Genomic DNA, 72,089 nt, shown 5'->3' with positions numbered 1-72,089 from the left:
TTGGAGAGTGTGGTTAAGATAGATTAGGATGAGATAGATTACATGATGTAGGTCAAGTTGTTGGGTATGGTCGAGTTGATCTAAGTCACCAATTTAGGCTCAAGTGAACTAGGAGTATGGCCTTATCTTTTGTACCCGCATTAAGTAACTTACTCTTGATTAGATCATAATAGTTTAGATAAAATCTAGATTAGGTTGGATATGACTGGATTAGACTAGTTAAGATCTAAGTAAATTTTGGATTAGCTCATGGTTGTTATTCTAGAGTAGGATAAATATGTTAATTAGGGCAAGATGACTCCATAAGGATAAGGTAGAATCTTTTGAGGTCAGTTAGATCTATAAGGGTGACATAAGATCTTTTTAAGATAAGATTAGTATCTTTTAAGATAAGATGGACCTATGAGTGTAGGATAGAATCTTTCAAGATGAGATGGATATTGTTTGGCTACATACTTTAATGAGGGATAATCTAGTTTATCTAGTTATTTTTATAAGCATTTTTTCCCTATATGTATATGCAGATGTAATTGTGGAAATTACTCCACAACCCATTATACTCAATCAAAGATCCAAATCAGACAAGTATCACAAGAACAAACATTCAAGCATACAAATATTTTTAAAAAATAGTTTTGATTTTATTCCTAAGAGTAGGTCTTCCTATTCCTAAAGGTCACTTTAGGCACATGATTTCAAAGTGTGAAATCCACTTTTGTCTTTAGAAGAGAAAAGGTAAGAGTAATCAGAGTAAGGCAGTAATAGATGAGAAAAGATTAAGAAAAGTTTAGAAAGAATCAGAGTAGCAAAGGTAAGCATTGGTTGTCCAGTTCTATCTAGGTTTCGTCCTACAGTCAACATTCCTCTGATACCACTTCTGTAACACCCGGGTTTTAGGGGTCCAAAGCCCGGGCGTAAACATAATCACCAGGTGTGCTGGGACCAAGTCTCACACATATGATGAATCATGGCACAGGATCGAATGTCACATCTTTACTATATAATAGGAGTTCTATACAAAATAAATAATTACATTATAAGGAGACAACGGTCCAGCAACCCAAAGTTGACTGGGAGACGACGGCCTAGACCACTCATGAACTCATCACAGTATCCTCCACGCGCCTCATCCTGTGGTACCTGCTCTTGACCTGTGGGGGGGGGGGGTGTGAGACAGCAAGAGTGAGCTCACATACGTTCATCGCTCAACAAGTTGTGGGGAATAATGTGAATGAACTCGCCAAAGGTGGGAATTCATGTGAAGTGTAAGGCTTACCAAAAAGGATGGTTAGAGCTGAGCATTGCTTTTAAAGTTGGTCAAAATTTTATTAGCAATTACTAAGTATAAGTAAATACCAACCCAATTAAGCAGTAGAACAAAAGTAACAACATCACCTGCGATGCAATGCATATGACAAATTGAATTTAGTTCCATAAATTAATCATGTGAGGGTCCGAGCTGCTCATGACCGTGAGCACGGCTAGTATACCAGTTTTACACTCTGCAGAGGTGGCGCATCTTTACCCACAAGTCATGTTACCCATCTGCCAAGGGATCGCGACTTCCCATACACCTCTACCGAGGAGGCGAGGCAGGATAACACTACGAGGCCTTTACAAAGTTCCACTAGCTTCAGAAAACCCGCTACAGTTTATGGGAAGCTCCAATGCAGGAATCCCTTGCAGGACCGCCATCGCAGCAAAATCCTCCCGAGGGCCTCCCTACACTGACCACTCCCCTACTGCCCTTGCCCCTTTCGGGTAAGGTAGTCTTCCACTAGCTTTCCTAATTAATCGGCCAAGGGCGTCCCATTAAACCCTTATGGTAGCACTGTTTTCCCGGGTGGTTCTCCATGTTCCAATTAACATAATGATCTTATCATGAACAGTAAATAGCAACTGATAACAAAAGTATGAATAATATGTATCTCAATGCCCAAATCCACATATAGCACTAGCAAGTACTACCCAGAAAGTTTAGTGGTAAACAAGGCATAAAGATAGACAAACTAGGGTAACCTATTAGGTCCCATCAAATTAACCTATGCAGATCATTATGATTAATTAGAACATGAGTGGGTAAAAGAAGTGATCAAGGGCACAACTTGCCTGGGACTTGAGATTCTAGGTACTAGGATGATCTTCAGATGACTCGTAACCTCGCTGCTAGTCGTAGCAATACAAACAGACATTGTATAGGCAAAATTAACATCACACCAAACATAAGAACAAACTGCATAAGAATATTCTACACGTCGTAACGGGATCGTGGGATCGAGAACCGCTAAATCGGAGGTAAAACAAAGAAGTTATGGGTAAAACAAAATTGTTAGGCACAATAAATCTAATAGATGTTGCATTTAAATTAAGAAGGTATTAAATCGAAATATTTGAGTTGATATTAATCACTTTAACAATTATTTATAAACAGCGTAGGTTAGAACTATAAATTAGATGAACTAGATTGTCTAGCTAATTAACATTAATTAAACAAGTAATTGATTAATTATTCAAAACATGTGGTATAATTAAATCATTGTTATTACAACGTACGCAAAATTAATATAAACCTAACACAATTTAAACAAATTAAACAAAATTATTTGATCCAGAAGATAGTATAAAAAAATAGTAGGGCTGCACAGAATATATGTTGTAACATGATCTAATTGGTTGGATCGAGATCACTGACAGAGTCATAGGTTTATGGATATAAAAATAATATATGAGATACATATATAACTGTATTTTACCTCCTCTTCTCCTTTGTGGTAGTCGTGACCAAAGGACTAGCATGGGGGCAAGTAGACGTCGACGCATCTGAAGAACTCCTTCACTGTTCGCCTGACATGGTTTCGTTGATGACCGGCTCCCCATCTCAACCATGATGGATCGTGGGCGGGGTCTGCGGCTACCGAGAATATATAGGTGCGGCTTTGTGGTTATCTTCTGGTAAGGGCCGAGGATGGCGCGGTTAACTCGGCCTTATAGTTCGAGACAGATACAGTGATGGATCTGTTAAGGTGCGAACGGCTTGAACCGGCAGCAAAGTCTACGACGTGTATCAAGGGGTGGTTGCGCTTGATCGGCTCTAAGCGTGGGATGGGAGATAGGTCAGACAAATGGGCCCACTTGCCATTGACAGCAGCAGCTGAACGCGCGACGAAGTTCTGTTTAGCTGACACCATGTTTATTCCATCATGGCATTGGTTGCGTCAGTTAGAAAAAAAAACAAACTTACTAACAGGTCGGCGCTAGGCCATATCCGGTACAGAGAGGCTGCCTCCACATGTGCTGGAGGATAGCCACGAGAGTCTTCCCCACACTGCTTTTTTTTATGTTACGTCTTCGTATCTCTATATTGTATTTCCTATTTCAGTTTTCTTTCTAATTCAAATTCCTATTTCAAATTCAGTTCAATTTGATATACTAGATTCATTTATCGATGCAACAAATAAAAATCTCAACAAGATGCAAGGTTATATATTTTATTTATATATATTAATTATTTTCTCATTGATTTAGGCAAACACACACATTATTATTTTGGACGTGTAATGAAAATCAAAAGTTAATTCGAAATGAATATTCATTATTTATTTACTTTAGGAAAGAAATGTTCAATACTTTTGTTTTATTCTTTTGGAGTTTCAAAATAAATTTAAGTTTTCAGATTTTAAATCTACGTTTTGAATTATCAAGTTTTTTTAGTACCTATTTACAATTATAGGTCACTTTCAAGGTATATTTTTATAAAGGAATACTTTAGTTTGAATCTTTGGAGAATTTTATCTGAATATGAAAATTAAGATTTTTTTGGTGTTACACGGAAGCACTAAGATGTACCAAGACTTGAAGCAACATTACTGGTGGACAAAGATGAAGATCGAAATTGCACGCTATGTGGCTAGATGTGACACCTGCAGACGTGTCAAGGCCATACATTTGAAAGCTGCCGGTCCATTACAATCTCTGCCGATCCCAACATGGAAATGGGAAGACATAAGTATGGAATTTATTGTGGGATTGCCCAGGACCGCAAAAGGGTATGACTCTATCTGGGTGGTTGTTGATCGACTTACGAAGATTGCTCACTTTCTGCCGGTCAAGACAGATCACCCGGTTACTGTCTATGCCCAATTGTACATTGCTCGTATTCTTAGTCTGCATGGTGTTCCGAAGACCATTGTGTCGGATCGTGGACCTCAATTTGTAGCCAAGTTTTGGGAAGCACTTCACAAATCCTTGGGTACTAAGTTGCTCCATAGTTCGGCATATCATCCACAAACCAGTGGACAGACTGAGAGGATTAATCAAGTACTCGAAGATATGCTGCGGGCATGTGTTCTGGACTTCTCACCGAAATGGGATGAATGTTTGCCCTTGGCGGAGTTTTCATATAATAATAGCTATCAAGAAAGTATCAAGATGGCACCCTTTGAAGCTTTATATGGACGACGATGTCGTACTCCGCTAAATTGGTCTAAACCTGGGGAAAGGTACTTCTTTAAGCCTGATATGGTGAAGGAGGCCGAGGAAAAGGTTCAGAAAATTATTCATAATATGAAGAAAGCACAAGCTCGTCAGAAGGGTTATGCAGACAAACGGCGAATGCCCTTATATTTTCATGAAGGGGACTATGTCTACCTGAAAGTTTCACCAATGAAGGGAGTATCGCGTTTCGGGGTTAAAGGGAAGCTTGCACCTAGGTACATTGGTCCATTTTTGGTACTTGAGCAATGTGGACCAGTGGCGTATCGACTACAGCTCCCCGAAACATTGTCTGTTGTACATAGTGTGTTCCACGTGTCCCAATTGAAGAAGTGTCTTCAGGTTCCCAATCGAACCGTTGAAGTAACAGATGTTGTCCTTGAACCGGACTTGACATACTCTGAGCACCCTATTCGAGTCTTGGATCAAAAGGACAGGGTTACCCGGAGAAAAACCCTCAAGTTTTATAAGATACAGTGGAACCAGCATTCTGAAGATGAGGCTACATGGGAAACTCAAGACTTTTTAGATAAGAATTTCCCAGGCTTTTTAGCCTCTTGTAAATTGTAAAGCCTGTATAGCTGTGTAATAAAGGAGTAAATTCCCAAGTCACCCCTGCCTTGTACCAGAAATAAGGAAATAAAAGTATGTCGTGTTTCCTTTTCCATTACTTACCCTAGGACTTTTAATCTCGGGACGAGATTCTTTTATGGGGGGAAGGATGTAACACCCCTGGTGTTACTGTAACTAAAACTTGAGCATGGCATCATAAGCATTGGCATTGCATATGTTTGATACACCTAGAGTGCATTCACTAGGCAAAAATTTCAAACAAGTTGTATTGTTTAAGTGTTTTGCAAATAGAACCCTGGATAGGGAACTTAACCCTAAATAGGGATTAAAGGGGTAAGACCTAACCCAAATTGAGAAAACCTAAAGGCTTTATGGAAATAGTCATAAATAGTCCCCCAAAAATAAAGTTAAATCACATTTATGCCCCTGGGATACTATAAACCCTAATTGGAACCCTAGAAAAACCCTAAAACCAAACCCTAGGGACTTATGTGCAAAATTAGTCCACTTTTGGACTAAAGTGCAAAAACCAAGTTAAATAAGTGTCTTAAGTCATTTGGGTCACAAATATGTGCATTTGCAAGTTAAACCCTAAGTTTTGGGCTTATTTGCAAAACACACCTCTTAAGTCCTTAATAGTCTAAGTCTGATTTCAGTGATATTGGCTCAACTCTGGAGCCTTGTAACTTTTAAAATATAGGATCTTTGCCCTAGGTCACCACATCAACTATGTAGATCTATCTTAGGTGAACAACTTTGCTTAAGTGGGCAAGCCATGTTCTAGTGAGAAATTTAGAGATAATCATGCTCAAACTTTGGCTGTCAGGCTGATTAAGTTCTGAACTTCAGACAAGCAGTGCAACTGCAAGCACTTTGGGCATGAATTAATGCATGATCGAGCAAGTATTTGCCTAGGATTGCTATAACAATATTGTAGCTGGATCTTAGGACTATAACTTTGTTAAAGGGTGTCGATCATGTTACTGCACAAAATTGGAAGTTATTGGCTCTGTAAATTCCCCTGTCAGAAGCACTGATGGAGCATTCCATGGTACAGTAACCCGAGTGGATCAGAACGCCAGCGTAGCTTGCTCGCCGCCGGTGACCCCCCCCCCCCTGCGCAAAGATTCGCGCCACCGCCGTTAGGATTTACGCTCGCTGGTAACCGGATAACGCTTCGGTAGAAAGATCTTCGCCACCGTCAAGCTGGAAGCCACCCCGGTCAGCCGCGGTACTCCTCCCCTGGCTCACCGCCCGCGGGTAAAGTGCTCACCGTCGTCGTGCCATCGCCGTTGGCCACCACGTGTCCTAACCGCGCCATCGCATCGCCGTGACTCCCTCTAAACTCCCCGTCGACCACCGGAGTTACTGCCACGGCGGTGAACACGTGTTCACTGCACTAGCATTCTTCCTCACCTCCGACCGCCGTGTGTCTCGTCCAAAATTCACGGCCACCGCTCGCTCCGCCTATAAATTGAGCCCTCCCCTAGCTGCGCAACATCATTGCGCACCCCCACACCTAGTATTGCTCCCAGCCGATCACCAGCAAGCTCCAATTTTAAACTTCCCCCAAATCAAGTTTCCGCCACCGCGAAGAGTCCCTCACCGCGGCCAGCCCCTTTCCGGTCAGCTCATCCTCCTCTCTCTCTCGTTTGAGCACTTGCATAGCTCCGTGATTCTTACCAAGTCATCAATTCGAACTATGTGACCACCAATCGTTGGGAACACGATTGCCAAGCCGCCATGCTCTCGGTCACCGTGGCCAGAGCTCCTTAGTTGGTCATTAGTGCAATTAAGTTAGGGGAAATACTCTTTAGGTCGCGGATTTGGTTTAGTCCGAAGCTGAGCGCCGGTCTTGGCCTCCTCCGGCTGGTCTGCGTGCTCGCTGGAGTTCATCCTCCGCGTGAACGCCGTCGGGGACCTAGCGCGGTAAAGGAATAGAACCTCAGGGACTTTTCTGCAAACTGTCAGAGACTTGGGAAAACAGTAACAGAGCCCACTTCGAGTTATCCAAAACGCCGAGGGCCTCTGCGCAAACCTACCCCGCGGGCGCGGGCGCGCGCGCGATTCTGCGTGAATTTGGGCCGCTGGGCTGAAATCAGCCCAGTACTATTCACCAGTTTGTCCTTTTCTTTTTATTCCAGAGCCAAAACAATTATAGAAAATGGTAGAAAAATGGTAAAATTGTGAAACCAATTTTCCTAGACTCCTTATTTTCCCTAGTATTTAATAAAAATAGTTTTATGATTTTTAGTTTAAACAGGGAATTTTTGGGCATTTAAAATAGTTTAAAGTCTTAGTTCTGGATTTTTAGAAAATAGATATAAGTCCAAAAATGCTCAAACTTTTTATATGAACTTAAAACATTGTTTAGAAGGCTTGGGTAGAGTTTGAATAGATTTGGACCATGTTTGATAACTAGAACCCAAAACGCCCCCTGCCTATGAACTCCTTTACCAACTCCGGAAACCCTAAGTTCTCGGAGTTCCGTGAAGGAAAGTTGTATTCAAGACTTAGAAAATAAATCTTTATTATCTTCGCACTCTCATGCGCATTACATGGCATTTATTCTTATATATGTATATATATGGTTATGTTAGAACGCGAAGAAGAAGTGGAAGTCACTAAAGTAAAGACACCACCACCCTCGGATTCTCAGGCAGAAAACTGCTTCTACTTTGATATTTGTGGATCCAAACCAGACTCACCTGTGAACGAAGGCAAGCCCCGGTGCATTTGCCACCTCCCTTGATGTTTTTAAATCTTTCTCACTTGCTTGCTGCATTAGGTGATAGGAGTTGATTGATAAAACAAATCTTGCATTACCTTCCTTGAACTTGATTACCTTCCTTGAAACCCTGGTTTTACAAAAAGGTTTTCCTATGCTTAGTATTGCTTTAGAAAAACAAAAGGATTTGTTTTACAAAAGATGTTTGGCAAAGTGGGAGGGTTGTTTTCAAAAATAAAACTTGATGGTGAATCCATCACGGCCGTGATGGATTCAACATCGGAAAAGATGTACCTCTGCCAGGTACCAAATTTTTGGGTTGAAAAGATTAAGCTGAGACCGGGCGGGTGACTTGCACGACAAAGAGAGTCTCGGTGTAGTGTCTCCGTCTGAGTCGATTAAGGACCTTGTCGATGTAGGCCTGCTGACCGAGGACCCTTTAACTGGTCACATGCCTTGTCATGGGTAAGCCTTGCCTCGGGCAGACTAAGGCCAGAATAAGATAACACGGAATGGGCGTGGAGCGGTGGCGAGAGTAGTGTGTACCCTCCGTGGCAAGAGGCTGGACGGTGGTGTATTTGTGCTCTCGGTTCGCGTGAACCTGATCTGGTCTTAAGAACCTCGGTGGCGGGTTGACATATGCAAGGGTTAAGTGCTACATATGTCGTGTGATTGGAGATCCTCAGCTGAGTATAATCGATTCGGATCGCCGTACCTCCGCGGTTATGGAGACTTGGCCACTGACTTACACGTAGCATTCCACTAAAGATGATGGGTTTTTGTTAAGAAATTGGCTAGTGCAGGACCAGTGATTGAACTAGGGTAGAAAGAACTCTAGTTGCAGGTAATTATACTTAACTTGACAAATAAAATTGGATTTTTAAGGATCCACTTTAGTAAGCATTTCTGCAAAACAGAGTCTTTGATTATTGAAAAGCCTTACCTTGACTCCCTTAAGCCAGCATACCCTTGAGAGTCTTTTCCTTAGTCGGGTAAGACTTGCTGAGTAATTCCATACTCAGGGTTTATCCCTTCGTTGTTTTTAGGTGAGGAAGTAGCAGATTTCTGTTGCTTCTGTACCAAGGTGGTTCCTAAGGAGGAGAAACAAGAGTGAAGATGCGGGAGGACTTGGTCCTCCATATAGAACTTTTGTTTAAAACTATCGGGAGGAGTTTTTACCTCCCTTGGTATGTGTAATAATACTACTCAGCACTCGTTTTATATTTCTGGTCTGTAATAACCAACTTGATCTTACTTCTTAAATAAATGTAAGTTATGTAATCGCTTCCGCATTTCTTTATCTCCGATGTTCTGTAATGTCTGCAAGACGGGTGAAACGTTCCTGGAAAGGTAAGGAAAGATACCGAACTTGTCAAGTGACTTAGGAACATTTACAGGGTGTCTGATGCCTGTTAGACAAGGACAACTGTAGGTGGGCCTAATTACTTGGGAGGTTCCGTCACATTGGCCATCTCCCAGGAGGATTGTATTGTAGCTCACCGGGCAGAGAAGAAGAGAAAGGCACCAATGGCAGCACCCTCCGCTCAGACCCAGAGGTTCAGGATTGTTTCCCACAATTAGAGCAGGGGATTTCAGCAACAGGCAGGCAGATGGGTGATCAGGCCACCTCAGCAGCAGCAGCCAGCACCCACTCGTTTTCCAGCCCCCGCTCCAAGGAACAATCAGCCTCCGCAACAGCAGCAGTTCCGCCAGGGTAATGGGAACAAGTGATTCACTTGTGGCAATGTGGGACACTGTGCCAAAAATTGCCCAAGAAATCAGCAGAGGCAGATGCCAGCACCAAATCAAGACAAGGGAAGAAAGCAGAAGGTGCAAGTCAGGCAAGGGAAGCTCAACTTCACTACTCTGGAGGAGTTACCTGAGGGAGCCCCCATCATGACTGGTATCTTTTCAGTTTTTAATCAACCTGCATTAATTATGTTTGATTCTGATGCATCTCATAGTTTCATTAGCCAGAAGTTCAGTGCAAAATGCCAACTGCCTTTCTATCATACAAAAGGGTCTTTCATGATAGCCACACCTGGGGGTAAAATTGCAACCAACCAATTAAACCGAAATGTGCCTATCTCAATGGGAATTAAAATCTTCAAAACCACACTCCTGATTTTGGGATTATAGGGTATGGACATCATTCTCGGAGCCGAGTGGTGTTGGATGTAGCTGCCAGAGCTCTGGAGATCTGTTCTCCTACATCCGTAGACCTGGTGTTGTATCTACCCAGCCAAGATTCTACTCGATCATGTGCTTTTGCTATGATGGAGTCACCTTTGAAGAAGATTCCAGTGTTCTGTGAGTATGCAGATGTTTTTCCCAATGAATTAGGACATCGAGTTCGCCATCGAGTTGCAACCGGGAACGACACCTATTTCCAAGAGGCCTTACCGGATGCCACCCGTTGAGTTGGCAGAATTGAAGAAACAATTACAAGAATTGTTGTACAAAGGTTTTATTCGCCCAAGTACTTCGCCTTGGGGATATCCAGCCTTGTTTGTGAAGAAGAAAGATGAAAGCTTGAGGCTGTGCATAGATTACTGCCCACTTAATGCGGTGACTATCAAGAACAAGTATCCTTTGCCTCGTATTGATGTTCTTTTCAATCAGTTGGTCGGAGCCAAAGTATTTTCCAAGATAGACCTTTGCTCCGGCTATCATAAGATCAAGATACGGGCAAGCGATATTCCGAAGACCGCCTTCTCAATCAGATATGGGCTGTATGAATTTTTGGTGATGTCATTTGGGCTGACTAATGCACCAGCATACTTCATGTATCTGATGAATTTTGTTTTCATGCCTGAACTGGACAAGTTCGTAGTGGTTTTCATCGATGATATCTTGGTGTACTCGAAGAACAAAGAAGAGCATGCCGGTCATTTGCATGTAGTGCTTCAACGTTTGCGAGAGCACCGTCTTTATGCCAAATTGTCAAAATGTGACTTTTGGCTAAAGGAAATCAAATTCTTGGGTCACACCATCTCTCAGGCAGGCATAGCTGTTGATCCTAATAAGGTGCAAGAGGTGATGAACTGGAAGCCGCCAACGACTGTCCGTCAGATTCGAAGTTTTCTGGGATTGGCTGGTTATTACCGAAGATTGATTCCGGATTTCTCTCAAATTGAGAAGCCCATAACTGAATTGTTAAAGAAAGAAGCCAAGTTTGTTTGGGGTCAGAAGTGCGAAGATGCCTTCCATAAATTGAGGCAACATCTGACCACAGCACCGGTGTTAGCACAACCCGACAGCAGCAAGCCATTTGATGTGTACTGTGATGCCTCTAGCACTGGACTGGGTTGTGTCTTGATGCAAGACAACCAAGTCATTGCTTACGCATCAAGGGCACTCAGACCTCATGAGCAAAATTATCCCACTCATGACCTGGAGTTAGCAGATGTGGTCCATGCACTGAAAATGTGGAGATACTATTTGATGGGAACCCACTGCAACATCTTCACTGATCATAAGAGCCTTAAGTACATCTTTACTCAGGCTGATCTCAACATGAGGCAGAGAAGATGGCTAGAGCTGATCAAGGACTATGACCTGGAGGTACATTATCACCCAGGGAAGGCCAATGTGGTGGCAGATGCCTTGAGTCGGAAATTGCAGTGCAACTGTGTTATGATGGATTCTCGCATCAACACCATGTGTGATGAGTTGAGCAAAATGAAGATTGAAGTGATTTCTTCTAGTGCTTTATCTCATATATCCGTTGAGCCAACTTTGCAAGACCAGATCATTATGGCCCAACTCAGTGACAAGGAAGTACAAATCATTAAGGAGAACCTCCATCAGAAGACAGAAAAGTATAAATGTTTCCGCCAAGACAGAAAGGGTATATTGTGGTTCGAAAGCAGATTGGTGGTTCCTAAAAATAAAGATCTCAAGAAGAGAATCTTGGATGAGGCCCATCTCTCCAAATTCTCCATGCATCCAGGAAGCACCAAAATGTACCATGATCTGAAGCCCTTGTATTGGTGGACCAGAATGAAGAGGGAGATAGCCCAATATGTATCAGAATGTGACACATGTCAGAGGATAAAGGCAAGCCACTTGAAATCAGCTGGAGCTTTGCAACCCCTATCTATACCTTCGTGGAAATGGGATGACATCAGCATGGATTTTATTGTGGGTCTACCCAACACCTCTCATCATCATGATTCAATTTGGGTTATTGTGGACCGATTGACGAAAGTGGCGCATTATCTTCCAGTGCACACCACTGATAAGGCTCAGAAGTATGCAGACCTGTACATTGGCCGAATCATGTGTTTGCACGGATTGCCCCGGACCATTGTCTCTGACCGAGGAGCCCAATTTGTTGCTAGATTTTGGGAACAACTGCAAGAGTCTTTGGGAACCAAGCTAATGAGAAGCTCAGCTTACCAACCGCAGACTGATGGTCAGACCGAGAGGGTAAATCAAATTCTTGAAGATATGCTGAGGGCTTATGCGATCGATTGTGGCAAGAACTGGGATAAGCACCTCTCCTTGGCAGAGTTTGCTTATAATAACGGTTATCAATCCAGCCTAAAGATGGCACCCTTCGAAGCTCTATATGGAAGAAGGTGTCGAACACCCCTCAATTGGTCTCAGCCTAGAGAAAGAGAAGTTTTTGGACCTGACTTAGTGACTGAAGCCGAAAGGAAGGTCAAACTAATCAGGAAGAATTTAGAAGCTGCTCAGGCCAGGCAGAAGAGTTACCATGATAAGAGAAGGAAACATCTCCAGTTCGAGGTGGGAGATTTCGTATACTTGAAGGTATCACCCACCAAGGGAGTGCAGAGGTTTGGGATCAAAGGCAAGTTAGCCCCTCATTACGTTGGACCTTATGAGATCATAGAAGCATGTGGACCCGTGGCATACAAATTGAAGTTACCTCCAAAAATGTCTGCCATCCATAATGTATTCCATGTATCCCAACTGAAGAAGTGTGTTCAATTGCCGACTGAGATCATAGCAGAACCAGAATTTGAGATAGAGATGGATCTATCGTACCAAGAGTACCCTTACAAGGTTCTGGATTGCAAAGAAAGATCAACTCGGGCTAATCGATCAAGATGTATAAGATCCAATGGAGTAATCACTCAGAGGAAGAGGCTACTTGGGAGACTAAGGAATTTCTGTGTTCCAACTTCCCCAATTGCCTACCTAAGGAAATTGGTACGTGATCATGCCCAACCCCTCCCCCTGCCCTTTGAATCTAAATATAAGAAAAATGATCTTAATATAGAAAGAGTTAATTGAGAGACTAAAATTAAAAGGACTTCCTTCTGAAGTTACAAAGAGAATGACATTCGAAGAGCAGTTGCTAAGAAGAACCTTAACAAATAAATCACCCCCTGCAACCAAGCCTTAACCCTCACTTCACCTCGAAAGGACTCCGACCCGAATCTCGGGACGAGATTCCTTTAAGGGGGGAAGGATGTGACACCCCAGTGTCACCTAGGGTTTCTTCTCTAAGCTAACTCAAACCATTATCACATGTGAACCAAATAGAGGAATGAACATCAAAAATTAATAACAAAGGTTTAAAGTGAGTCTTTTTCATCTTAATAAATTCTCCTTAATCATGCCATAAACCTCAAGGTAAGAAGAACTCCCAAACCCTAATTAATCCTAAGTGGACCATTTAAGCACATAAAGGGAATTTGGGGAAAATACTTGGGAAAAATACAAGATTTTGGTAAGAACCAAATAACAAAGTTTTAGTGCACTAAATAACCAACAAAAGATAGTAAGAAAGTTTGGCCATTTGGATTTTCCAAAATCCCCAAATCAGCCCATGAACTAATGCCCTATGGAAAAATTCAGAAATTCAGAAAACTGAATTTCAAACCCTTCCTAAAGTTCAGATGTGTTCCCTATTTTTCAAAACTCAAATCCTCGAAGTCCAAATATCAAAGTGGTGCCAAAATACCCTAGGAACACTCTGGAGAAGTTTGAGATCAAACCCAAATTGTTTGACACAACTTGACACAGGTTTTGTCTCGGTTTGGACAGTGCTAACAGAGCAATCTTCAGGCCACCATATCTTCTCACCTAGGCCATATCTTTACTCAGGACTCACACATGACAGGAAGACCTTGGCACGGTGAAGAGATGCTACACAGGATCCTTAGCAAGATATGCACGTTTTGGTCGGCCAACGGGCGTTTGAACTCGGGCAGATTCACACTTCCACGTGTTCGATCGCGTGCCCAAGCGCTCGGCCGCACACTGGCTGCCCTCTGCGCGCGCGCCGCGCACAGTCGGCTTCTATCCCCCGCGCCTGCACCTAGCCATGCCCGAGGGCGCCTATAAGTACCACAGGTGTGCAACGGTATGCCCTTCACTCCGCCTCACGCCCGAGCAAGAACTCCAACTCCGGCGAGCTCTCCTCCACCCGCCATCACCGCCCGAGCCTCGACCACCGCGGCCAGCTCCCCCCAGCCACTTCCAAGCCGCGCCAGTCACTCGGTTAGCTTCGCCAGTATCCCGTGAAGCTTTCCAAGACCTCGGACCAGGCAAAACTTCATCGGAGGCCCGAGATCGTCCTCGCCGGACATCGGTCGCCCGCGGCAGCGCGTAGACCGAGCAATCCGGTGAGCCATTCTCAAATTCCTCGCGCTCATACCTTCCTTGATCTCTGGTAAAGCTCCCTAACCTATTCAATTGGATTATGGCGCCGTGAGCAGGCCGGATTCCTCGCCGCCGACGAGCTCCCCCGCCTGCGCACGCGGTCCGACCTACTCCGACCACCATCGCCGACGATCCGTACCTCGACGTGATCGCCAGAGACCCCCGGACCTCACCCGACCCCTCACCGGAGCAACCTTGCCGCCGGTAAGCCCCTCCGCCCTTTTCTTCCGCTGCGGTCACTGTTCCATTAGGGAAAGGATCACGGGTTCGATTTCGTAAAACCCTAGGGGGTTTTCTGCAGATTCATAGACTCAGATAAATAGTGAATCGAGGACATGTCTATAATACACTTAAAACCTTTCGCCAGGGACCCCAGTGCAAAACACTTTTCCTTTATCCATTTTCTGTTTATTTTTTTTAAATTCAGCAGAGAACTTAGGAAATTTATATCTTGAGTAATATTCAACCAAATTTAGCCAAACCAATTTTGCTGAATTCAAAATATTATGAACTATCACATAAAAATACTGAACCCTATGCTTTCTGTTTTAAATTCTAGAGTTTGGAATTAATTAAAGAAGCTGACCAAACCTTATTAAAAGGAAGAAAAATAGTTATGCTTCTGTGCTGAACTTAAGAAAATTTGTAGAAGTTCAAACTCCACTTAGACATTGTTTAAAAATATTGAGCACCCTAGTATTGAAGATTTAAACAAGGTTATCTATTAAAAGCCATAATTGCCCAAAACTTAAGGAAATGAGAAAGGTATTAGAAAATAATGAACAGTGGATGCAAATATTTTTCCTAGTCCACTTAAGTAATAGAGAACCTAGGAAAAATAAAAGGAACCCCAGTCCAGAGCAAATTCAAGGTAAAATGTTTTATTAGGCACTATTCAAACTAGAAAGACAATTATTAGAATTATGAAAACAATTTCAAAATTGTTAAGAAAAATTTAGTGTACTTGTAACCACTAGGGCACCACTACAAAAATGATAAATACCCCACTCCATAATTTTAAGTAGGGTAAACAATTAGAACTTGATATTGAGCCATATTTAAATTAAATCATAAGCAAGTCAGAAAGTGTGCAATAGTGGGCAAATAAATTTTTACCAGATTAATAATGAAGTAGGCCACCAGAGAAAAATGCAAAACTCAATTGAAAGCTACAGAGTAATACCCATTGCCACTACTTCATGAAAAAGGTCATTTAGTTCAAGAAATTCCTACCACACTTCCCTTAAGAAAAAAGTTACCAAACTTTAGAATGATTGCTCTTGCGCAAAGAAGAAGATAGGAAAAAATAGAAACCTGTTGTTTGATATTTTTTCAAGTATAATTGGCTAGAAACTTTAGAAAATCATAATAAAATAACTAATAAGTATTAGTGGCTGAAAATTTGCACAAAGTCATATTATAACATTTAAATACCAGCAAAAATAAGCCTTAGAGAATAACCTATTGTTAAAAGAAGGTTGTAGTTCAAAACACCCCCTCTGTCCTAATATTTGATAATTTTATATAGAGAGAACCCCTCACTTTTTAAGCCCCACATTTTGAGACAGAGAATTATACACCAGTAAGAAGCCACTGTAATTTTTGCAGAATTTTTGGAAATTTATTAAGCTATCTTGTAGTTCAAACCCACCTTAAAAGCATAAAAGAAATAGAAAAGAAGAGAGGGAAAAGTAAATCTCACTCCAATAAATTCAGCTAGGAATCTTAATAAACTCTCACTAAGACATTAATAAGAAATCAATAGAACACCGAAATGAACTTACCAATTAGCTTAACCAAGCTTGACCCTAATTTGCTAAGTGTACCACAAAAATCTTCAGTAGTAAGATTAAGATCTACCTTATTAATTTGATCATTCACCATCAAAGTTTAATTGCTAAATTGCATATCATGCCATGCATGTATCTTACTCATTGCATTCATTAGATTACAATCTCGCTGACGGAGAGTACATGCTCATCCCTGAGCAAGGAGCTGTCCACGAGGAAGACCAGGAGCAAGCTCCCGAGACTGCCATCGAGGATCTCCCCGCAGCCCCAGCATTTGAAGGCAAGCCCTGGTTTTATGCATAACCAAGTTATATATATATATATATGCTACTTTACTACACTTAATGTTTGTAGGCTTGTAATGTGCACTTAAGTGTAGGAGTTGCTTGAAACCATTAGTTGCATGAATTCAGGACTCCTTTCTGGGATGAATACTAGTATGCTAGGTTGAGTAGCTGTTTTGCTAAATCAGGATCTCGGTAGAAGTCGAGTGATTTTTCTAGCACTCGCGTGAGGTTAGGAATTGATTGTATTCATCTTGATAATGAGATCTATGATGGTCCTTGGACTTGGATCCAGGGTGGATGCCTTGTCCATGAGACGGGAAAAGAAATTAAGGATTAATGTGTGGATACCTGAGTCAAGCGTTTGAACGTACTAAACACATGTCGGGAAATATGGTAACCGGTAAACCTAGTATCTGAGTGAAACCGGGCGCGGACATTTCTCCTCACTTGTCTTGAGACTGGGTCTCCCATGCTAGCTATGGTGGGTACAAGTGCGGTCACTGCACGGCGGCAGCCGAGGTCAGTGGAGCATTGTATGCCAAGGCGGTGAGCCCTGGCCACGAACGGAGAATCAATGGGGATGGTTGACGTATGTGGGGACGGAGTGCCCCTACATGTCGTGTGTTTAGGTTTATCTTGCAAGATTTTTAAAAACTCGATTCGAATCGTCTGCTTCTCGCAGCTAATGAGACTTCTTGACCCCTTGTACTACATTGAGTAAGAAGTGAAATGAGGTTTTACATGAGATAACTTGTTGATTGTACTAAATGCTTGTTACCATGTATGCTTAGAAGGAGCAAACTTAGCTAAGATAATGATGCTAGAAATTGAAAAGGTAAAAATTGATTTTAGACTCAGCTAGTGCTTTTGGTAAACCAAACCCCTCAGCCAAACAACTGCATGGTCTAGAGGTAAAGGAGTAGTTTCCTCACACCGGGTAAGTCTAGCTGAGTATTAGTATACTCAGCCTTGCTTGTGGCATAATTTTTGCAGGTACGCTTCAGGATATGGTTGATGGTGTAACTTGGCCTACCACCCTGCCACCGAGTTGGACGGTCGAGTGGGATGCTGCTCCGGCAGGAGAGGAGCAGGAGGAGTAGTGGGCTAGGCCTTGCCCTATTCCTCGCTTTTGACAATATCGATTATCCGCTGCAGTTTATTTTGTGAACTCATATCAGCTACTTGAAAAACTCTGACTTATGTATTAATTCCAATACTTTAATTTGAGGTTTTCTTGTTTTATTGTATTTCTTCTGTGACTCACCTTCGAGTGAGCTTGTGGTATTTGATCCTGGTTAAGTGGCTCTATCAGACTAGATCTGAGGGACTGACGGGTTATTCCGATTTAAGTGTGTTGCGGCCCCTGAGGCGTGACTTAGGCACTTAAGCTGGAATAATTCGGGCGGTTCCACCACAATACCTGGGACATCAAAACGTCAGTTGGTCTGTTATAATTATAGAGTGCACATGTAAGAGGTAAATACCGCTTGATCTAGTTTCATTGCTATTTGATATTATACAAATTTCAGCGTGTGGACACCATTGTATATGTCTGTATATGCATCTAATTTGATAATAAATATGTGTCGATCTTGCGAGATCGGACAAGGCGGAGCACCTGGATTGAGCGGAGGTTGTAGACATCGGTGGCGCTCGACGTGAAAATGGCTGTCGCTTCAAAAATGAGTCTGGGACAATCAGAATACCCCCAACTTCCGCACCTATAGATATTATAACATTGTAATAATAAAAAAATAAAGGTCCATTTGTTCTTTTCATCAAACCAGACTTGACCATGCTGGAAACTAAGAAAATTACAAATTATATTAAATAAATTAATTCAAATTGGTACCTCAGTCTTGAATAAAAAATTTCATACAAGAAAGAAACCATCAAAATTGCATCATGCCTAAACTTATCTCTAACCTCCAGGTTCAGCCGAACAACCTATAGAAATAAAGACTAATATTGTAATTTACATTGTTCATAAATAGGTTACAAATGGATACTAAATTGGCTTGACAATAATGTAAAATGAGTTGGATTATTACTGAGTGTCATAACAAGTATAACCAGGTTTTGTGTCACTCAGTAACCATGAGTCGTTACATGCCTACGTCAGAGTTACTGAATTATCAAAAACAAGTGCAAAATAAGTTTAGATACTAAAGTCTGACATATGCATTATTTTAACTACATTAAATAGTAAAATATAACCAGGTTTTGTGTCACTCGGTAACCATGAGTCATTACATGCCTACGTCAGAGTTACTGAATTATCAAAAACAAGTGCACAATAAGTTCAGATACTAAAGTTTGACATATGCATTCTTTTAACTACATTAAATAGTAACCAATATTAGGCAAAACTATAGAGCATACAACAATGTCATGGGTTGATGTAGCTATAAATTTGAGTCACAAAAAGTGAGAAGGTCTAGTTAGTGATATAGATTCCAGAGCATTAATTTACATTTTAAACACTTTAATAATGCGACCAGAAATGACATCATGAACCTTTGGCATATACCAAAATGAAATGGTTAAAAATAACAAACAGGAATTAGCCTACATAAGTTCTCCATAATTCTAACTGCAAGTTCACATGGCACTTTGAACATATAACCAAGTAAAGAACTCCCTAAAATGCTCAACGCGGACGAAGCAAAGAGCAGAGGCAGCAATACATCTCACCTTCTGGCACGAGGCCTGTCGAAGGAAGATGCAGAGAGGAGGCCCTTGTTCTCCTCGATGTGCGTAATGAGGTAGGGGATGATCTGCTTCACTGGCTAGTATGGCAGGTAGTTGCTGACCTGGAACTTGGTGCTACAGAGGCATAATGACAGCCCATGAGGTTGTGGTCTCCCTAGCTCCTGAGCACACCGCACCGTGAGTTGGCTTAGGATTAGCAACACACGACCACCATCCCATCAGTAATCTGTTGGACAGGAAGACAATACATAGGTTGCTTGCTTGGCCAGTTACCTAACTCCACATTGTGGGTGGCGAGCATGATGGAGGCGGACCCCGGCGCACGCGGTCGAAGAGGAAGGCGGCACAACTGTTGTAGCAGTCGTGGGTCTCCTGGACGCGGTCGTGCTCGGGTGAAGGCACGCCGAGGCGAAGGCTTGTTGATCTAGGGCTTTTGTAGGACCTAGGGTTAGTGTTGGAGGTTTGGTGGCTGCGCTTCCCTCGCTTGCGTCCGTGGAGGTTACAAATCGGTGTAGAACCCATGCATGTCACCGATGCGGGTGGGTTGGAGATCTCGTCCAAGTCACGGATGCGGGTGGATCGGCACTGAGGCAATCAGACAAGTGCATCTACAGCCACGAGTGGGTCGGAGGAGCGCGGAGGTGGGGGCAAGGCGGGGGCATGGCCGGGTCTCTACAGCCTCGGGTGAGTAAGGGGAGCACGAAGGGGCAGGCAAGGCGCATGTGCACTACAGCTCTGAGGGGGAGGCGAGGCGGGGCACATGTGAACTGGCGGGCCCAGTAGGCGAGGCGGGGGTATGGCCGCACCGGGCGCCCACGCTGCATACTTAATTAGTAGTAGGGATTTGTACTTGAAGCATGAGGCCATTAAATAAAGTACATTACTACAGATCTCAGTTACATCAATTCTCTGGCTTCTCACACATCGATACATCATGCTCTGCCGGCTGATGCTGGTTTAGCAAAAAAAAAACCCTTCCAAGCTCTTATGGACCTCGGCCTTGATCTCCTCCTCCTTGCTTCTTCTCTTCAGTTTCATCAGAATATCAAATTTTGCAAAATCCTCCACAACCTACTCGTACAAGTAGCATCAAACAAAGCTTTAAGCTATAACTGGGAAAATTTGAAAAGGGTTCTAAAGAGTTTAAGAACCAATTTGCAGCAACCGACATGTGGCATGAACAATCTCAAGGAGTTAATAGGGAAAGGGAAACAAGGAGTTAGATCTATCTTAGATTGATTTCACAGCATGGCGTGCAACATCTTTGACCACAGGAACCTCACGCCAACCAGGCTCATATCCTCTTGTATTATCCCTAGTTAAATGCCAACTATATCAGTTTTAAAGAATATATATGCGAATAATCTTTAGCTTGTTAAGCGAGTCATGGGCTAGGTTCTAACATGCATGCCACAACCAACATACTGAAACAAAAGGACCGCAACTTGATCGAAAGGACAACTACCACTTCATAATTAAAATTTAGAACTAATACACAGTAGGTCCCTTAACTTTTGGTTGTGTCACTCGGGACAATCAACTCTCAAAATGCTTCTCTAGCCCCCATCAACTTATTAAGTGATTTACCCTAGGTCTATACCCCTTCGTTTGAGGATTAGATCTAACATGGCACACACAGTAAGCTGTCACCGCGACGTTTGTGTCACGTAAGGCTCACATGATGGCCAATTGGGGCTATTCTTTTTGTGGAAACCCTATGCATGTCTCTGTCTCCCCACTACAGTTCCCTCTCTTCCCCCAAACACTCTATCTCCTCTCTAAACATGGAAGGCGACAAGATGACAAAGAAGGTGGCATGCATGGGAGATTGTCCTTGAGTTGTAAGGTAGAAGCAATGAAGTGGGTCGAGGGCCACCAATCGAGCGTAGATTCAGTGGTGGATATGCGCGATAGTGGCGACTTTGCACGTCGGTTGCCCTCGTCTTCACAAAGTCACCATCGCGTAGATCCACCATGATCACCGTAGGAATCTGTGCTCGATAGGTGACCCTTGAACCTACTTCACCACTTCTAGGTCACAACTCGAGGATGATCTCCTATGCACGCCACCTCTTTCGTTGTCTCGTCAGCGTCCATGTTTAGAGAGGAGATAGTGTTCGGAGACTAAGAGAGGGAACATAAGTGCTAGAGGCAAGGATATTGGCAAAAAGAACGAACCCAATTGGCCATCATGTGAATCTCACGTGACATAAATGCCATGATGGGAGCTTATTGTGTGTGCCACGTGAGATCTAATCCCAAACAAAAAGGCATGGATCTAGGTAAACCACATACAAAGTTAATGGACCTATGATGCATTTAGCTCTAAAATTTACATCTTATGAACATTAGAACAACAACACTGTGGATAGGGCTGATGTAGTTAAGGTGGGGCAGATTTGTTATTTATTAACTTTCATGACCATAGTCACAAAGTTCCTGGATCAATAGGGTTGAGGAACGTGGTACGCTACCTGTGCGAGATTTTTACATGGTGGAAACAAAAATGACCCCACATACTGGGTCGGGGATGATGTTTCTGGGTCGAGGGCCGCTACCATTGTACCCATTTCTTGTGACTATGTTCATTACTGCTAGTGATCAATTAAATGTAGATCCAACACCAAAATTAAAAACAAATAAAGCAAGAAAGAACTAAGTAGTCAAATATATCAACATCCATGGTCCCTATACGCAACTAGGCAAAGCAGTGTATGTGTTCACCATTTAGCAATGGTTCTACTCAGTTGCAGTGGTATATAAATTGCAAGGGAGGAGTCCATTTCATTTCCCAGAACCATGTGTACAAGCATACCAAGTTGTCTTTCCTAGCCTATCAAGTTACCTTGTGTAAGTAACTAATAGAGTTGTAAACCCCATCTTCCAAGTCATAACTCCTCTACACAATGTGACTTAACTTTGTTACCCTTGACGTTTCGGACAGTTAAAACTCAACCCAAATCCTATAATTAGTTAAAAATGCCCACATATAATTATAGCCAAGGTGAGGTCTTCCTAAATATAATTTCAAACCCCTCCAGCAAGAGTTCAGGCCTGCTATGTGCTTGAAGGAAACCTATCATGGTTTCCCTACTTAACAAGGATGACCTATGACAATCGGTTTTTCAGTGAAAAACTCTAAGAAGATACGTTGGGCTGCTATCATGCTAATTCCCTTTCCCTTCTTGTTTCACAATGGTTGCCTCATAACAACCTTCCACAAAAAAAATTTCGATTTGAAATTATAACGATCCCACCTGTAACACCCCTAGTGTTACTTAAACTAAAACTTGGCATAGCATCATGTGCATTGGCATCTCTGTGATTGTAATGAATGTAGAGTGCATTTACTAGGCTTAAGAAAACTCTAAGTGTGATGATGTGATTAGTTATAAGCGGGGAGTTCATCTGATGAATTCCAGTTTTGATCCCAAAAGTGAAAATTATAATCTGGTCATATTTTGCCAAAAGTCAAAATATCAAACTTATAGAGTTTTCTATTCCAAACAACTTTCATGTGTAGAGATTTCCATGTTTTATAGCAAAAGGTGGAGAAAAGCTCACCAATAGTTTTTGACCTAGGGTTTGGATTCCTGAAAATGTTAGCAACTAGTTGTATTTGGACCCTTATAACTCTTGATTTATGGATGTCTTGAGGATAATCACTATATCAAATTTGTAGAGCTACACCAAGTGTACAAACTTGATTAAATCACCCCACCCTAGACACATATGGAACTGTTTGTAAAACTTGCTCAAAGGTGGTATGTTAGAATCTGGATTTCAGACAGTCTGATTTCTGAAACTGAAGCTTTTATGTTCTAAAGCCACTTTGGAAGTCTATTAGTGGCTAATCCATATAGTTCTGGACTTGGAGTATTATAACCAAGTGTAGGACCACATGTTGGTGTGCAAGTTTGATAAAGGATCCTACACCTAAAGCCATATGAAACTGGCAGTAATAGTGATCTAAAGGTTCAATGTTTTTAAATCTGGATTCCGACTTAGTCCCATTTCAGCTCACTAAAATTGGTGTGATTGGTTAAACTTTGGGGTTCCTTTGTGGATGATCAGTGGAGTATTGAACCATACTCGTTATAGAAAAGTTGTAGAGTATATATTAGACTACAAGTTTGATTAAGGGAGATGGACTTGGTGCTGCACAAAAATCACAAAAAAAGGTGCTTGAAGATGAGTTGTCACACTTCTGAAGATTTTAGATGATGAATAGTGCCCTGGGCTAAATTTCATTAATTGGCTCAACTTGGGAGTTGTGTGGTGCCTGTTCTACATGTTGTTGGACTGAGATCTTTATAGCAAATTTGAAGATCATCTATAAATGAACAAGGCCCTTTAATGAGTTTGGGTTAATTCCACATGAAAAGTGAAACAAAACCTCTCAGAAGGGTACACTGCTAAACTCTGAACATTTCCTCGGTTTTAGGTTTCTAAAACTAATCTCTATGAGTTGGGAACGACTTGGTGGGCTCCTAATGTCACAACCCAACCAAGTTATCGAGCCCACGTACACCAATCCTTACCGTCAAGGCCTCGGATAGATATGTAAGTGAATGAGATAACTTACTCGGTGTGCCGAGTTTCGATGAACTCGTTCATTTCCAAGGACCATTCACCCATGATTGCAAATATTACAATAACCATACATAAACATAAACTTTAAATACAAGAGTTGAGCGAAAGACTTTACAATAAGATAATATACATTAGCAAACCTTTAATTTTACAAACCAGAAGTATATTATTACATGCCCGGGGTAGGTTCAAGTGCTAACTTATTACAACATCTGGGAAGAAACCCTCTTCCCACAGCACACACATAATAAACATAAGTAAAAGTCTCCAGTGCGAGTTTAACAAAACTCAAAGGTGTTAATAGTCTCTCCTGCAACAACAATAGGAATAAAACCCTGAGTACACAATTACTCAGCAAGACTTACCCGACTAAAGAAAAGACTCTCAAGGTTATGCTAGTGTTAAAAGGATTCAAGGTAAGGCTCATCAAGTTTCAAAGACTCATTTTTGCTGAAAAGCTTACTAGTAGTGGATCCTTATACCAAAATTTTACTTCACAAGTTAAATACTTTTCCTGAATCTAGATTGTCTAATCTAGAGCATTCACTTGTACTACACTAGCTTCCTTTTATCAACTTTAGTTTCACTTGTTATATAACTTTAGTTAAATACTTTTAAATAATCGAAAATTTACTTGTTGCTGCAAAAATCCTGAGAATCATTTTTATTAGGAACTACATAATTTTGTGGACTCTACAAAATTGGTTTCATAATTTTAGCATTTTTCTATATTTTCTGGTGTATTTTACAATCTGCTGGATAAAAGAAAAGGAAAAAGTTTCAATAGTCAGTGGGCCGAAAGGTGTTGGCTCGGCCCACGAGCACAGGGAAAACGGCCCCCGCACCAGTCGTTCGCGCCCGCGAATGGAATTTTTATAGAAACCTCCTCCCTAGATCATTTAACCACACAAGGGTTCGACGCCCTATTCTTTTGTTTTGCTGACATGTGCACCGAGGCCCTTCGTTTTCATTCCATTTACAAATGTCGGTCCACGATCAAACCCCGACGAGCTCCGGCCATCCGCCGCCTAGACCCACTAACGGCGACAGTCTCCGATGAAATCGAGTCTACCAATGTGATCCTCGAGGCTTACATATTATTTTCCCCAAGTTAATCGGTCCCAAACAACCTAGAGCCTCCCCATCCACGGGGACGGCGGGCAACCACACGCCAGTGAGGTGGACCGAGGCGACAAGCACGGTAGAGTTTAATCCGAGGTCACGACGAGTACCAGTGACCCCGCAAGTATACGGTGCTCACCTAAGTTCGCTTGGAGAAGATATGATTTGGTCAATCGACGTTGACACTGCCCTCGGCGGCATTCACCGGTTAACACGATGGTGTTCCGGTGAAAACACTATGATAGAGTTCAAAAGAAAGATTCCATGAGCATCACTATGATCCTTGGGTTCTGAAACGTAAGCACATCGAGCATGTTACCTTCCCAAAAAGGCTGATCATGAGGAGATGGGGGATCTAGTGGTGGTGGTCACCACAGCAAGTGTTTCCTTCGAGTTCAAACTTTCTCAGTGAACCAAAGGAGTGGGGAAAATGTGAAAGTCGCCTAGAGGGGGTGAATAGGCGAAACCTGAAATTTATAAACTTAAACACACACTAAGGGCGGGGGTTAGAGTTAGAATTAAATTCAAGTCCAATAGAATCTCTCTTGCTAGGAGTTGCTGAAGGATTGCGGATGACGTATGGGAGCCAACTCAAATTCACACTAGCAAGGAAACGTTAGAGGGGAAAACAAATCAAACAAGAATCAAGGCGAGTGAACATGATGATTTGTTTTACTGAGGTTCGGTTCCAAAGAACCTAGTCCCCATTGAGGAGGTCACAAAGACCGGGTCTATTTCAACCCTTTCACTCTCTCAAACGGTCACTTAGACAGAATGAGCCTTTTCCTTAATCTCTCGGGTCACTTAGACCCCGCAAGGACCACCACACACTTAGATGTCTCTTGCTCCAATTACAAGTCACTTGAGAAATAGAAGGGAAAAGAAAAAGGCCAAACCAAGCGACAAGAGCAACAAAGAACACAAGTGATCCTCTCGCAAGCCCTAATGCACTAGAGTTGATTTTGGAGCTTTGAGTTGATTGATTGCTTTGATTGTGTCTTGGAGTGTTGGGCTTTTGCTCTTGCAATGAATGTAGAATTCAGAATACTTGGATGGTTGTGAATGACGTGGTTGGGGGTATTTATAGCCTCCCAACCACTTCTAGTCGTTGGCTGAATTCTGCTGGCGATGGGTGCGCCGGCCAGTCCGGTGCGCCACCAGACAACCACTGTGCACTGTCCGTTAGGGTTTGAAGCTGGTCGACCGTTGGAGCCTTTGTTGTCTTGCTGCACCGGACAGTCCGGTGCCCTCTGACTTCTGCGCTCTAACTTCTGACTTGCACTGTTCATTGTGGCAGGTGACCGTAGGCGCGCAGGGATCCGTTGCTCGGCTGGTTCACCGGACAGTCCGTTGGCACACCGGACAGTCCGGTGAATTATAGTGGAGCGTGCCCTGGAATTCCCGAGTGTGGCTGGTTTGGAGTTGTACGGCCCTGGTGCACCGGACAGTCCGATGCGCCATTTTTCAGCATACTCAAGTTCTTTGCTCCATCTTTGATTGTATCCCTAACCTGATTTCTTTATTGGTTTGTGTTGAACCTTATGCACCTGTAATAGATAATATCTAGACAAACTAGTTAGTCCACATGTTTGCGTTGATCATCAAACACCAAAATTAATTATAGGAAATGGTTAACCCTATTTCCCTTTCAATCTCCCCCTTTTTGGTGATTGATGCCAATACAAACCAAAGCAAATAATAAATGTTGAAATATAACTAGTTTGCAATTGAGATGAATGTGCATAGGTTACTTGGAATTAAACCAATAAAAGATATGAATAAGAGTGAATGGTTTGCCTTTCTTTTATTTAATATTTTGGACCACATTTGCACCATTAGTTTTGTTTTTGCAAATCTTTTGAAAATCTATTCAAAAATTTTGCAAGTATTCAAAGGTATAGGAATATGATTACAAAAAACATTTTTAGGATTTGAAATTCCTCCCCCTATTTTAAATGCTTTTCCTTTGACTAAGTAAAAACTCCCCTGAATGAAATTCTCCCGTTAGCTTCCAAGAGGGTTTTGAAATAGATATGAAGTGAAATTATACCAATTGAAAATCTTTCATACTTAATGTGAAGTTTTGAAGATAGATACCAATTTGAAAATTTTACTTTCACATATTAATTAGATACTAATTGAAAAATACACCAATTGAAAATTTACCAATTAAAGATTTATTTCGAAATTTTTTAAAATGGTGGTGCGGTCCTTTTGCTTTGGGCTTAATATTTTCTCCCCTTTGGCATTAAACGCCAAAAACGGAGAACTTGAGATCCCTTTTTATTTTTCTCCCCCTTTGGGGCCTAATTTCTTCTCCCAAATGGTAATATAAATACGAGTGAAGGGTCATACCATTGAGAGTGACATGAGTAACGACAAACGGTAAGTGATACCGTCAGAGTTGGAGTGAAAGCCTTGTCTTTGCTGAATACTCTATTTCCCTTTCAATCTACGACTAAGTATAGAAATACACTTGAAAGCACATTAGTCGTATCCTTGCACAAGAAGAATAAGAAAGATGCATTTGCACCACATGAAAGAGACATGATCAAAGGTATACATATGAGCTATGTGTGCAATGTTTCAATCAAAGTTCCGAGAATCAAGTATATTTAGCTCATTCCTAAGTTTGCTAAAGGTTTTCTCATCTAGTGGTTTGGTAAAGATATCGGCTAATTGGTTGTGGGTGCTCACATAAGCTATTTCGATGTCCCCTTTTGTTGGTGATCTCTCAAAACGTGATACGGGATGTCTATGTGCTTAGTGCGGCTGTGTTCAACAGGATTATCTGCCATACGGATTGCACTCTCATTATCACATAGGAGAGGGACTTTACTCAACTTGTAGCCATAGTCTCTAAGGGTTTGCCTCATCCAAAGTAATTGCGCACAACAATGTCCTGCGGCAATGTACTCGGCTTCAGCGGCGGAAAGAGCTACGAAATTTTGTTTCTTTGAAGCCCAAGACACCAGGGATCTCCCCAGAAACTGACAAGTTCCTTATGTGATCTTCCTATCAATTTTACATCCGGCATAATCAGCATCGAAATACCCAATTAGATCAAAGGTAGATCATTTGGGGTACCAAAGCCCAAACTTAAGAGTGTAAACTAAGTATCTCATGATTTTCTTTACGGCCCTAATGTGAACTTCCTTAGGATTTGCCTAAAATCTTGCACACATACATACAAAAAGCATATTATCCGGTCGAGATGCACATAAGTAGAGTAAAGAACCTATCATCGGCCGGTATATCTTTTGATCTACAGATTTACCTCCCGTGTCGAGGTCGAGATGCCCATTGGTTCCCATGGGTGTCTTGATGGGTTTGTCATTCTTCATTCCAAACTTCTTAAGTATATCTTGAATGTACTTAGTTTGGCTGATGAAGGTGGCATCTTGGAGTTGCTTGATTTGAAATCATATGAAATAGTTCAACTCCCCCATCATAGATATCTCGAATTTATGTATCATGATCCTACTAAACTCTTCACAAGTTGACTTGTTAGTAGATCCAAATATAATATCATCAACATAAATTTGGCATATAAAGAAGTCTTTTGCAACAATTTTAGTGAAGAGAGTAGGATCGGCTTTACCGACTTTGAAGCCATTAGTGATAAGGAAATCTCTCAGGCATTCATACCATGCTCTTGGGGCTTGCTTGAGCCCATAAAGAGCCTTTGAGAGTTTGTAACCATGGTTAGGGTATTCACTATCTTCAAAGCCGGGAGGTTGCTCAACATAGACCTCATCCTTGATGGGTCCATTGAGGAAGACACTCTTCGCGCCCATTTGATAGATCTTGAAGCCATGGTAAGTAGCATAGGCAAGTAATATAGGAATTGACTCAAGCCTAGCTACTGGTGCATAAGTTTCATCGAAATCCAAACCTTCAACTTGTGAATATCCCTTTGCCACATGTCGGGCTTTGTTCCTTGTCACCACACCATGCTCATCTTGTTTGTTGCAGAATACCCACTTGGTACCTACAACATTTTTATTAGGACGTGGAACTAAATGTCATACCTTATTCCTCGTGAAATTGTTGAGCTCCTCTTGCGTTGCCACCACCCAGTCTAGATCTTTTAATGCATCCTATATCATGTATGGCTCAATAGAAGACACAAAGGAGTAATGTTCACAGAAATGAGCAACTCGAGATATAGTGGTTACCCCCTTATGAATGTCACCAAGAATGAAGTTGACGGGGTGATCTTGTTGAATTGCTTGGTGGACTCTTGGGTGTGGCCGTCTTTGATCTCTAATTTCTTGATCATCTTCCTTGTCGTGATCATCTTCCTTGTCATGATCATCTTCATCTCTCCCTTGATCCATGTCCTCTTCTTGAGGTGGCTCATCCTCTTGATCTTAATCTTCATCATCTTGAGCCTAATCCTCGTCTTGAGTTGGTGGAGATGATTGCATGGAAGATGATGGTCGATCTTGTGCTTGTGGAGGCTCTTCGGATTCCTTAGGACACACATCTCCAATGGACATGTTCCTTAGCGCAACGTACGGAGCCTCTTCATCATCTAGTTCATCAAGATCAACTTGCTCCAATTGGGAGCCATTAGTCTCATCAAACACAATGTCACAAGAAACTTCAACCAATCCAGTGGATTTGTTGAAGACTCTATATGCCCTTGTGTTTGAGTCATATCCTAGTAAAAAGCCTTCTACTGCCTTAGGAGCAAATTTAAAACTTCTACCTCTCTTAATAAGAATAAAGCATTTACTCCTAAAGACTCTAAAATATGAAACATTGGGCTTTTTACCAGTGAGGAGTTCATAAGATTTCTTTTTGAGGATTCGGTGAAGGTAGAGCCGGTTGATGGAGCAGCAAGCGGTGTTGATTGCTTCCGCTCAAAACCGGTCTGAAGTCTTGTATTCATCAAGCATGGTCCTTGCCATGTCCAGTAGAGTTCTATTCTTCCTCTCCACTACACCATTTTGTTGAGGTGTGTAGGGAGAATAGAACTCATGCTTGATGCCCTCCTAGAGAAATCCTTCAATTTAAGAGTTCTAGAACTCCGTGTCATTATCGCTTCTTATCTTTTTTATCCTTAATCCGAACTTATTTTGAGCTTGTCTTAAGAATCTCTTTAGTGTCTCTTGGGTTTGAGATTTATCCTGCAAAAATAATATCCAAGTGAAGCGAGAATAATCATCCACAATAACAACACAGTACTTACTCTCGCCGATGCTTATGTAAGCGATCGAGCCGAATAGGTCCATGTGGAGTAGCTCAAGTGGCATGTCCATTGTCATGATTTTTTTGTATGGATGGTGGACTACAACTTGCTTCCGTGCTTGGCATGCGCTACAAATCTTGTCTTTCTCAAAATGAACATTTGTTAGTCCTAAAATGTGCTCTCCCTTCAGAAGCTTATGAAGATTCTTCATTCCAACATGGGCAAGTCGACGATGCCAGAGCCAACCCATATTAGTCTTAGCAATTAAACAAGTGTCTAGTTCAGCTTGATTATCATTAAAATCAACTAAGTATAGCTGACCATCTAGCACTCCCTTAAAAGCTATTGAACCATCACTTCTTCTAAATACAGTAACACCTATATCAGTAAAAAGATAGTTGTAGCCCATTTTGCATAATTGAGAAACAGAAAGCAAGTTGTAGTCTAAGAAATCTACAAGAAAAACATTGGAAATAGAATGGTCAGGAGATATAGCTATTTTACCCAAACCTTTGACCAAACCTTGATTTCTATCCCCGAATGTGATAGCTCTTTGGGGATCATCATTTTTCTCATAGGATGAGAACATCCTTTTCTCCCATGTCATGTGGTTTGTGCACCTACTATCTATTATCTAGCTTGAACCACCGGATGCATAAACCTACAACACAAGTTTAGGCCTTGTTCTTAGATACCCAAATGGTCTTGGGTCCTTTTACATTTGAAACAAGCACGTTGGGTACCCAAACACAAGTCTTGGGACTCTTGTGTTTGCCCCCAACATATTTGGTAACTATTTTGCCTGATTTGTTAGTTAAAACATAAGATGCATCAAAAGTTTTAAATAAAATGTTATGCTCATTTGATGCATCAGAAATTTTCTTTCTAGGCATTTTAACATGAGTGGTATGCCTAGAGCTAGAAGCCTCATTTTTGTACATAAATGCATAGTGAGAAATAGAATGAGGTTTCCTAGCATGAATCTTTCTAATCTTATGTTCGGAATAGTTTGCAGGATATAGAATGTAACCCTCACTATCCTAAACCATGGGAGCCTTACCCTTAACAAAATTAGATAATCTTTTGGGGGCATTAAGCTTGGTGTTGTTTTGATTCCCCTGTTGGAAACCAATACCATCCTTAAAGCCAGGACGTCTCCCATTATAGAGCATGCTTCTAAAAAAATTAAACTTTTCATTTTCAAGTTCATGCTCAGTAATTTTAGCAGTTAATTTAGCTATGTGATCATTTTGTTGTTTAATCATGGCTAGTTGATCATCAATAGCTTCAATATTAATATCTCTATATCTAGTACAAATAGTAACATGATCAATAGTAGATGTTGATGGTTTGCAAGCATTCATTTCTTCTATCTTAGCATTTAATCTAGTGTTCTCATCTCTAAGACAGGAAAATGAATCATTGCAAACATTCAATTTTTCAATCTTAGAAACTAAACTAACATTCTCAGTTCTAAGACTTGAAATTGAATCATGACAAATGCTAAGCTCCTTAAATAAGTTTTTACATTTTTTCTACTTCCTGAGCATAAGCAATTTTCAACTTAACAAATTTCTTGTTTTCTTTAACGAGCAAGTCTTCTTTGCATTCCAAGATGTCATCCTTCTCATTAATGGTTTCAATTAATTCATTTAATTTTTTCTTTTGTTCCATGTTGAGGTTGGCAAAAAGAAAACGTAAATCACCTTCATTATCGCTAGAACTACCCTCATCACTAGATGTAATATATTTGGGGGTACTTCTAGAATGTACCTTCTTCTTCTTGCCGTCCTTGGCCATGAGACATTTGTGGCCGACGTTGGGGAAGAGGAGGCCTTTGTTGATGGCAATATCTGCGACATCCTCGTCGGAGGAGGAGTCGATGGAGCTCTCGTCAGAGTCTCATTCCCGACACACGTGCGCATCGCCGTCCTTCTTCTTGTAGTATCTCTTCTTTGCCTTCTTCTTCCTTTCTTGTCTTTGTCCCTGTCACTTTCACTAGACATTAGACATTTAGCTATGAAATGACCGGACTTACCACACCGGTAGCACACCCTCTTTGAGCGGGGCTTGTAATCCTTCCCCCTCCTTTGCTTGAGGATTTGGCGGAAGCTCTTGATGATGAGTGTCATTTGCTCATTGTCGAGCTTGGAGGCGTCGATTGGAGGCCTACTTGGCGTAGACTACTCCTCCTTTTCTTCCGTCAATTTGAATGCGACGGGTTGCACCTCGGGTGTACAGGTGGCGCCTTGCTCCAAGTTGACAATGTGTTTGGAGTCTTTGATTATGAGTTCAAAGCTCACAAACTTGCCAATAAACTCCTTGGGAGACATTAGTTTATATCTAGGATCTCCATGTATTAATTGAACTTGAGTAGGATTGCGAAATACGAGGGATCTAAGAATAACCTTGACCATATCATGGTCATCCCATTTGCTGCTCCCGAGGTTGCGCACTTGGTTCACCATGGTCTTGAGCCGGTTATACATGGCTTGCGGCTCTTCTACTTTGTTGAGGATGAATCGACCGAGTTCTTCCTTGATCGTTTCGCGCTTGGTGATCTTGGTCACCTCGTCCCCTTCGTGCGCGGTTTTGAGGACGTCCCAAATTTCTTTGGCGTTCTTTAACCCTTGCACCTGTTATACTCCTCTCGACACAAGGAGGCGAGGAGTATAGATGTTGCTTGGGAGTTAAAGTGCCTAATTTGGGCGGCCTCATCCGAGTCGTAGTCTTTGTCACCCACCTTTGGTACCTGCGCTACAAATTCAACGATGTCCCATATGCTTTCGTGGAGTGAGGTTAGATGATGCCTCATTTTATCACTCCACATACAATGATCCTCACCATCAAAATATGGTGCTTTTCCTAAGGGAACGGAAAGTAATGGAGCGCGCTTTGAAATACAGGGATAGCGTAGGGGCATATTACTATACTTCTTTCGCTCATGGCGCTTAGAAGTAGTGGACGACTCGGAGCTTGATGTGGAGGGTGACAAAGAGTCGGTCTCGTAGTAGACCACCTTCTTCATCTTCTTCTTCTTGTCACCTCTCCGATGCGACTTGATGGAGGAAGAGGATTCCTCCTTATGTTTGTTATCGGACTCCCTTGAGAGAGTCCTCCCCGAGCTTGCGGCCTTTTCGCCGGTTATGATCTCCCGCTTGGTGTGATCTCCAGACATCACTTCGAGTTGGTTAAACTCTTAATTAAGCATTGGCTCTGATACCAATTGAAAGTCGCCTAGAGGGGATGAATAGGCGAAACTGAAATTTATAAACTTAAACACACACTAAGGTCGGGGGTTATCGTTAGAATTAAATTCAAGTCCAAAAGAATATCTCTCTTGCTAGGAGTTGCTCAAGGATTGCGGATGACGTATGGGAGCCAACTCAAATTCACACTAGCAAGGAAACGTTAGAGAGGAAAAACGAATCAAACAAGAATCAAGGCGAGTGAATACGATGATTTATTTTACCGAGGTTCGGTTCCAAAGAACCTAGTCCCCGTTGAGGAAGTCACAAAGACCGGGTCTATTTCAACCCTTTACCTCTCTTAAATGGTCACTTAGACCGAATGAGTATTTTCCTTAATCTCTCGGGTCACTTAGACCCCTAAAGGACCACCACACACTTAGGTGTCTCTTGCTTCGATTACAAGTCACTTGAGAAATAGAAGGGAAAAGAAAAAGGTCAAACCAAGTGACAAGAGCAACAAAGAACACAAGTGATCCTCTCGCAAGCCCTAATGCACTAGAGTTGATTTTAGGGCTTTGAGTGGATTGATTGCTTTGATTGTGTCTTGGAATGTTGGGCTTTTGCTCTTGCAATGAATGTAGAATTCAGAATACTTGGATGGTTGTGAATGAGGTGGTTGTGGGTATTTATAGCCTCCCAAGTCCCAACCACTTCTAGCTGTTGGCTGAATTCTGCTGGCGATGCGCCACTGGACAACCACTGTGCATTGTCCAGTGCGCGCCACGTCAGCGCAACTGTTAGGGTTCGGAGCTGGTCGACCGTTGGAGCCTTTGTCATCTTGCTGCACCGGACAGTCCGGTGCCACACCGAAAAGTCCGGTGCCCTCTGACTTCTGACTTGCACTGTTCATCGTGGCAGGTGACCGTTGGCGCGCAGGGAGCCGTTGCTTGGCTAGTTCACCGGATAGTCCGGTGGCACACCGGACAGTCCGGTGAATTATAGTGGAGCGCGCCCTGGAATTCCCGAGAGTGGCTGGTTTGGAGTTGTACGGCCCTGGTGCACCGGACACTGTCCGGTGGCACTCCGGACAGTCCGGTGCGCCATTTTTCAACATACTCAAGTCCTTTGCTCCATCTTTGATTGTATCCCTAACCATATTTCTTTATTGGTTTGTGTTGAACCTTATGCACCTATAATAGTAATATCTAGCCAAACTAGTTAGTCCACATGTTTGCGTTGGTCATCAAACACCAAAATTAATTATAGGAAATGGTTAACTCTATTTCCCTTTCAAAATAGAGGAGGTAGTCTAGACATAGGGAAATAACAAGGACATGGTGAAACTGCTATGGGATCACTAGGACATGGCGAAGTGTAGTTCTTTGGTTCTTTGGCTGATTTTGAGCAGTCACCACAAACTGGAGTTTCTGGACCTTTTGGCTGGGACCAAGAGATGGCTAACTACACTAATATGTCCTCCAACATCTCTGCATGGTCACCACGCAAGCCCACACACAATGAAAAACTTTACACCCCGTGGCTGTATGTTTGACAACAAGGTGAGCAGTGAAGCAGCTGAGTCACCAATTTGGATGAGGCTCAAATAGTCCAACCTTAGCTTCAGGATGGAGAAATACATCCCACGTTACCCCCCTCTCTAAGTTCAAGTTGTTCTTATCTACAGCCTATCCAGAATCACCTAGAGAGAGTAGTGGTTAGGGATATTTTTGGCTCCTTCTGATCTGTTTCAGTTCTAATGCGGTACCAACTTCATCACTTCTTTTCTCCATTTTCTCCACAAGGACAAAGCTATCTGTTCACATCAAACTTGTTCAAAAAACATTGGTCTTTCACTTTGCTGTAAACTTCTAGGGTCACTACTGCACAGGTCTCGAGTTATAGTACCCCAAAGTGAAGCGCATCCCTCAGTTACCATAATTTCAGTTAACTGAACTGAAATATGAACCCACAGACTGACAGGGTAACCTGGGGATTGCTCTACTCCCCTTTTTGTGTGGAATCAACCCAAACTCATTTAAATAGACTTACTCTTTAACAGATGACCTTCATTTTTGGTATACAGATCTCAACCCAAAACTCTCTAGAACAGAAACCACACAGCTCCAAAGTTGAGCCAAGCACTAAAATTCAGTACTGGTTACTACTCACCATCTGAAACCTTTAGGGTGCGTTCGTTTGTGCCGGATTTGGCCAAGAATCATTCCAGCTCATCGACTCTTATATAAATTAGACAAACAATCCAGCTAAGAATTATTCCGGGTGCTCAATCCACTGGAACCGAACAGGCCCTTAAGCGTCTGATAGCTCATCTTTAGGCCTGTTTTCTGTGATTTTTATGTAACACCAAGTTCATCTCCCTTAATCAAACTTGTACCCTAATAGATACTCTACAACTTTTCTATACCGAGTATGGCTCAATACTCCATTGATCATCCACAAAGGAATCTCCAAAGTTAGATCAATCACACCAATTTCAGTGAGTTGAAATGGAACTAAGTCTGAATACATATAGTAACACCAGGGGTGTAGGGCCTGTGATAGAACCTCCCAAGTCATTAGGCCCACCTACAGTTGTCCTTGTCCATCGGACCTCAGACAACCCTGCAGGTGCACCTGATTACTTGACAAGTTCGGTATCTGTATTCTTTACCTTGCCCAAGAGCGTTTCACCCGTCACGCAGATATTACAACACATCGGAGATCGGAGGAGCGAGTATGCGAAAGCAGTTACAACAACTTATTTTATATTAAAGTATGGAAAGAGTAGTATTATTACAGACCAGTAAAAATATAAGAGTGCTGGAGTAATAATATTACATATCTTGGGAGGCAAAAACCCCTCCCGATAAACAGTAAAAAGTTTTTAAAGGAGGACACTTCCTCCCGAGGCTTCAGTCTTGGTTTTCTTCCTTAGGCACAACCTTGGAACAGAAGCAACAAAAATTTGCTGCTTCCTCACCTACAACAACATGGGTTCGAAAACCCTGAGTACGGAGTGTACTTTTGCAAGTCTTACCCGTCAAAATAAAAGACTCTCAAGGATATGCTGGCCTTTGGGAATCAAGGTATGACTTATCAATAATCAAAGACTCTGTTTGCAGAAATGCTTACTAACAGTGGATCCTTAAAAGTCTAGTTTTATTAGCAAGTTAAGTCATTACCTGAGTTCTAGAGTTCTTTCTACCCTAGTTCAAGCATTTGACCTAAACTAGCCAATTTCTTATCAACCCTTCTTGTTCACTGGATTGCTACGTGTAGGTCAGTGACCAAGTCTTCATGTCCGAGAAGTAACGGCGATCCGAATCGATTAATACTCAGCTAAGGATCTCCAATCACACGATATATGTAGCACTTAACCCTTGCATATGTCAACTCGCCACCGGGGTTCTTAAGACCAGATCAGGTTCACGCCAACCGAGAGCACGGATACACCACCGTCCAGCCTCTTGCCATGGAGGGTACACGCTACTCTCGCCATCTCTTCACTCCCATTGCGTGTTATTTTATTCTGGTATTAGTCTGCCCGAGGCAAAGCTTACCCATGATGAGGCATGTGACTAGTTAACGGGTCCTCGATCATCAAGCCTACATCGACAAGGTCCTTAATCGACTCAGACGGAGACACTACACCGAGACTCCCTTCTCGTGCAAGTCAACCGCCTGGCCTCAGCTTTATCATTTCAAACCCAAAGTTTGGTACCTAGCAGAGGTACATCGTTTTCGATGTTGAACCCATCACGGCCATGATGGATCCATCATCAAGTTTTATTTTTGAAAACATCCCACCCACTTTGAAGCATCATCTTTTGTCAAAACAAATCATTTTGTTTTTCTAGAGCAAACCTAAGCATAAGAAAAATCTTTTTGTAAAATAGGGGATCAAGGAAAGGTAATCAAATTCTCAAGGAAGGAAATGCATCAATTTGTTTAGCACGCAACTCCTATCACCTAATGCATCAAGCAAGTGAGAAATATTTTAAAATAGCAAGGAGGTGGCAAATGCACCGGGGCTTGCCTTGTGTTATAGGTGAGTCAGGCTTTGCTCCACATATGTCAAAATAAAAGCAGTTCTCGGCCTGTGGTTCTTCAGGTGGTGGTGGTGTAGTCCTTGCTTCTTCAACTTCTATCTCTTCTTCGTTTTCTATATATAGCCATATATAATCATGAATGCTCATGAAATGTAAAGATAATAAAAGTACATTATCTTAGGTCTTCAATACAATTTTCCTTCATGGGACTCCAGGAAACTAGGGTCTTTGGAGTCTTTCATAGGGCAGAAGACTAGGGTTTTGGGTTCTAGGTACCAAACATGGTCCAAATCATACCAAACTTTACCCAAGGCTTCTAAATAACATTTAAAGTTTATTTAAAAAGTTTGGTGATTTTTGGAATTATTAATTAATTTCTAAAATTCCAGGGGTATAGGTTTTAGCTAATTTAAATACTCCATAATTCCTTATTTGAACTAAAAATCATGAAACTATTTTTTATTAAATACTGTAGAAAATCAGGAGTCTAGCAAAATTGGTCTCATATTTTTACCAATTTCCTGGAATTTTCTATGGATTTTCTAAGGTTGGCAGAAAAGAAAAAAGAGAAAACTGTGAACAGTTCTGGGCTGAAACTGGCCCAATACAGCCCACGCCCAGGCGCAACGCGCCGCGCACGCGCCCGTGTTGGAGGTTTTACACAGAAGACCTCAGCTTTTCGAATAAGCAGTAAATAACCCAAAGTACTTTTTGTTTGTCTCACTAACGTTTGCACCAAGACCCCCGAAGTTCTATTCCTTCGCAACACCAGGTCCGCGATGGTGGTCGGCGACGAGCACGTCTCCGGTGAGCTTATACTGGCCGGAATATGCCAAGACCGGACCCCTAACTTAGCCGGCACCGAAATCTACCCTCGGCGACACTAACCCCTCAATCAATTGCACTAATCCGGACCGGAGTACGCCTGTTCACGACGACGGCAAAACCCGAGGAGAAGCTACGGTGTTCCGGGCAATTCGGTACGGTCTAGTTCAATCAATCGAGCCTACAAGCAATAAGAGATCCTAGAGATGCTAGAACATTCAATAGAGGGTTATGAATCAACCTGAAGCAGGCTGGCCACGGTGAGCTCACACCGCACGGTGTTCTTGGTTGATTTGGGGGAAATCCCAAATTGGGGCTCTCTGGTGGGTAATCAGAGGCACGGGTCGGTGCATTGAGTGCTTGACTACATGGCGGAGCCGAATGTGTGCTCAATTTATAGGATTCGGGGGCGGTGGCTCATGATTTGGAGTTGGCGCGGTGGCGGCCGGAGAGAAGAGTTGCACTGGATTTCCTATTGTCCTTCCCTTTTGCACTTTTGCCAGAAATATTATTGTTCTGATTTTGAGAACTGTTTCCTGCTGGTCTCTGGAAATTAGAGTTATTTTGGCGGAGATAGGGACAATCTTTAATGAAATGTCCCGCCTTTCCACAGTTGTAGCAAGGATCATATTTAGTGCTAGTGGGAGTAGGCAAACGGGGAACTTGGCTATTTGTGGGTAGAGATTGGCGTTGCATATTAGTGGGATGGATGTAGATAGGAGTTTTAGCAGTGTAAGCGGTTGAGTGATAGGGAGTGTTGGTAGAGCCAGCTGTTCTGATTATTACCTTTTGACGCTTTGATGGGTCCTGGGAAGACCCAGCTCCAGATCCTTTCCACATTCTTTTAGCATTTTGGTGCACCCGCCCCTTGTCTTCTACTACAATCGCCACACTGACTACTTTGTTAAATGTGAGGTCATAACATGTAGCCATTTTCTTCTGCAGCTTAAAACTCAGACCCCTCATGAAATAATCTCGCTTTTTACCATCGGTGTTCACATGGTCAACAGCATACTGAGACAAGTGATTGAACTTCCTAAGATATTTCATTACCGTGTCAGGACCCTGCTTTAGCCTCAAAAATTCCTCTAGTTTCATTTGCAAGACTCCATCAGGAATATAGTGTGCTCTAAAAGCTTCCTTAAATTCAGTCCAAGTAACTTGATGTCCTGTTTGGTTGGACGGTCACAAAGTTTGCCCACCAAGTGCTGGCTGGACCACGAAGTAACTTTGCCATAAACTGAGGCTTCTGCACTTCTGTACACTGGATCAAACTGGATTTTTGCTCCACCACCCAAAGCCATTCATCAGCTTTAAGTGGCTCATCAGCCTTTATAAAACTGGGAGGTCGAGACTCCATGAATTCCATATAAGAAGCATTTCTGGCATTATTGGGAAATACTCAAGCCCCGTGCTAATTCTGATTCTGGAGCACTTCACGTAACACATGTGCATTATCAGCCGTCGTATTTACCAGTGCGGCAATTGCATCAGCTAGTGTTGGAGGGATTGGTGGCGGTGGAGGATTAGGATCATCTTACGCGCCACTCTGAGAGGTGCCAGCCACATCAGATAATCGAATACGCTTAGACATATGAAATAAAACAGAACTCATAAATGCAGGTCCACAACCAGGAATTTATTACCAAAGCGGGATACAAAATCCGTAGGGGCTACAATACCAAAATTTCCAGACTACTGCTGGTACTAATATTACAACAAAGGATACACCCATAGACCTAGTGCCCATTTTATTCCTCTGTGTCAGTGTCTATCTCTGACACACTACTGCCCCGTGGAGAACCACTAACTGATGCAACCATAGTAGCTGCTTCTACCTCTAGGTCTGCATCAGGCTCACCCCCATCAGCTAACACAACACCACATTCTGCCTCCGCGGCTCCTGGTGCGTCATCGGATGCAGCTGGTAGTAAAGTTGGTGAACTTTCTCATGCAGCTCATTAGAGTAATCCTCCAAACCATTGTAAGCTAGGACCAAATCCTGGAAACGACCCCTCAGATGATTCTCACGACCAAAAGCTGCCTCCATGGATCGCATTGTCATGGCTAGTTGTTCCTTCTGCTCAGCTAACTACTTCTGAAGCTGCTTCTTTTCCGCCAGCAGCTCCAGAATATGAGCTGCATCAAGGCACCGCTCATTAAAGGACTCATTTAGATTCTATTGTAGCTGCTCCACCTGCGACTGGGGTGCACGACGGCTACTATCTGCCTCCACCTGCAACGGAGGTGTACGACTGTTACTGCCGGTCTCCACTGTACAGGAGGCCAGCTGATGCTTGGACACGCCTCGCGGTCCAACCCGCATACGGGGCGTCTGCTTAGGGGGAGCCATTCTGAATTTTTAAGGAATAAAGATAAAAGAAAAGATCAAGGAATTAGTAGGAATAATAAGAATAATTGGAAACCCACATATATATATATATATATATTCTGATAACCATATAGCTTTAGGGGGAAACTTTTATTAAAGGAGTGAATGTTATGATGCATGCTTCGTTTCCTATTCGCCTCTCAACTACTGCCAACATATTTGGCTATCACGCTTTATGGCGGTGGCAACCCTACTCACTCCAAAGTTCACTAGTCGTAATCTTCTAAGGTTTTGTTAGTGTACATGCAGAAGATTCTATTCCAGCCTAAGCTATGGGTTAGTGGTTAGTAGCTCAAACTACGCCACCTATTAGTCCTTAACTTAATATAGTACTAACTGCACTTTTACTACCAGGCATGTAATCCTAGTTTAGATTTTTCCAAAAATTCATTTGAACTCAATTTCATTTAAAGATATGTTCTAACAATTATTCTATTATTTGCAAAAATGTGTGAAAGGCTCCGATACCAGCTGTCACAACCCAACCAAGTTATTAGGCCCACGTACACCAATCCTTGCCGTCAAGGCCTCGGATAGATATGTAAGTGAATCAGATAACTTATTCAGGGTGTCGAGTTTCGATGAACTTGTTCATTTCCAAGGACCATTCACCCATGATTGCAAATATTACAATAACCAGACATAAACATAAACTTTAAATACAGGAGTTGAGTGGAAGACTTTACAATAAGATAATGTACATTAGTAAACCTTTAAGTTTACAAACCAGAAGTGTATATTATTACATGCCCGGGGTAGGTTCAAGTGCTAACTTATTACAACATCTGGGAAGAAATCATCTTCCCACATCACACACATAATAAACATAAGTAAAAGTCTCTGGTGCGAGTTTAACAAAACTCAAAGGTGTTAATAGTCTCTCCTGCAGCAACAATGGGAATAAAACCCTGAGTATGCAATTACCCAGCAAGACTTACCCGACTAAAGAAAAGACTATCAAGGTTATGCTGGTTTTAAAAGTATTCAAGGTAAGGCTCATCAAGTTTCAAAAACTCATTTTTGCTGAAAAGCTTACTAGTAGTGGATCCTTATGCCAAAATTTTACTTCACAAGTTAAATACTTTTCCTGAATATAGATTGTCTAATCTAGAGCATTCACTTGTCCTACACTAGCTTCCTTTTATCAACTTTAGTTTCACTTGTTATCTACGATGTGGTTCGAAGATCTTGTCTTCATATCCGAGAAGTTCGGCGATCCGAATCAATTAATACCCAGCTGGGGATCTCCAACCACCCGACATATGTAGCACTTAACCCTTTCATATGTCAACTCGCCACCGGGTTTCTCAAGACCAGAACGGGTTCAAGCGACCCGAGAGCACAGTACCCCACCATCCAGTCGCTAGCTAGATGGCACACGTTACTCCCGCCATCTCTCCACTCCTAGTGCGTGCGAGCTGTTCTGGTATTGGTTCGGCCGAGGCTAAGCTTACCCATGATGAGGCATGTGGCTAAGCATACCCATGATTTAACTGGCCACATGTCTCATCATGGGTAAGCTTAGCCTCATCCGGACCAATACCAGAACAGCTCGCACGCACTGGGAGTGGAGAGATGGCGAGAGTAACGTGTGCCCATATGGCAAGTGGCTGGATGGTGGGGTACTGTGCTCTCGGGTCGCGTGAACCCGTTCTGGTCTTGAGAAACCTGGTGACGAGTTGACATATGCAAGGGTTAAGTGCTACATATGTCGTGTGGTTGGAGATCCCCGGCTGGGTATTAATCGAATCGGAACGCCGTTACTTCTCGGATATGAAGACTGGATCACTGCCCTGTATCGTACTTAACAAGTGAAACTAAATCTGCTAAAATGAAGCTAGTGTAGGACAAGTGAATGCTCTAGATTAGGCAAATCTAAAATCAGGAAAAGTATTTAACTGGTGAAGTAAAAGTTTAGCATAAGAATCCACTACTAGTAAGCTCTTCTGCAAAATGGGTCTTTGAAATTTGATAAGCTGTACCTTGATTCCAAATAAACCAGCATACCCTTGAGAGTCTTTTCTTTAGTCAGGTAAGTATTGCTGAGTAATTGCGTACTCAGGGTTATATTCCCATTGTTGCTGTAGGAGAAACTATTAACACGTTTGAGTTTTGTTAAACTCATACTGGAGACTTTTACTTATATTTATTATGTGTGAACTGCGGGAATAGGGTTTCTTCCCAGATGTTGTAATAAGTTACACTTGAACCTACCCCGGGCATGTAATAATATACACTTTTTGGTTTGTAAACTTAAAGGTTTTCTAATGTATATTATCTTATTGTAAAGTCTTCGGCTCAACTCCTATGGTTAAAGTTTATGTTCATGTCTGGTTATTGTAATATTTGCAACTATGGGTCAATGGTCCTTGAAAATGAACAAATTTATCGAAACTCAGCACCCCAGGTAAGTTAACTGATTCACTTACATATCTATCCAAGGCCTTGATGGCAAGAATTGGTGCACATGGGCCCGATAACTTGGTTGGGTTGTGACAGCTGGTATCAGAGCTTTTCACACATTTTTGCAAATAATAGAATATTTGTTAGAATATATCTTTAAATGAAATTGAGTTCAAATGAATTTTTGGAAAAATCTAAACTAGGATTACATGTCTGGTAGTAAAAGTGCAGTTAGTACTATAGTAAGTTAAGGACTAATAGGTGGCTTAGTTTAAGGTACTAACCACTAACCGACAACTTAGGCTGGAATAGAATCTTCTATAGGTACACTAACAAAACCTTAGAGGATTACGGCTAGTGAACTTCGGAGTGAGTAGGTTTGCCACCACCATGAAGCGTGCTAGCCAAATATGTTGGCAGTAGTTGAGAGGCGATTAGGAAACGAAGCATGCATCATAACATTCAACTCCTTTAATAAAAGCTTTCCCCTAAAGCTATATGGTTATCAGAATATATATGTGGGTTTCCAATTATTCTTACTAATCCTACTAATTCCTTGATCTTTTTTCCTTTTATCTTTATTCTTTAAAAAATTCAGAATGGCTCCCCCTAAGAAGAAGCCCCGTATGCGGGTTGGACCGCGAGGCGTGCCCAAGCATCAGCTGGCCTCCCGTACAGTGGAGACCGGCAGTAGCAGTCGTAAACCTCCATTGCAGGTGGAGGCAGACTGTAGCCATCATGCACCCCAGTCGCAGCTGAGCAGCTATAGCAGAATCTAAATGTGTCCTTCAATGAGCGGTGCCTTGATGCGGCTCATATTCTGGAGCTGCTGGCGAAAAAGAAGCAGCTTCAGAAGGAGTTAGCTGAGCAGAAGAAACAACTTGCCGCGACAATGCGATCCAGGGAGGTAGCTTTTGGTTGTGAGAATCATCTGAGGGGCCGTTTCCAAGATTTGGTCCTAGCTTACAATGATCTGGAGGATTACTCTAATGAGCTGCATGAGGAAGTTCACCAACTTTATTACCAGCTGCAACCCGATGATGCACCAGGAGCCACAGAGGCAGAGGGTAGTGTTGTGTTAGCTGATGGGGGTGAGCGTGATACAGACCTAGAGGAAGAAGCAGCTCCTATGGTTGCACCTGGTGGTGGTTCTCTAGGGCGTACTGGTATGTCAGAGATAGACACTGATGTAGAGGAATAAATGGGCACTAGGTCTATGAGTGTATCCTCTGTTGTAATATTAGTACCTGTAGTAGTCTGAAAATTTTGGTATTGTAGCCACTAAGGATTTTGTATTCCGCTTTGGTAATATATTCCTGGTTATGGACCTGCATTTATAAGTTCTGTTTTATTTCAGATGCCTAAGCGTATTCGATTATCTGATGTGGCTGGCACATCTCAGAGTGGTGTAGAAGATGATCCTAATCCTCCATCGCCACCAATCCCTCCAACACTAGCTGATGCAATTGCCACGCTGGTGAATGTGACAACTAACAATGCAAGTGTGCTGCGTGAAGTGCTCCAGAATCAGAATCAATATGGGGCTCGGGTACCTCCAAACAATACCAGGAATGCTTCTTATATGGAATTCATGGAGACTCGACCTCCCACTTTTATAAAGGCTGAGAAGCCACTTGAAGCTGATGAATGGCTTTGGGTGATGGAGCAAAAGTTCGGTCTGATCTAGTGTACAGAAGTGCAGAAGCCTCAGTTTGCGGCTCAGTTACTTCGTGGTCCCGCCAGCACTTGGTGGGCAAACTTTGAGGTCGTCCAACCAGCAGGACATCAAGTTACTTGGACTGAATTTAAGGAAGCCTTTAGAGCACACTATATTCCTGATGGAGTCTTGCAAATGAAACTAGAGGAATTTTTTAGGCTAAAGTAAGGTCCTGACACAGTAATGCAATATCTCGGAAAGTTCAATCACTTGTCTAATTATGTTGTTGACCATGTGAACATCGATGGTAAAAAGCGAGATTGCTTCATGAGGGGTCTGAGTTTTAAGCTGCAGAAGAAAATGACTACATGGTATGACCTGACATTTAACAGAGCAGTCAGTGTGGCAATTGCAGTAGAAGACAAGGGGCGGGTGCACCAAAATGCTAAAAGGATGTGGAAAGGATTTGGGTCTTCTCAGGACCTGGCAAAGCGTCAAAAGGTAATAATCAGAACAGCCGGCTCTCCCAATACTCCCTATCGCCAAGCCGCTTATCCTGCTAAAACTCCTATCTACATCCGTCCCACTAATATGCAACGCCAATCCCTACCCACAAATAGCCAAGTTCCACGCTTGCCTGCTCCCACTAGCACTAAATATCCTTGCTACAACTGTAGAAAAGCGAGACATTTCATTAAAGATTGTCCCTATCCCCACCAAAATAACTCCAATTTCCAGAGACCAGCAGGCAACAGTTCTCAAAATCAGAACAAGAGTACTCTTATCAACAATGCAAAAGGGAAGGACAACAGGAAAATTGGACGAGTATTCTATACTCAAGTTGATGTGACTTCAGAACGACATCCTGAGCTTATGGGTATGTTCTTTGTTGCCCATCATCCTGCCAAAGTACTTTTTAACACTGGTGCATCCCATACATTTCTCAGTAAATATTTTGCCATGCATTATAGCATTTCTATTCAAGAAGCGAGATGGGGTGTGGCAATACAATCGCATGGGGGTCGATTGTTTACAAAGGAAATGGCTTTCCAAGTGCCAATAGAATTAGTTGGGCATAGTTACCCTACTAATATGATAGTGTTGAAAGGTCCAGATATAGATGTGATCTTAGGTATGAATTGTCTAGTCCAACATGAAGCTACCATTGATACGAAAAGACGGACCCTTCGATTAAATACCCTATTAGGAGAGAGCCAGTTGATAATTCAGTTGCCCTCTCTAAAAGAAGTTCCAGCAGGAGCTTATAGTGTGGTAATTGAACAGTTAGCCAATATCCCAGTGGTGCTAGAATTTCCGGATGTATTTCTAGAAAAGTTGTCAGGGTTGCCGCTAGAATGGGATGCGGAATTCTCTATTGAACTGAAGCCTGGCACAGCTCTAGTTTCTCGAAGATCATACAGAATGCCCCCAAATGAACTGGCAGAATTGAAGACTCAATTGCAAGATTTGCTAGAAAAGGGTTTTATTCGACCCAGTTCCTCACCCTGGGGCTGCCCTGCATTTTTTGTGAAAAAAGGATCAAACTCTAAGGATGTGTGTTGACTATAGACCCCTAAATGAAGTAACTATCAAAAACAAATATCTGCTGCCACGAATAGATCTTTTGTTTGACCAGCTTGTTGGGGCAAAGGTATTTTCAAAGATTGATCTCCGTTCGGGTTATCATCAAATTCGGGTTCGGCCAGAGGATATTCCGAAGACGGCTTTCACGACAAGATATGGGTTGTGCGAGTATGTGGTGATGTCATTCGGACTTACTAATGCTCCTGTCCACTTCACCTATTTGATGAACTCAGTGTTTATGCCCGAGTTGGATAAGTTTGTGGTGGTTTTTATCGATGAGACATCCTAATTTATTCCAAGAGTAAGGAAGAACATACCACTCAGCTTCGGGTTGTGCTGACTCGACTTCGGGAACACAAGTTATATGCTAAATTCAGCAAGTGTGAGTTTTGGTTAGATCAAGTTCCATTCCTTAGTCATATTTTATCAGCTAAAGGAGTAGTCGTGGATCCTGGTAAAGTAAAAGATATTTTAGAATGGAAGTCGCCTACCATGATTCATCTTGTTCGAAGTTTTCTTGGAAAGGCTAGATATTATCGTCGATTCATTCCTGATTTTTCAAAAATCTCTAAGCCTATTACCGGGTTGTTGAAGAACAATGTGACGTTTAATTGGACATCAGAGCGTAATGAAGCCTTTCAGAAGCTAAAGAAATTGCTAACCACGACACCTATGTTAGCCCAACCCGATACTGAGAAGTCTTTTGACGTCTATTGTGATGCTTCAGGTAACTGCGCTCCGAATCGATTATACTCAGCTGAGGATCTCCAATCACACGACATATGTAGCACTTAACCCTTACATATGTCAACCCGCCACCGAGGTTCTTAAGACCAGATCAGGTTCACGCCAACCGAGAGCACAGATACACCACCGTCCAGCCTCTTGCCACGGAGGGTACACACTACTCTCGCCATCTCTCCACTCCCATTGTGTGGTGTCTTATTCTGGCCTTAGTCTGCCCGAGGCAAAGCTTACCCATGACGAGGCATGTGACCAGTTAAAGGGTCCTCGGTCAGCAGGCCTACATCGAGACGGTCCTTAATCGACTCCGACGGAGACACTACACCGAGACTCTCTTCTCGTGCAAGTCACCCGCCAGGTCTCAACTTAATCATTTCAACCCAAAGTTTGGTACCTGGCAGAGGTACATCTTTTTTGATGTTGAACCCATCATGGCCATGATGGATCCACCATCAAGTTTTATTTTCAAAAACATCCCTCCCACTTTGCCATATCATCTTTTGTAAAAACAAAACCTTTTTCTTTGCTAGAGCAATACTAAGCATAGTAAAAACCTTTTATAAAACAGGGATTCAAAGGAAGGTACTCAAATTCAAGGAAGGTAATGCAGGAATTGTTTTAGCAATCAACTCCTATCACCTAATGCATCAAGCAAGTGAGAAAGATTTTAAAAGAGTCAAGGAGGTGGCAAATGCACCAGGGCTTGCCTTGGTTTACAGGTGATTCAGGCTCAGTTCCACAGATGTCAAAATAAAAACAGCTGTCGGCCTGATGTTCCTGGGGTGGTGGTGAAGTATTCTCTCCTTCTACTTCAACTTCTTCTTCGTTTGCTAAAGATAACCATACATAATAATGAATGCCCATGTAATGTTCATGAGAATGCAAAGATAATAAGAGTTTATTATCTAAGATCTTGGATACAATTTTCCTTCACGGTTCTCCGAGAAACTAGGGTTTCCGGAGTCAGTAAAGGAATTCAAAGGGCAGGGGGTAGGGTTTTGGGTTCTAGTTATCAAACAAGGTCCAAATCAAATCAAACTCTACCCAAGGCTTCTAAATAATGTTTTGAGCTCATATAAAAAGTTTGGGGATTTTTGGAATTACTATTGATTTTATAAAAATCCAGGAACAATGTTTTAGGCCATTTTAAATGCTCCAGAATTTCCCATTTGACCTAAAAATCATAAAACTATTTTTATTAAATACTATGGAAAATTAGGAATCTAGGAAAATTGGGTTGACATTTTTAGGATTTTTCCACAATTTTCTAAAATTGTTGGAGTCCTTTCAGAAAAAGAAAAGGAAGAAGAAGGAACAGTCCTGGGCCGATTTCAGCCCAGGCGGCCCAACTGCACAGGGAACAGGAGCGCGCCCACGCGCGCCCACGCGCGCGACGCCGACTTTGCAAATAAATCCCTGCAGGTTTGAATAACTCGAAGAAGGCAGAACACTGTATTAACAGTCACTGACACTTTGCAGAAAAACCCTCACACTTCTATTCCTTCCCCAAATAACTCCTGATCGCGGCGCGCTCTACGTTCGACTCTGACGCGGCCCGTACCGGCCATCGCCGGCGATGACTGCTACGGCTAACTAACGGAGAGGCATAACTGACCTCGGAGAGGCATAACTGACCTAGGATGATCTAGGAACACCCATTTATTTGACCTAAACCCTACTGGGAACAGTCTGTCCACGATCATGGCGGAAACCGAGTTCGTGGGCACGCGTTCCCGCCAAACCATGGCCGAATTGGGTAAATAGGCGCCACAGTGAGCTTCACAAGTGTGCAGAGTCATGAAAACAATACGTGAATTGGACAGTGTCTTACCAGAGCGGGCTGGCCACGGGCGGGCTGTTCTTGGTGGCGCGGCGGACCGATTTGGGGGAAATCGGTGATTCACCGACTATGGTGGCTAATCGAGGGTGGGAGCGGGTGCTTCGGCTTCGCAAAGAACTCTAGTTTTACTGCGCACACTTAATTTGAGAGGAGGAGGCAGAGGTAACATGAATTCGGCTTCGATTCAACTCACTGTGTGTGAAGGTCACACCTCGCCGTGGACCACCGTGCTATTTATAGCCACGGCGACCCGACAGACGATCCCCGGCCACGGATAGCATCGCAAGCGCATGCATACCACGTCGGTAGGAGGCACAGTGCATCCGATCATTTAAACCCCTCATGAAACAGTTCTTCTTCTTTATGTCGGTGTTGAAGAAGTTGAAGTAGAAGGAGAGAAGACTTCATCACCACCCCAGGAACATGAGGCCGACAGCTGTTTTTATTTTGACATCTGTGGAACTGAGCCTGAATCACCTGTAAACCAAGGCAAGCCCCGGTGCATTTGCCACCTCCTTGACTCTTTTAAAATCTTTCTCACTTGCTTGATGCATTAGGTGATAGGAGTTGATTGCTAAAACAATTCCTGCATTACCTTCCTTGAATTTGAGTACATTCCTTTGAATCCTTGTTTTATAAAAGGTTTTACTATGCTTAGTATTGCTCTAGCAAAGAAAAAGGTTTTGTTTTTACAAAAGATAATATGGCAAAGTGGGAGGGATGTTTTTAAAAATTAAACTTGATGGTGGATCCATCATGGCCATGATGGGTTCAACATCGGAAAAGATGTACCTCTGTCAGGTACCAAACTTTGGGTTGAAATGATTAAGCTGAGACCTGGCGGGTGACTTGCACGAGAAGAGAGTCTCGGTGTAGTGTCTCCGTCTGAGTCGATTAAGGACCGTCTCGATGTAGGCCTACTGACCGAGGACCCTTTAACTGGTCACATGCCTCGTCATGGGTAAGCTTTGCCTCGGGCAGACTAAGACCAGAATAAGACACCACGCAATGGGAATGGAGAGATAGCGAGAGTAGCGTGTACCCTCCGTGGCAAGAGGCTGGACGGTGGTGTATCTGTGCTCTCAGTTGGCGTGAACCTGATCTGGTCTTAAGAACCCCGGTGGCGGGTTGACATATGCAAGGGTTAAGTGCTACATATGTCGTGTGATTGGAGATCCTCAGCTGAGTATAATCGATTCGGATCGCCGTACCTCCGCGGTTATGGAGACTTGGTCACTGACTTATACGTAGAACTAGTGAAGATGAAGGGTTGTTAAGAAATTGGCTAGTGCAGGTCAAGTGCTTGAACTAGGGTAGAAAGAACTCTAGATGCAGGTAACTTTACCTAACCTGACAATAAAATTGGATTTTAAGGATCCACTCGTAGTAAGCTTTTCTGCAAAACAGAGTCCTTGATTCTTGATAAGCCTTTCCTTGAATCCCTCTAGACAGCATACCCTTGAGAGTCTTTTCTTTAGTCGGGTAAGTCTTGCTGAGTAATTCCATACTCAGGGTTTTATTCCCTATTGTTTTTAGGTGATGAAGCAACAAACTTTTGTTGTTTCTGTTCCAAGATGGTCTCAAAAGAAGAAAACCAAGAGTAAAGCTGCGGGAGGAAGGGTTCCTCCATAAAAACTTTTGTTTGATACTTATCGGGAGGGGTTTTTGCCTCCCTTGGTTCTGTAATAATAATACTCTGCACTCAGTTAATTATATCCTGGTCTGTAATATATAATTTTGTCTTACTTTTAAAATAAAGGTAAGTTTATGTAATCGCTTCCGCATTTTCGTATCTCCGATTTGTAATGTCTGCGTGACGGGTGAAACGCTCTTGGGAAAGGTAAGAAAAGCAGATACCGAACTTGTCAAGTGATTCAGGGGTACCTACAGGGTTGTCTGAGGTCCGTTGGACAAGGACAACTGTAGGTGGGCCTAATGACTTGGGAGGTATCGGAGCGAAGCCCATCTCTGCAGATATTATGAGGCATCTTCAAAAGAATTTTTCTAAAGACTTATCTAGAAAATTTCTTCCCTTCTTACCTACTATCTCTGAAGAGTTTATATGAAAGACCAGATAGGAAGAGTGCAATGTATAGAAGGTTGAGTCAACTAAGGTTGATTCCGTAATTACACATGCATCATGCTAAGAATTATGCTAATAAGATTCCCCCTTTAGAAAGATGCCGCCACGTACAAGGAAGACTGCACGCAAGTCGACCGGGCCGATCGGTGTACCTCGTCACCAACTTGCCTCGAGACATGACGACAGTAGTAGTGGGAGCAACGATCCGATTGGAGATCTGGAAGCACAAGTTAATCAGCTTCAAACAGAACTCCGTCGCAGGAATAACATATGGGTCACGGATGGCGAGAGGATCAATGAATTGAGAAGCGACATCCGCCGCTTGCAAGATCAGCTCACAGATCGAGATCTAGCGCTCGACTGGCCAGTTCACTCTCGTTCGCTTGCCTGGGCTAAGGAAGCGAAAGCGAAAGCCCGAGTAGAAGAGCTTAGCTCAGCTATTGATACCTTGCAGGCTTATTGTAATACTCTACATGAAGAAGTTCATGTATTGTACTTACAACTACACCCTAGTGTACCTGTGGATCCTGTCGGGACAGAAGCCGGACCTTCTCAAGTAGCGGGAGAAGCCTTTGGTGGCGAATTGGACCTTTTCAGGCCCCCTCCCTCTATGAAGTTGGTCGATGAGTGGTCTCCTACGCCCGACAGTGAGGCTACCAAGAGTGACAGGAAGCAGGAATAGTATAGTATAGAAGTAGTACTATTGTGTAATAGGGGGTTTAATCCTATTATAAAGTACGAGTCTGTAACATTACCTTTTTAAGTAATGTAAAATGGATGGTTTGTATGGTATATCTTATTGCTCCAAATGTTCTTTGCCTCAGATGCCTTCCAGGACTCGCTCTGGATGGGGATGGTACCTCCTGTGGGAGGGAGGCGACCCCGAATCCACCTCCAGTACCCCTGACACTTGCCGAGGCCATTGCTGCCTTGGTAAACGCTACAGCAGAAAATACCCGCTTCCTGTGGGAGATGGCAGGCCAACCACTTCAACAACAAGGCGGGTGGGCCTATCCGCAAGGCCCCCGGGAGACATCTTATTTGGACTTCTCCGAGACGCGCCCTCCGTTGTTCGTCAAGGCAGAAGATCCTTTAGAGGCGGATGAATGGATTCGTGTCATTGAGCAAAAATTTGGGCTTCTTCGATGTTCAGAAACTCAAAAGCCCCTGTTCGTAGCCCAACAACTACGAGGCCCTGCCAGTACGTGGTGGAGAAACTTTGTGGCCGTTCAGCCGGCCAATCATCAGATTTCATGGGATGAATTCAAGCTGGCCTTCATAGAGCATTACATACTTGAAGGAGTCCTCCACATGAAACAGGGGGAATTCATGAAGTTGAAGCAAGGCGGAGATACTGTCACCAGTATCTCAATAAATTTAATCACTTATCTCATTATGCAATTGACCAAGTCAAAACCGACATAAAGGAGAACTGTTTCATGAGGGGTTTAAATGATCGGATGCAAAGAAAAATGGCTACCTGCATCGACCTCACATATGGAAGGGCTGTCAGCACCGCGCTGGCAGTTGAATCTAAATATACAAGTTCTAGAAAGTCCAAGGGGAATGGAGGCAACAGGCCTAATCAGGGCCCCGAGAAAAGGCAACGGTTAGTTATACAACCTTTTAATCAGGGTCGTTCTTCATCACGCCCACCCTCCTTCCCATTCAAACAATCAGTGTTTATCCGTCCTACCCCTGCCTCTACTACTACAAATCAGTCGGGTGCCCCTGGCACTCGTTTCCCTGCTCCTCCAAGCTCATCTATCGGCTGCTTCAACTACGGGAAGTCCAGACATTTCATTAAAGACTGTTCGTACCCAAGGCAAAATTAAGCAAATAATCAACAGAGTTCTGGAAGCTCCAAGGGAAATGCAGGCAATAATACTACGGGCCGGAATACAAAGAAAACAGGACGAGTTTATTACACTCAAATGGCTACCACACCGGAAGGCGAACTGGTGATGATGGGTACGTTCCTCGTAGCCAACCACCCTGCACTTATTCTCTTTGATTCAGGTGCATCACATACTTTCATAAGCAAAAAGTTCGTGGAGAAACACTGCATTCCATATACTGAATCAAGGGAAGGGTTTAAAATACATTCGCCTGGGGGACAAATCTTTACCAAAGAAGTGGCTTATCAAGTGCCCGTAACATTGGCTGGACGAGACTTTCCTACTAAGATGATTGTTCTGAAAGGCCAAGACATAGATGTAATCTTGGGCATGAATTGGTTGGCCCAACATAAGGCAGTTCTCAACACTGATATGAGAACAATCAGGTTGAGTTATGGCCAAGAGGAAATTCTTTTGTCTATCCCCATAGCTATTCCAGCTAGACCAATTGGCAGAATAAATGAAGCCATCATACCGGAGATCAAGGACATTCTAGTAGTATGTGAATTCCCAGATGTCTTTCCAGAAGATTTGCCTGGATTGCCACCTGAAAGGGATGTAGAATTTGTAATTGAGTTGAAGCCCGGTACGGCTCCCATTTCTAGAAGATCGTATCGGATGCCTCCAAATGAGCTGGCAGAACATAAGACCCAATTGCAAGATTTAGTTGAAAAGGGATTCATCCGGCCAAGCTCGTCACCATGGGGTTGTCCAACCATCTTCGTCAAGAAGAAGGATCAAACATTGCGGATGTGCGTGGACTACCGACCCCTTAATGAGGTCACTATCAAGAATAAGTATCCTCTTCCTCGGATTGATACTTTGTTTGATCAACTGACTGGAGCGAGGGTATTCTCTAAAATTGATCTCAGGTCGGGCTATCATCAGATCCGTATCAGGCCCGAGGATATACCCAAAACCGCATTCACTACGCGGTATGGTTTATTTGAATACTTGGTAATGTCTTTCGGACTGACGAATGCTCCTGTCCACTTCACTTATCTGATGAACTCGGTATTCATGCCCGAGTTGGACAAATTTGTGGTGGTCTTCATAGATGATATCTTACTATATTCCAAGAATGAAGAGGAGCATGCTCAACACTTACGGATCGTATTGACGCGCTTAAGAGAACATCGATTATATGCCAAGTTCAGTAAGTGCGCGTTTTGGCTGGAAGAAATTCAATTTCTGGGACATGTGTTATCTGCCAAGCGGATTGCGGTAGATCCCAGCAAGGTCAAGGATATTTTGGAGTGAAAACCCCCAACCACTGTTCATCAAGCCCGAAGCTTCCTTGGACTAGCTGGCTATTACCGCCGATTTATACTAGATTTTTCTAAACTTGTGAAGCCAATCACAAGTCTATTGAAGAATGAGACTAAATTCCATTGGTCTTCAAAGTGTAATGAAGCCTTTGAGAAATTGAAGATATTATTAACCACTGCTCCGGTATTGGCTCAACCAGACATTAATAAGCCCTTTGATGTGTATTGTGACGCATCAGTCAGTGGTCTCGGCTGCGTATTAATGCAAGAAGGCCGAGTAATAGCGTATGCTTCAAGGCAGTTACGCCGGCATGAGGAGCATTATCCCACTCATGATCTGGAGCTAGCTGCAGTGGTTCATGCCCTGAAGATATGGCATCATTATCTACTGGGAAATGTCTGTCACATTTATACAGACCATAAAAGTTTGAAGTACATCTTAACCCAGCCTGAGCTCAATATGAGACAAAGACGATGGCTCGAGCTTATTAAGGATTATGAACTGGAGATCCATTATCACCCAGGCAAAGTAAATGTAGTGGCAGATGCACTCAGTCGCAAGGCCTCCTGCCATTGTTTAACTATGAGGACTTCTGACATTACATTGTGCTAGGAGATGGAAAATCTGAACCTGGGAATGATTCAGCAGGGGACTTCAAATCACTTGAAGCTGGAGTCAGTCATCCTACAAAGGATAATTGACGCACAAAAGAATGATGAAGGTATGAAGCACATCCATGAGAAGATAGAAGCCGGAAAGGCCAAGTGCTTTAGAAAAGACGATCAAGGCATTGTATGGTTCAATAACCGCATAGTGGTGCCAAAAGATGAAGAAATCCGCCAACAAATTTTGGATGAAGCACATCTTAGTCGCTATTCTATTCATCCCGGAAGCACTAAGATGTATCAAGATCTGAAACAGCATTATTGGTGGATGAAGATGAAGATTGAAATCGCACGCTATGTGGCTAGATGTGACACTTGTAGACGCGTCAAAGCCATACATATGAAGACTGCCGGTCCATTACAATCTTTACCTATCCCAACATGGAAATGGGAAGATATAAGCATGGACTTCATTGTGGGATTTCCCAGGACTGCAAAAGGGTATGATTCTATCTGGGTTATAGTTGATCGGCTTAAGAAAATTGCTCATTTTCTGCTAGTCAAGACAGGTCACCCGGTTACTGTCTATGCCCAATTGTACATTGCTTGTATTCTTAGTCTGCATGGTGTTCCAAAGACTATAGTGTCGGACCATGGACCTCAATTTGTAGCCAAGTTTTGGGAAGCACTTCACAACTCCCTGGGTACTAAGTTGCTCCATAGTTCAGCCTATCATCCTCAAACCAGTGGGCACTTCACAACTCCCTGGGTACTAAGTTGCTCCATAGTTCAGCCTATCATCCTCAAACTAGTGGGCAGACTGAGAGGGTAAATCAGATACTCGAAGATATGCTGCGGGCATGTGTTCTGGAATTCCCACAGAATTGGGACGAATGTTTACCGTTAGCGGAGTTCTCATATAATAATAGCTATCAAGAAAGCATTAAGATGGCACCCTTTGAAGCTTTATATGAAATGCTCTTGGGAAAGGTAAGAAAAGCAGATAGCGAACTTGTCAAGTGATTCAGGGGCACCTACAGGGTTGTCTGAGGTCCGTTGGACAAGGACAACTGTAGGTGGGCCTAATAACTTGGGAGGTTCCGTCACACTTAGCTAAATAATTAGAGGAACTGAGGTGTAGTTCGCTTCACCGGTCAATGGGGCTCGGTGTATGCGCCTTGCTCTGCAGAGGGTGGATTGCCCCTTGAGAAAGAGTGATGTACATTTAGGAAACCTAACGGGCGGCTATAGCCTTAGGAAATCTTTGTAAGGGCTACATAGTGAAACCTTGCATATTCACCTTGGTAGTGTTTAAGGGTTTGATCGGCCCGAGGCAAAAGGGAATCACTGCTTGTGGGTAAAGTGTGCAACCTCTGCATAGTGTTATGAAACTGATATATCAGCCATGCTCGCGGTTATGAGCGGCCAATGGAGCTCTATTGATTAGAGACACATTGATCAAAGATGTTTTGTTTACATATGATGATGAGGATAATGTTGGTTTCTATTATGATTATGATTATGGTAATAATTTCAGGTATTCTTTTCGTTTGGAAAGGGTACTTTTGGGTTAACAACTTAGGTGAATGCTAAAACCTGGCTCTCTACTAGTAATAATAACCTGACAAACTAAAAGCAACTACTTGACTTTAACCCCACATAAAGCTAGTCCACTACAGCCAAACGAGACAATTGCTGAGTATGTTGATGTGTACTCACCCTTGCTTTACACACCAAACCTCCCAGGTTTTCCACGTTGCAACCACTACTCAGGAGAAGATGAAGTCGCAGAGGAGGACTTTCAGAAGTTCCAAGAGTACGATGAGTTCTAGGCGTGGGTTAGCGGCAAACCCCTAGTCGGCTGCCTGTGAAGGCCGTGTTTATCTACGTTTCATTTCCGCACTTTGATAATTGTTAATGACTATGTGGATGTCTCGTACATCATGATGTAATCAACTATTACTCTCTGTTATGTTATTATTTGAGCACTGTGTGATGATGTCCGATTATTTAACTGTTGTGTACGTGAATTGCTGATCCTGGCACGTACATGGTTCGCATTCGGTTTGCCTTCTAAAAACGGCTGTGACATAAGTGGTATCAAAGTCGTGATGACTGTAGGACCGCTAACCTAGAGTAGAATGGTCGTTCTAAGGATTATAGACCCCTATTCTCACATTGACCTTGGTGTCCCTTCAAAAGTTGGTCATCTAGACCAATTCTATGTTTTATTATATATATTATACCTTGCTAAAAATTTTGTTTTATTCTAATTTCTAATTTTTTTATGGTCTATTTGTTGGTCATACTAGTTCTGTTCTCACTCTTATGCTTACGGTGTCTTTTGTAGATGGCTCGTCTTAGACACACAGCACGAAAGTCAGTCATTCCCTTCTTGCCTTCTCGTCTCGCGGAGCGTCCGCTTCACCGTCCGGTGGCTGGTCAGCCTAGCCATTTGGAGAGGCTGCACCACCGCCTGCACGAGGAGTAGGAGCGTCGGCGACAGGAGTTGGAGCAGCAGGGCTCTTCTTCCTCGCCTCAGCAAGAGGTAGAGTCTATGAGGAGCTGCTCTCATGTGCCCCCGCTGGAGGTGCCCCCTGCACCACCACTGGGCGTCCCGGCCGCTGGAGTAGCTATTGGAGGAGACCCGACGATGGTGGTGACAACAGCAGCTCGAGCCAGAGCACCGACCTTTCAGAGGAGCAGGAGCCGAAGGGATGGGTTGCTCGACCCATCACTCGTGACGCCGCTCGCGGGTGTCACTTCCACGATGCGCTCGACACCTTGCTGCGTCAGGCACTCAACCGACGCACTTGGTCCATCGAGTATCGCTGTGTTGTCTTCCAGCACAGTCGTGGGGCTTACCCGGACCGCTGGGAGGCGACTTGTTTGGTTCGTCGTCCGGAGGATAGTCTCTGGGGTGCGGAGGTCTGCTCGGAGCATTATTCTATTTCTGAGCGGGACTCAGCTGAGGCAGCCATACAAGATGACCCAGGGCGTGCGCTTTCGCACTACTACTCAGTGTTCGGTGGGGTGACCGATGGCCTTGACTTGAGGTATTACCCCCGTCGTCCACCTGACAGCACAGGAGGCGTGATTGTCTCACCTGTTGGTGAGGACAATCCTAGGTTGAGCAGCACAGTCAACCTAGCCGACATGCTAAACACGGAGCTGGACTAGGCTTTAGATATGCTGAGTAGGGCTCGTGCTGAGATCGCCCAGTTGCGGGCTGAGCGCGCGGAGCGCCGTCACCTAGCGGATGGTTCTCCCGCCTCCGTCGGGACTCAGCACCCGTACCGCTTACCTCAGCGTGGGTACCATGCCTATGGTAACCCCTACTGTAGGACCAGAATAAATTTAGGACCATAGATCGTCAGCATGGGATCTTGTAATTAATGTTTAAAATAGAAGTCTTAGTCTTAGCTTTAGCATTACTCTCACTTAGTCTTAGTTAGACAGGATAGTTTGCTTATCCTATTTTTTTTATGTTTGTCATGATGAACTATGATGTATTTGGTTCTTTGTAATTACTGTCGCCAGAGTGTGGGTACCCCTGCACTTTGGTTTACCTGTTAATTTTAATAAAATTAGTTATCTAGTTGGGAAGCATTTTAATCTACTTTTCTCTTTATCTGAGAAGTTGTGTCTGCCTGTGTTGGGAGTCAGTGAAGATGCTTCTCTATTCAGTATTGTGGGAGAATTTTATACTCTTTTCTTATGCTGCAAGATTTGCAAGATCAGTTCTGATGTGTGATTGCTATTCCGCAGATGTCAGACAACCGCAGGAGCAGCAAGCACCGCAGGAGTAGCAAGCACCGCAGGATGAGGCACCTCAGCAGTAGTTGCCACCACCGCCCCCGATGACAATAGAACAAATGTTTCTGATGCAGACTCAGGCAGTCCAAACTATTGGTCAGACTCTGGCCACCATGCAGCAGCAACAGCCCCCACCTCAACCTCAGATGCAAGTGCAGATGCCTTAGATGCCCAAAGACAAGCGTGCTGAATTCATGAGAGGTCATCCCCTAGTGTTCGCTCACTCTGCTGACCACATGGATGCTGAAGATTGGCTGCGTACCGTGGAGCGGGAGTTGCACACCGCTCAGTGTGACGACAGAGAGAAGGTTATGTATGGTCCCCGTCAGTTGAGGGGAGCAGCTCAGTCTTGGTGGGAGTCCTACCTCGCCACCCACGCCGACCCCGACACCATCACTTGGGTCAATATCATGTTCCAGTAGGTCTAATGACAATGAAGAAAGAGGAATTTCTGATGCTCAAGAAAGGGCCCATGTTAGTCGGTGAGTACATAGACAGGTTTTTGCAGTTGTCCCGCTATGCTCCTGAAGATGTCAACATAGATGCCAAGAGGCAGTATCGTTTCTTGAGAGGTTTAGTCGATCCCCTGCATTATCAGGTGATAAATCATACCTTCCCCACATTTCAGCACCTGATTGACAAAGCAATCATGACAGAGAAGAAGCGCAAGGAGATGGAGGATCGCAAGCGCAAGATTAGTGCACCTCAGCCTTGGAGTAGCAATCGCCCCCGTTTCTCAGGCAACCCACCTCAGTAGTTCAAGCAGAATCAGCGCCCGCCTCATCAACAGTTTCAGAGGCAGTACCCTCAGCATCAGCAGCAGAATCGCCAAAACAATCAGTCAGGAGGAAGTCAGTTTCAGAGGCAGAATCAGCAGGCACTTTGTCTTCCTGCCCCAGCAACTAACCAGAGCAGTCAAGCAGCCCTAGTGCAAGGAGGAGGTAGAGCATGTTTCCATTGTGGAGAGCAAGGCCATTGGGTGATGCATTGTCCAAAGAAGGCAGCTCAGCAGCAGCTAGGCCCTAGTGCCCAGCGAAGCAGAATGTGTCTCAGCCAGGAGCAGGCAATCGCGCCCAGACACGTTACAACCATGGGAGACTGAACCATTTGGAGGCTGAAGCAGTCCAGGAAACACCAGGCATGATAGTAGGTATGTTTCCAGTTGAATCTCATATTGCAGAAGTGTTATTTGGTACTGGAGCAACGCATTCATTCATTACTGCATCATGGGTAGAAGTGCATAATCTTCCAATAACTAACATGTCAAGCCCCATTCAAATTGATTCAGCCGGTGGTAAAGTTCGAGTCGATAGTGTGTGCTTGAATGTAACTGTGGAAATAAGGGGGATAGAGTTTCCCGCTAACCTCATAGTAATGGGTACTCAGGGAATAGATGTCATCCTAGGGATGAATTGGCTAGATAAGTACCAGGCAGTTATCAACTGTGATAAGAGGACAATTAAGTTGGTGTCTCCACTAGAAGAAGACGTGGAGACTAAGCTAGTCTCGCCTGAGCCAAGGAAAGGAGGTTGTCACCAGATGGCTAATGATAGCAAGGAGGCAGATCTGCTCGAGACTACCACAGTGTGGATCCGTGGCTTATAAGGTGAAACTACCTGAACATCTTTCGGCAATACATAATGTATTTCACGTATCCAACTTAAGAAATGCCTTCAAGTGTGACAAAGTGGTAGAAGTTTCTGATGTTGATCTGGAACCAGATTTAACTTGTTTCGAGCACCCTATTAAGATTGTAGATCAACAAGAAAGGATTACCCGCAGAAAGACTATAAAATTCTACTTAGTGCAATGGAATAAGCATTCTGAAGATGAAGCTACATGAGAATCTGAGGAGTTCCTAAATAATCAGTTTCGTAAGTTTTTAGAGTCTTGTAAGTCTTAAGTTTTGTAATTTATCCTTAATGTAAACTGACTGGGGCACCCACACCCCCTGCCTTATAACAGAAATAAGGAAATGAGATTGCAACGCGTTTGCTTTTCCACTACTTAGCCTCGAGCTTTAACCTCGGGACAAGATTTTTTTAGGGTGAAAGGATGTAACACCCTGGTGTTACTAAAACTAAACTTTGGCATAGCATCATGTGCATTGGCATCACTATGATTGTAATGAATCTAGAGTGCATTTACAAGGCTTAAGAAAACTCTAAGTGTGATGATGTGATTAGTTATAAGCAGGGAGGTCATCTCATGAACTCCAGTTTTGATCCCAAAAGTGAAATTTGTAATCTGGTCATATTTTGCCAAAAGTCAAAATATCAAACTTATAGAGTTTTCTATACCAAACAACTTTCATGTGTAGAGATTTCCAAGTTTTATGGCAAAAGGTGGAGAAAAGCTCACCAGTAGTTTTTGACCTAGGGTTTGGATTCCTGAAAATGTTAGCAACTAGCTGTATTTGGACCCTTATAACTCTTGATTTATGGATGTCTTGAGGATAATCACTATATCAAATTTGTAGAGCTACATTAGGTGTACAAACTTGATTAAATCACCCCACCCTAGACACATATGGAACTGTTTGTAAAACTTGCTCAAAGGTGGTATGTTAGAATCTGGATTTCAGACTTAGTGTGATTTCTGAAACTGAAGCTTTTATGTTCTAAAGCCACTTTGGAAATCTATTAGTAGCTAATCCTACAGTTCTGGACTTGGAGTATTATAACCAAGTGGAGGACCACATGTTGGTGTGCAATTTTGATAAAGGATCCTACCCCTAAAGCCATATGAAACTGGCATTAACAGTGATCTAAATGTTCAATGTTTTTAAATCTAGATTCAGACTTAGTCCCATTTCATCTCACTAAAATTGGTGTGATTGGTTAAACTTTGGGGTTCCTTTGTGGATGATCAGTGGAGTATGGAGCCATACTCGTTATAGATAAGTTGTAGAGTATATTTTAGAGTACAAGTTTGATTAAGGGAGATGGACTTGGTGCTGCACAAAAATCACAAAAAGAAGTGCTTGAAAATGGGCTGTCAGACTTCTGAAGATTTCAGATGATGAATAGTGCCCTGGGCTAAATTTCATTAATTGGCTCAACTTGGGAACTGTGTGGTGCCTGTTCTACATGTTGTTGGACTGAGATCTTTAGAGCAAATTTGAAGATCGTCTATAAATGAACAAGTCCCTTTAAGTGTGTTTGGGTTGGTTCCACATGAAAAGTGAAACAAAACCTCTCAGAAGGGTACACTGCTAAACTCTGAACATTTCCTCGGTTTCAGGTTTCTGAAACTAATCTCTGTGAGTTGGGAACGACTTGGTGGACTCCTAACTAGTAATTCTTGTGTACTTATCTCTAGGGGGGCTGTGGTAAAGTTAAAGGCCTATAGTTAGACTGCAAATCTATTCAAATGAGATATGCCTGTCAGTATAGAATATTAAGAAAAACGAGAGGGTGAAGATGGTCCATCAGTCAGCTGGACACCTGTTTAACAGTCTAAAGTTATCTCAGAGAAAATATCTCTCTCCATTAAAGTTCATCGTAGTTTCTTGGTAAAAGGGTGGTAGAGATAGAGCTATACCGTGCGAAGGGGCGAGTTTTCCATCTGGTGCAGCTCCTTTTACTGATGATACAGCTGAAAACTTGGAGAACTATCTAGAGGTGACTCAGCTGCTTAACTGTTGGAGGTGTTGTCCAACATGCAGTGAAGGAGTATTCATTGTCACACTGTATTTCTCTTCGACGTGGTGGTCATGCAGAAGATAAGTGGAGCATGTTGGCTCTCTTTTACCCTCTGTATATGACCCCAAACGGAAATCCAAACCGGCTGCAACAGATGTCCTTGTTTTGGGCATATAAGCACACAAACTGAGATCCCCCAAGTTCTAGCGGATTCCATACTTCTCCACCGCGCCACACCATTCACAAACATCTAGGGTAAGCCCTCAAACCTTGTCCAAACCTCTGTTTCACCAAAAAGGCTAGAACACCGAGCAGGCTCTGACTGTGGTGACCATAACCATCAAATTCTTCATCTCCCCGTGGTCAGCCCATTCAAGAAGGTAACATGTTCGATGTGCTCATGTTTCTGAACCCAGGGTTGTGGTGGTGCTCACGGAATCTTATTTTTGAATTCGACCGCAGTATTTTCACCGGAACGCCGTCGTGTCATCCGGTGAACGCCGCCGAGGGTAGTGTCCACATCGACCGGCCAAACCATTGCTTCTCCGGGTGAACTTAGGTGAGCACCGTGTACATGAAGAGTCGCTAGTGCTTGTCATACCCTCGGATTGAACTCTACCGTACTCGTCGCCTTAGTCCACCTCACCGGCGCTCGGTTATCCGTGGTCGCCGTGGATAGGGAGGTTCTAGACTGTTTGTGTCAGCGTCTAACCCCCGGTCTAGCCCACACTCGACAGCTTTGGACGTTCATGCGCTCGTGGGCCGGCCCAGCCAAGAGAGCCCACCACTCACATCCCAAAAGCCAGGCTGATGGGAGGAGGGGGACTCTCCCTTTTAAGCTGCCCACGGCCCCCTTGGCTAGCCGATGTGGGACTAAAGCCGGGGCGCTGACTACCAGCCCCTGACATCCCACCCCCCTTGGGAAGCCCCCCAAGGCAGGCATGGGCCAAACCGGGCTCTGATACCAGATGTCAGCGTCCAACCCCCGGCCTAGCCCACACTCGACAGCTTTGGACGTTCATGCGCTCGTGGGCCGGCCCAGCCAAGAGAGCCCACCACTCACATCCCAAAAGCCAGGCTGATGGGAGGAGGGGGACTCTCCCTTTTAAGCTGCCCACGGCCCCCTTGGCTAGCCGATGTGGGACTAAAGCCGGGGCGCTGACTACCAGCCCCTGACATCCCACCCCCCTTGGGAAGCCCCCCAAGGCAGGCATGGGCCAAACCAGGCTCTGATACCAGATGTCAGCGTCCAACCCCCGGCCTAGCCCACACTCGACAGCTTTGGACGTTCATGCGCTCGTGGGCCGGCCCAGCCAAGAGAGCCCACCACTCACATCCCAAAAGCCAGGCTGATGGGAAGAGGGGGACTCTCCCTTTTAAGCTGCCCACGGCCCCCTTGGCTAGCCGATGTGGGACTAAAGCCGGGGCGCTGACTACCAGCCCCTGACAGTTTGAGATCGATTAAATTAGGAGAAGTAGTAAGTTTATCTCGTGGATCACGTAAGTATTCTCAGTTTCACCGGAGAGGGTCTCCAACGGCGAGCCCAGTCAAGGGTTGGCCGGCGGGGAGGTATTCACCGTCGTGGACGGAGAACTGTGAATAGGGGGAAGAAGAGGGATGCAAGTGCTGATGTCACTGAGTAATGAGAATAGTGCTCGGGACTCATATTAGTTTAGTTAAAACAGCAGGGTCTCTAGTGCAAAAGTAGAACGGTGCGCGCAAGCCTCGTGCGCGGGCGCGAGATCTTGCCGTGCTGGGCCTCCTCGGGCAAGTTTTGGCCCAGTTACTATTTAGGGTTTTCCTTTATTAATTAGTAAACTGAATAAGAAAAACCATTAAAAATAACAGAAAATGCAAACAATTACCAAACCAATTTTATAGAGTCCACAAAATTATTTAATTCCTAATAAAATTATTCCCGGGATTTTTTCTGTAAACAAGTAAATTTTTAGTTGTTTAAAAGTACCCTTGGGAAGCTTAAAGGAATTCTAAAAATAAAACCATAGGTCCAAAAATCATCAAAATTTGTAGAAAATTTATATACCCTTATAATAGCTCCTGGTAAAAGTTTGAGCATGTTTGGGGCTGATTTAACTAGAGAACCAAAAACTAGTTAAGTATAGATATTTAAAACCTTAACCTTTGGTACTAAATTAGGGTTAAATCAAACTTGAGTCATACCTAGTGTTAAACAACAAATTGGCCAACTAGATAGTTCTCTGAATTTCTAAAATAAGTTTAATATGATCCCTTTAGATAAAGACTATATTACCCAGAAACATGAGTATAATTGTCATATGCTTAACTAAGATTATGTGAGCTTTCCACCTCTCCCTTAGTGAGAGTTTGCATAGCATATTATTACATGAGCATTCATATACTTATAATTGACTTGTAAAGCACTTATAAGAAGAAAATTGAAGTGGAAGTGAAAGAGGAGTCAACTCATTAATCTGAGGTTTCTCAGACAAAAGGTGTTCCTAAAGGCCTACCTGCAATATCCTTGTAGAAGAGTCAAACTCTCCTCATCAAGGCATGCCCCGGTGCATTTGCCACCTCTTTGTGCTTTTAAAACTTTTATATCACTTATATGATGCGTTATGTGGTAGGATTTTTAATGGTTAAACCTTTGTTGCGTAACTTCCTTGAATTATTGATTATTATCCTTGATACCTGATTTGAAAAGCTAGATGTGCTTAGTATGCTTATACACAAGGAACAAAATGTTTTGATATAAGAATCATGTCTTTACAAAGAAAAAGAGACTAGAGTGATGAAGGTATTAAAGGCATTGATGACCTCATCATTTCAGTAGGGTGCCTCTGACAGGTACTAGGTTTTCAGAAATAATTTAATGTCAGACTAGACGTTGAGCAGGAAAGGTCATCTGTCTGTGTCGATTAAGGACGCAACGAAAGTAGGCTTGTTGATCTAGTACCCTTTAACTGGCCACATGCCTCATCATGGGTAAGCTTAGCCTCGACCGGACCAATACAAGAACAGCTCGCACGCACTGGGAGTGGAGAGATGGTGAGAGTAACGTGTGCCCACCTGGCAAGTGGGTGGATGGTGGGGTACTATGCTCTCGGGTCGCGTGAACCCGTTCTGGTCTTGAGAAACCCGGTGGCGAGTTGACATATGCAAAGGTTAAGTGATACATATGTCGTGTGGTTGGAGATCCTCAGATAGGTATTAATCGATTCGGATCGTCGTTACTTCTCATATATGAAGACTGGATCACTGCCCTGCATCGTAGTTAACAAGTAAAACTAAAGCTGCTAAAATAAAGTTAGTGTAGGATAAGTGAATGCTCTAGATTAGGCAAATCTAAAATCAGGAAAAGTATTTAACTGGTGAAGTAAAAGTTTGGTGAAGTAAAAGTTTGGCATAAGGATCCACTACTAGTAAGCTCTTCTACAAAATGAGTCTTTGAAATTGATAAGTTGTACCATGATTCCTAATAAACCAGCATACCCTTGAGAGTTTTTTCTTTAGTCGGGTAAATCTTGTTGAGTAATTGCGTACTCAATATTTTATTTTCAGTATTGCTGCAGGAGAAACTATTAACACGTTAAGTTTTGCTAAACTTATGCTGGAGATTTTTACTTATGTTTATTATGTGTGAGCTGCGGAAAGAGGGTTTCTTCCCATGTGTTGTAATAAGTTAGGAGAAACTATTAACACGTTTGAGTTTTGTTAAACTCATGCTGGAGATTTTTACTTATGTTTATTATGTGTGAGCTGCGGGAAGAGAGTTTCTTCCCAGGTGTGTAATAAGTTAACACTTGAACCTACCTATACACTTCTTGGTTTGTAAACTTAAAGGTTTGCTAATGTATATTATCGTATTGTAAAGTCTTCCGCTCAACTCCTATGGTTAAAGTTTATGTTAATGTTTGGTTATTGTAATATTTGCAACTATGGGTGAATGGTCCTTGGAAATGAACGAGTTCATCGAAACTCGGTACCCGGGTAAGTTATCTGATTCACTTACATATCCATCTGAGGCCTTGATAGCAAGAATTAATGTACGTGGGCCCAATAACTTGGTTGGGTTGTGACACCACCTGTCAGCGGTCACTCGTGCCATATTTACTCTGTTTAGAATCCACTCGGATTCATAATCCAAATGGTTCGGTACCCGGGTAAGTTATCTGATTCACTTACATATCCATCTGAGGCCTTGATAGCAAGAATTAATGTACGTGGGCCCAATAACTTGGTTGGGTTGTGACACCACCTGTCAGCGGTCACTCGTGCCATATTTACTCTGTTTAGAATCCACTCGGATTCATAATCCAAATGGGATGTGCCCAGTCACCGTTCCAAAATAGATCAGCACTTACCCTCTTACTACTCTTGGGATTTGTTTCCTCAATCCAAAGCAAACAATTAGCATTAAGGCATTTCAAAAGCACTTTACACAGACCATGGGGCCCCACCCGTACTCGCTATACGGTTAGAGGGCAGGAGGCATTACGGTAGTGACCATCTCATAGGCGGGAGAGCGAACCTTTCTTAGCGCTGACGCTGAGATCGGCGTTGGTGACGGTGGTGACCTCCCCTTTGTGGATGAATTCCTGGAGATTCTTGAAGTCGAGCTATGGCTTGACCCAGACCTTGGCCGCGTAGATCTTCTTCTTTCCCGTCTTGATGGCCTCAAGCGTGAGGTGGTGCAGCGTGCCGGCCACCACCTACTCCTTGACCTCCACCACGCGTACGAACTCCAGCAGCGCGTTCTAAAATCACGCACATGAATGCATCAATAAAACCCAAAATCATCATAGGAATGAAGCAAATCACTAAGCACCCATATGCAGAGGGCGAGGAGACTGGAAGGCGAGGGAGGCCGCTGACCTCGCGCTTGTTGTGCTCGTCGACGGTGAAGCGGCCGAGCTCGTCGGATTCGGCGCTGTTGGCGGCGGCGGTGTTCTCCTTCACGCGCGCCGAGGACGTGGCCGACCATGGCCATGGCTGCTCCGATCGCGAGAGACGCGGTGGCGAGTCGAGTCGTGGGCGTGGCAACACGCATGCTCTGGTGCTGGAGTACAGGAGCAGTAGTACGGCAAGTCTGGCGGTTTGCTTCAGTGCGGGTTTTGCACTTGCGTAGGGAACGGGTGGTAGCAGTGGAAAAGACGGGTACAGGCATGGTCGGCCGGTTGCCGTCACGCGTCAGCCCTCGGGGGCGTTTGCGGGACACGTGCAGGGACGCGTGGAGGCTATCAGGCTATGTCAAGCGGAGATGCGTCGGCATTCTGCAACGGCGGCTACAATATTGGGTCGAGCTGGGCTTTCCTAGGTCCGAAGGGCTTCTAGAGTGGATCCAGTGTAGCGGCCCATACTGTACTAGGCCTGAATTGGGGGTGGGGGGGGGGGGGGGGGGGGCGGACAGTGGACCGTGGCTGTGAAACCGGAACGCACTGCGGGCCTTCTTAAATCTCACCAACGTTCTGTGGTTTTGGGCCGTATTCAAATTAACGAACCTTCGTCGCCCGACCGGTGATTGAGAGCGTGTAGGAATCGATCGAGAGTACCTATGCTCACTTGTCTAAAATAGTTGCTATCCTTGTTTTTTTTAATGTAAGTTTTTTTTGGCTTCTCCAGGGGGGGAAAATGTTCACGTCACGTGCGACGGAGTAGTAGTAGTAGGAGTACGTACACGACAGGCACTGGCGGCGCATCGGGATTGAAGCAGTCCCGCCGCTCCGGATCTCCGCAAGCCATGAAGAAATGAACAAATTAACCAGCACCACCCTGACCCTGACCTGACTGGCTGGACGCATTCCCTTTCGGCAGCCGCATAAACTTTGGAGTGGAAGGCGCCTCGTGCTAATTCCAAGGTCCTCGTGTTGGCCACGACAACGCAGACCAGCAGGGGCTTTGCGCGCGCGCGCGGATCTGCTGCAAATGCGCTTTGCGTTGGCCTTTGGTCCAATCAGAGGGGGGAGGATCAATCATATTCATCATGCCCCCGTCGTTCCTCCTTGGAATGGGAATTTCGGACGGGCTCCCTCCCTTGCGTTGCGAAGGGCCAGATGCCCAGATGCTATGCTACTAGCTCATCAGTGTCCTTATCTCCGTTTCCCGGAGCACGTTCGATCTAGCTCCGTTCGATCGATCCATCGTTCCCTTGCTACTTTGACCGGCACCGGCGTGCATGGCTGTGTTTTGGACCGCGACGTACCGCTGGCTGGCGAGTCGTCGTCCCGCCGTCACACGCACGACAGGTCGCGTCCTCATCGGATTCCCCCTCCTGGTCCACGTAGGACACACCTGCCCTGCGCCCCTGCCTGGTGTGAGACGAGACATGAGAGTGAGACTCGGAATGGACGTATTGTGCGAGAGGCCGAGAGTAGAATCTCTCTGTGTAGCCTGTCTGTACCGGCCGGCCACATGTGCTCGCAGTCGCAGACCTCATGCTGCCACATGCGCCTCCGTCGCGCTCGTCGTACTGCCTGTCAGTCTAATGGCCTCTCTTTTTTTTGCCGGAAGTCTAATGACCCACCCCTTGATGCCTAATCAAACCACGTCCTCACTCACTGATCGCAGTGTTTATTTAACAGCAGGAGCAGGTTTTAACCATAGATAGGAAAGGACATCCGGGCCGGGGGTGGGTTAGGCGACTGCGGTCGGGGCTCCACGAGAGGCCATTAATAATTTGGCAATCATTCTACCTAATCCGCCCGAGGCTCTGCTCCGATCATGCTTTTGCAAATGGCATGGTCGCTGGAATCTTGACCTGTGCCGATGATGCCGTCGCAGCGATGGCACCCACGACGGATATACACCATCAATGGCTAACAACGAACAGGACAGGAGAGAGGGCACATGCATGCATGCATGCCGGTGATGAGCCGACGGTCCGGTCCAGCTTGTGTTCAAACTATAGCTAGGCAATCTCGCCCGGGCCGGGGCTACTATATGCTCGATCGAGCGGTGCACGGATCCAATCCAAGCTGGCCTATTTTTCTGTTTGAACGAATGGATGCATCCACATAAGGCCTTGTTCGGTTAATCCCGTTACCTATGGATTGGACGGGATTGGAAAAAATCGTGAAGAAATTTGACTTGCTTGGGATTTAAACCCACCCAATCCCACTCAATCCACATGGATTGAGAGCTAACCGAACAAGCCCTAAAGAATGCATGCCTACAGCGGACAGGGGGCCGTCCATGCTGCTCCTATTATTTTGTTCTCCTTTTCATGTTTGGAAGCAATAAGTTTTTAAGAAAACCCAGTTTTTATCTTTTATCTAGGAGAGACCAGCTTCTTAGTTTTTAAAAAACTGGTAATTCAATTTCTATAAACTGAGGTATAAACTGATATGTTTAGAACCACCTCAACTTTCATAAACCAGTTTCTTATAAACTATGTGCTTCCAAACAGGCTCTAAGGCTGCGTGCACGCAAAAGTCTGCGCATACGCATTTTACGCTACCACGACACGCTATTCACTCTTCCAGCAGGTCATAGATTCCCTCGTACAAAATGCACGGTCAGGCGCGGTCACATATATCCACGCTTTTCCCCCTCCTATGCCAAAGAGAATGCGCATCCGAATGTGCAAGCCGCTGGATGCCATCACTTTTATGATTGCGCAAGCAGACGTGGGACCGCACAATTTCCGCATTCGCATGGGCAACCCGCAAAAGCCGGCCTTTGTAGCGGTTTGCGGACCACCTAGCAGTTGTGATGAGGTACTCGTGTGTCTTTACAGTGGCCACATCGCCAACGTTGATAATCTCTGTGTCTCTTTCATGTGGCTCCAACTCAAACTTCGTCGGTAGATCTGGCACTGTTAAACACCTAACGTGGTAGCATTCGTACTACAGGATAATCTGACATGTTAGACTAAACAGTCTAGAAATATATCAATCTGAGTCCAAGTTCAGATTTCTCACGGGATTTCGTTGGACTCCCACTTAGAAAAGGGTCTAACCTCCGTATAAATATGAAGGGTACAGTTCAATGGAACACCAAAGATGACTAACCATGATGGTGAGATATTTCAAGCATGTTTTTTGGACCCAATATTGTTTTAAAAAATAAGTTCCAAAATATTTAAACTCGTTTTTAATAATGTTAGAGATGCAGATGCTCTAATGTTGGTAACCCTATGGGCCTATATCTACTACTACATCGTGCCACATCAGCTATCGATCGTGCTATCAACCTCCATCAGCTCTTATCTACGGAAGTGCTCCAGTGTAGAGCCTTTAGCCTCAACCTTGAGTCACATATGTGCCATATCATCATTTCTTTTTCATATTTTTTATTGACATGAAATATGTTATCCATACGTGTATGAAGGAGGGTATGGATAAGTAAATGGTGGAGGAGTGACTGTGGTAGAAGCTTCAATGGGAGAAGGAGCATCGGTGGTAGGATCATTATTGGGAGGAGGAGGAGCATTGGTGGTAGGATCACCGTTAGGAGGAGGATGAGCATCTATGGAAAAGTCAATAGGGATGCAGAGCGGGGGATATGGGTATGAAAAGTGAAAGTCGCCTAGAGGGGGGGTGAATAGGCAAATCTGAAATTTATAAAGTTTAAGCATAACTACAAGCCGAGGTTAGTGTTAGAAATAAAGGTGAGTCCAAAAGAGAGGGCGAAAACAAATCACAAGCGAATAAGAGCGGATGACATGGTGATTTGTTTTACCGAGGTTCGGTTCTTGCAAACCTACTCCCCATTGAGGTGGTCACAAAGACTGGATCTCTTTCAACCCTTTCCCTCTCTCAAACGGTCACTTAGACCGAGTGAGCTTCTCTTCTCAATCAAACGGGACACTAAGTCCCCACAAGGACCACCACACAATTGGTGTCTCTTGCCTTGATTACAATTGAGTTGGAAACAAGAAAGAAGGAAGAAGAAAAAGCAATCCAAGCGCAAGAGCTCAAATGAACACAAATGTCTCTCTCTAGTCACTAATTTGTTTGGAGTGATTCCGGACTTGGGAGAGAATTTGATCTCTTTGATTGTGTCTTTGAATGAAGTCTAGAGCTCTTGTATGAGGTTTGATGGCTGAAAACTTGGATTACATGAAGTGTGGTGGTTGGGGGTATTTATAGCCCCAACCACCAAAATGGCCGTTGGTGAAGGCTGCTGTCGTATGGCGCACCGGACAGTCCGGGGCGCCACCAGACAGTCCGGTGCGCCAGCCACGTCACCCGACCATTAGGGTTCGACCGTTGGAGCTTCTGACATGTGGGCCACCGGACAGTCCGGTGGTGCACCGGACAGGTCCTGTTCACTGTCCGGTGCGCCATCTGTGCCTGCTCTGACTTCTGCGCGCTGTCCGCGCACTGTTCACTTTTGCAGACGACCGTTGGCGCTGTAGCTGTTACTCCGCTTGGCACACCGGACAGTCCGGTGCTACACCGGACAGTCCGGTGAATTATAGCGAAGTGGCTCCCAGAATTCCCGAAGGTGGCAAGTTTGGAGTCAATCTCCCTGGTGCACCGGACACTGCCCGGTGGCACACCGGACAGTCCGGTGCGCCAGACCAGGGCTGCCTTCATTTGCTTTTGCTCCTATCTTTTTGAACCCTTTCTTTGAACTTTGTATTGGTTTATTGTGAACCTTTGGCACCTGTAGAACTTATAATCTCAAGCAAACTAGTTAGTCCAATTGTTTGTGTTGGGCAATTCAACCACCAAAATCATTTAGGAAAAAGGTGTAAGCATATTTCCCTTTCAATCTCTCTCTTTTTGGTGATTGATTCCAACACAAACCAAAGCAAATATATAATTGTAGAATTGAACTAGTTTTGCAAAATGAAAGTGCAAAAGTTACTTGGAATGAAACCAATATACATTTTATAAGATATGCATGGATGCCTTCTTCATATTTAACATTTTGGACCACGCTTGCACCACTTGTTTTGTTTTTGCAAACTCTTTTGGAAATTCTTTTTCAAAGTCTTTTGCAAATAGTCAAAGGTATATGAATAAGATTTT

The 72,089-nt window shown here is 43.6% G+C and overlaps 1 pseudogene; it reads right to left on the bottom strand.

Moving 5' to 3' along the window:
* Positions 1 to 20,118: 20,118 nt before the first annotated feature.
* Positions 20,119 to 67,382, bottom strand: LOC103651902 (cysteine proteinase inhibitor 12-like; annotated as a pseudogene).
* Between the last annotated feature and the right edge of the window lie 4,707 nt (positions 67,383 to 72,089).

This window comes from Zea mays, chromosome 3, assembly GCF_902167145.1.
Source record: "Zea mays cultivar B73 chromosome 3, Zm-B73-REFERENCE-NAM-5.0, whole genome shotgun sequence".
Taxonomy (NCBI): Eukaryota; Viridiplantae; Streptophyta; class Magnoliopsida; order Poales; family Poaceae; genus Zea; species Zea mays.
The sequence above is the reverse complement of the archived record's forward strand: the minus strand, read 5'-3'. Positions and strand labels throughout refer to the sequence as shown.